The sequence below is a fragment of the Leptopilina boulardi genome, unplaced genomic scaffold (genome assembly GCF_019393585.1).
Source record: "Leptopilina boulardi isolate dan_hultmark-lab unplaced genomic scaffold, ZJU_Lbou_2.1 LbouV2_322, whole genome shotgun sequence".
Lineage (NCBI taxonomy): Eukaryota > Metazoa > Arthropoda > Insecta > Hymenoptera > Figitidae > Leptopilina > Leptopilina boulardi.
Window position 1 is genome coordinate 350,384 of NW_026137888.1, and position 72,089 is coordinate 422,472.

Sequence of the window (72,089 nt, forward strand, 5' to 3'; positions counted from 1 at the left end):
ACAAATTATTTTTATGATTCAAAATTTTTTCATATAATTTGGACCCAGAAATTCCGAAAAGTTGACTGGGAAATGACCGGGAATTTAAAATGATAAAATAAATCGCCACCCTGTAATTGGATCGCGTTTCAGAGTCCAATAAATTGGATAAGGTACTATGCAACCATTTTCCTTTATGCAGAAATTGGACGATTTTTATTTCTGTTGGCCCAGTAATATTTATGTCGTATTTTGGTAGAGATTATTGAGTAAATCTTTTTTCTTTTTGACAATTGTGGCATTTCGTATTTGGGTTATTAAATTATTTTTATTTCATAAAAAAAAACATCTAAAAGTTGGATTTTATGTTATGGGTAAAAATTTTTAGACTTTCAAGGTGAAAGTATATAAAGTGCACTGTATTCATTTATTTATTTACTTAAAAACTTTTGGTTCTGAATAATGGACATTTCATATCTCAATATTTAATATTTTTATCACATTACTTTTATACTCACGTATTGCAATTTCAGACATCAATTCATGATGTTTTATTATGATCCTGTGAGGACATACTTCGGTGAAGTCTTCTCCCTTGACACGAGAGAACATGAAGCTGCACATCTCTTCTCTGGTTACAGTTTTTCGTTCTTTCAATACAACTTTCGTGACATAATCGTGCAAAATTTTTGTTGCTTTCATTTTTTCAATCATTACGATGAGTGATCGAACTTCCAGCCAATCAGCACACAGTGCAGCATTATCTGTTACTGTAAATAATAATAAGAATAAAAAAAATAATAATAATAATAACACATCAATAACACAACAATAACATGAAAGGGATGTGCTTTGTCAGATGACACATAAGGTGGTTATTAAGGAAGAGGAGGATTTGTTTAGGAAGAAATCGGCAGATCGAACAGTTTTTCGTTGAAATTTGCGACTTTGATTTCCATATCCAATGTATAAGTGAATGAGGAAATGAATTCAATTTTGGTAAATAGGTATGAGTGATGAAGCTAGTTGTCATATGACTAAAAAAGTTGTAGTCACCGTTCAAGAAAAAGCGGATAGGTTGTAAAAACTAGGAAGGGTGAAATTGGGGATCATGTGCTGTCCACGATGAAATGTGAGTAATAGTCGTCTGATTTCAACGATGGTTTGGATATGACCACATAACAAATTGCAAGGGTGTGTTTGCGGATTGCAAGAAGAGACCTAGTTCTTTTTTACGCAAAAAGATGAGCGATGGTAATATGTGCATTCCAATAATCTCTTTACAAGTTGATTGTGTGTAGTTTTTAGATTGGCTCTTGAAAACACTAAAACCTTCCTTCAAACTTGGAAAAAATATATCAGAAGAGAATGGCATCTTTGTAAGAACAGAAAACTTATTTTTTATCTGAAAATAAAACATTAAATAAGAAAGTAGTCTATAAGTAGTGATAACAAATTTGATGAAACAATTGTCTTTTTGCATTACAGTGTCAGAAAATGAGGATTTTATATTTGTGCCAAAAAGATTGACACTTTATTCTAATTTTTGATCAACTTTATATACAATAATTGTTTCATTTGTATGTTTAGGCACAATGAATTTAACGTTATTATAATTGAATTACAATTTTCGAAATGATCTCAATATGGTTTTAAAAAAACTGTCAGTGATTATAAAATTTTCAATTTTTAGAGCTCCATAAACAATGTGTTTGTAAAGAGCCCGAAATCTGATCTGAAAATTTCTAGACTTTTTTGTTTATTCTCTGCAAAGAATAAATTTATGGTCTACGAAAAGGGACCTAACATATTAAAAAATCATTTTTCACTTTCTTATTAATCCGATTAGAGTTTAACACGCTCTTTCACATGGCGATAACGAAAAATCATAATTAGTTTAAAATTTTACAAATAATGAAGACAAAATTTATAAATTTATATCTCTTCAATGTTCCTGTTTTTTTAACAGCTGTTTTTTGGAAAACTTATCTCCGCATGTAAGGTCCGTTTATAAGTTTAACTTATAATCATATTTCTTCAACTTTTAAATAAAATTAATTTTTAAAACAATAACTTTGTGCAATATTAAACTTGCTAAATGTAACAAAAGATTAGAAAGTAATTGTTTCTGCTTATTTGTAATATGAAAATTATTTCAATCAATTAAATATTATTTTGTGTTTATTACACAATTTTTAAAAACATATGTGAGCCCTTTTCGAAATTTACAATTTCATTGTTAATTTTAAGTGCGTCTTGATATTTGTAAATAATTATTTAACTCTGATATGTACTTACTTGTTTCAAATCTATTTGGACAATAGGGTCCCATGACCATTATCGCCTCATCTTCAGTATATCTTAGTTTTAATATATCATCCATTCTTTCTAGAAAAATAATTTACGCTAATTAAAAGTTTTATGCAACTTTACAATTCTAAAAATGTGGGTTTGTCTTTTTATTTAGACGTAATGCAATTTTTTTTTCAAGAACTTTTTTAAATATATATCGAAACATTGTGTAATAGTATATTTTGTAATGAGTGTAAACAGTTGCAGATTTTTGAAAAAGTGGTTTTTTTGGACGAGCTGTAGGCGAAGCTGTCTCAAAAAAACACTTTCTCAAAAGTCTGCAAATGTTCACACTCGTTACGAACGAAACTTTTTATAACAAGGTGCAAAAAACGCACTTTTTAGCACGGCGTGCTAAAATAGTGCCTTTTTTGCACCGCGTTTTAAAAAATTACTTTATTTTCGAAAACCAGTTTCCGGTTTCGGGTATTTTATTTTATATTTAAATGTTTTATTTACTTTCTGTTTCGAGTATTTATTTGGAGGTTATGTAAACATAATCTCGAAATAATTACATAAATACATATCATACTCTCAGTTGGTGACACTTGTCACTTATACCTATCCACACAGCACAACATTCTGCTGTAAGCTTCACGTAAGTTTCAACTAGAAATCCGGGAGCTTACAGTGTAAGCTTATTATCAGGTGAGGTTCAAGTAAGTTGCAAATGTCCGTTTTACCGTAACCTTATTTTGATAATCTTGTAGTAATCTTGCACTGTAAGTTTGCGCTAAACTTTTAGGCGTAAGGTTCCGCTGAGGTTCTTTAAATTTAAAAAATTTGTAAAAACAATATTTAAACAATTTATGCGCAGTAGTTTTCTGCTGTTTCTAGGGCTGCGCAGTAATTTTTTAAAACTATTTACCGTAGGTTCTATAACATATTTCGCAATATACACGTTTCTATATAAGAATAATTTTGTTTAATTTATTTATTAATATTAACAAATTGTAATGTAACCTTGACGTAAGATTGCAGTGAGTTTATGGTGTAAGATTACCACAAGATTATCATAATATGTTTACGGTAAAGCGGACATTTGCAACTTACCTGAATCTCACCTGAAGCTTAATGATAGAACGTCCAACAGCCTTCCGGCAGGATGAAAAAGACTCACGTGAGTCCCTCCGAATTCGTTTTATAAAATTAACATGGATTCAGATAATCCAAAAGTAAAATATATCGTTGGAAAGGTAAAAACAAAAGCTTTTAGCGCATGTAAACATAAAGTTTGTAAATTAAAATCCCTAGGCTAGGGAATTCAAAGAAAAAAGACGTTTTTATAGGGTTTTTTTTGACGAATCCAAAAAAATATTTAAACTGAATTTTTTTAAAAATAAACTATCACATTTTATTCTTTGAAGACTTCAGAAGAAAATGAGAGTAGTTAGACCGAAAAATATTGGTTTTTGTAGATTTTACAGTGAATTTACGAAAAACTGTTTTTTTGGCTTGTAGCAAACATGCAAAGTTTGAAGGCTTCGAAACATGGTTTAATATTATTTTTTTTTAAAGTCTAACGCATGAATTTTTTCGTTTTTACGTCTACTTTAATAGGAAAGAGTGACAGAAAAAAATTTTGAGTTCCCTTTTTACCACCCTCATATATATAGGGCCATTCAAAAAAGCCTTCCGGCAGAACGGGCCATTGGACGTTCTATCATTAACACTGTAAGCTCTCCGATCTCTAGTTAAAACTTACGTGAGGCTTGCAGCAAGATATTGTGCTGTGTGGGTATGTATTCGATGAATGAGTGGAAGTTTTGAAATGTCACTTAATTTTTACAATCTTATAAAGTGGGCAACTAAGTCTTTTGTATAAATGTTATACTATTGCAGTAGTGAATCACTTTCGGTTTGTAAATTATCAACTACTATCATTAATTCATTACAGTGAATAGGCGAAATATATTATATACACACGTAAAGCGCTGCGATTTTCTTCCTCTTGTTGTTGAAAGGCTCTTGACATTGGTGAATCTGTCATGACTTCTAATAAAAAAAAATACATTTACAATTTTTATTATGTTTCATAAATAATAATCTTTATTTAGTTTAAAATACATTTAACAAAAATAATTGTTCTTGTGCATAAATTTTGCTACTTTTTTTTATTAAAATCATGGCCCTTGTGACTTTTTCCTCGTTTTTCAACAAGTTTTTTTATAAATCCTAAACTACATTTATGATCGATGCTAAACATAGTTCAATGGAATATATTGTCTTTTAAATTAATTATGGATTATTGTTAAACTATATTTAAATAGCTTTTTCTATTATTATTCAACAAAATGTTTTTTTTTCTAATATTTCCAAATGCCATGTCAACCACAATTAGGCTGTTCAAGTATGGTGGAGATAAATCCAATATGGCGATTTGCCGGAGGACAAACAATAACGTTAGCTCTTATGGGGACAATCTTCTTTTTTTTATTTATCATGTTAAAACAAAATTTTCGAACCTATGTTTATTAGGATTTTTATTTTTAATTTACTGTTTAATGGAATAATAAAATTTATAAAAATAAAAAATTTATTTCTTTTAATTCATTAAATAGTAAATTAAAAATAAAAATTAAAATCCTAATAAACATAGGGTTGAAATTTTTGTTTTAACATGATAAATGAAAAAAAAAGATTGTCGCCATAAGAGGCGCTAAATTTTAAACGTCAAACCCCAGTAAATTCATGGAATGTCAAACTTGTTAAAAAACGGGTAAGAGCCATGTTTGTAAATGGAGCAAAACAGGGTAATTTGCATTTATAAATGAAAATTATTTATATAAAAAATAAATTTGTATTGTATATGCTCCTTAATAAATAATTCTTATAATTTTCAGTGAAATGTTAGCGATTTACAGCATATTTTTCTCTGTCTCAAGTATACGTTAATTTCAAGGCCTCCTCAAATCATAAGGTATTTCAACTTGGGTCGTCCGGTGACGCCATTTTTCAAAATAGCGGATTGACGGAAGACAGTCATTGACTGCAGTCAATGGAACCAAGTCAGTTTTTTAAACATAACTTTTTAACAAATAATTTTTTTGTTTATTAGTAAATTATTTTTTATTTATCGAGCCCCATTTTTTAAAACAATACAATTGTCAAACCGGTTTTTATTGTTTTAAAAAATGGGGCTCGATAAATAAAAAATAATTTACTAATAAGCGTATGTTCAAAAATTAATTGTTAAAAAGTTATGTTTAAAAAACTGATTTGGTTCCATTGGCTACAGTCAATGACTGTCTTCCGTCAATCCGCCATTTTAAAAAAGTGACGTCACGCTACGACATAAGTTGAACTACTTTATTATATTCTTTGCAAGGCCCTTGCCACCCAAAGAGTACGCATGTTGGCAGCAAAAATGTTCCACCTCTTGCTAACTTGGAATGCAAGTTTCAAAGGATGAGATATTGCAAGTTTGCAGCAAAATTGCAGAAATTGTATTAGAACATTATTATATTATTATTCAATTAATTAATTATTTATCAATTTAATTTTAGATACAAATTCCCTTTTATATTTGGTAATTTGGCTAAATGGAAATTCGGATGATTAGGTATTCGAATAAATGAGATTTCGGTAATTTGGTCATTTGGATAATTGGAAATTCGGCTATTTGGCAATTCGGATAAATGGGCATTCGGACATGGGTATTCTGATAAATGGACATTCTGACATTTAGCTTTTCGGATAAATGGGCATTCGACATTTTGAACTTTGGTTAAATGGGAATTCGGTCATTTGGGATTTAGGAAAAATTCATGCGCCTCCAAATTTGCAGCCAACTTGCAATGTAATAATGCAAAACTGGCAAAGCAAGTTTGATGCAAGTTTGCTGTCAACTTGTTTGCTGTATGGGCAGTTTCATGGAAGAACTGGGAAAACCTTGACAAATGCTGGGCTATGATTTCTGCTAGTCTATTAGTCAATTTATTATTAACATTTTTCAGATATTTTATTGTCTATTTATATTTTTAGGTCTTTTAACTCAAAAAATATTTTCAATTTTGTATAAAACGTTTTAACAATTTAATTTACATTTCTTTGTATAGATTATTAACATTAAAAATATCGTTTCATCACTAAACCAAAAGTCACGACTTCATTTTCTGATTTCTTTTATGAATATTTATTATTATTTGTTGTATTAATTAAATTTTTAATCACTTTTCACATTTTATAGTAATGAAGTAGTAACTTTTTTTGAACTTCAATGTTTTAGGTTATAAATAAAGATTTGTTGAATGGTTGAATCAGATTTCAATTTTTCTATATTTTTTTGAAAACAGGAAAGTTATTATAAAATTTATAAGTTTGTTTCGTGTTTAAAAAGTCATAATTAAATATTTTATACACTTACTTGTATCAAAATCAATTTACAAGAAGAATAAACTTTTATTCAAGCTGATGAAATATCAAAAGCTTTTAAAAACAAAAGCATACGAAATTTGCATAAACCTTACATGAAGGTAGTGTTTTCAAATGTATTTTTTGCGGTAAATAAGAATCTTGATTCTTTATTGTTTCCTTATGTTTTTTATGATTGATGATTTTTTAAAAAATTGAGTTATATTCCTTGAAAACATTTTTTTCATATTTGTTCTGAAAAATATTATGGCGAAAAGGTGTTATGAAATTTTTTGTTTTAAAAAATGTTATATTAAATTATGCCTTTTGAAATGAATCCCGAATAAAATGAATGTCATGAATTTTTAAATCAATGGGTTAATTTCTTTTCTAGGAGTGTAATTCTTAAAAATTATTCTTTATAACACAAATCTTGAAGTTTCAATTTCTCTAGCAGAATAGATACTAAATCTCTGTGAGCAGAGATTGTAATTATTATTTTAAATAATTATGTTTTAATAGTTTTATAATTTTTATATATAATTACTTATTTATAAATAATATTTGCAATAAACACGAAAAGTATAATAATTATAATATATGGACGTTCGTATTAAAAGGGACCACTTTGCCGGTTTGGAGTTATGTATTTGGGCATATTCCTTTCTTGATTTGGAAAATTTTGAGTGGTTTTAGAGTCTTATAGATGAAAAATTCGCAAAGCTTTAAGACTAAAGTTGGAAGTGTCAAAATACTATAGTTTTGAGAAAAACGAGTTTAAAGTTTGTTATAACTAGGGTTTTTTCAGATATTTTTCTTTATTTAAACAATGCCTTTTTCGAAATTCATGACTTAATTTTTCACATTTGTTTTATAATGCCAAAATAACAACAGGGAAGGAGTTGATTCAATCTTGTGTGATTAAAGTGATAAAAATTGTACCGAAATGGAAGACTTTGACCATATTTTGTTGCCTCTAAGAAAACAATTTAAAGGTATAGGTATATTTGTTTTGTTATATAGAACGCAAAAGATAACATATGTTCATATAACCTCAAAAACACTGCACAATTGTTTTTATCTCTCTATTTTATTGTTTTTTTTATTTTAATTTAAATAAAAAATTGTTTAACAAAGTTTATTTATTTTTTAAAATCGCTGTATTGATTGAATATGCTATGATAATTAATTATCTTAACATTTTGTGGTAATTTTTCTTAAAAATTTGTCAAATATATTAAAATGTCCCCTGTCGTGCAATAAAAACATGCCACATTGCTACAATTTGTTATATAAAAGTTTCAAGTCTCCGAATTTTGTATGCAAAATTTGCTATCCGAGAGAAAAGTGGGGAAAAATATGATAGGGTTGAGCGGGGTGATTGTGACCTTCTATAGGAGGTTTCATCCTTGAATATAAACTTAAAATATAAAGTCTTTTTTAACAGAAAATAAAAGTGTATTAAAATTTATATCATCCAATTTTGAAAAATTAAGTTGTAAAATTTAAAAAAAAGATATTTTCATCCACGTTTGGTGTCTTCTACTTTATACGCACTGAAGATTATAAATTTGTAACCAATTATCATAAACATGTGCAATATAGCTCATTTTAATCATAAAAACATTTAACAGAATTCTACTTTGATAAAGTTTGTTGACAATAATTTGTTTAAAAAATGTACACTTTGTTAATAATTTTTTCTCAAAAACATTATTCAATACAATATTCTCAAGTGCGAAAATCAATACGGGCCAATACTGGCAACTGTAGTGGCGAGTCTTGGCAGTCAATCTTGGCCGATAGTGGGTCAATTCTTGAATGTTAATCACGGTTGAATCTCGGCAGCCGTGGTTAACATCCTCGGAGCCACACCAATATTGGCGCAAAAACTAAAAACAACGAAAATATAGAAGCTAAAATAAACTAAATAAACGTTGTTATACGATGTTATATTAGTACCTAATTAATAACATAAAAATATATTTTAATAAATAACTATTAATAACATAATTCAATTATATGTATTAATTTAAATAATTAAAAATATACTTTAAATTACGTAGAATATTTATTTATAATATTTATCAATTAAATATGATATTTTCAGCCAGTTATAAACGGAAAAAATATTTTTTAATCTTTCAAACTATTATTGTTAAAACATATACAATTTTCCCTTATTAAAATTTAACTACATTTATTTTCACTTGTTTCAATAATAGAGTTCTATTTCTCTTTGCCGTTATTGCGCCATCATTGGGCCGAGATTTGGCTCATAATTGGCAGCCATAAATTGATTTTAAAATATTGGATACTTTGGCCGTTATTGTGTCATTATTGGGCCGAGATACGTCACGTCGTTAGCAGTGATAATTCGCGATTGTTGATTCTTTACTTGGGCCATTAATGCGCCAGTATTGAGCCGAGATTCGATTCAATTTCAGAAATTAGAGAAAAACGAAGAATCGGTGTGAATATTGGTGCATTAATGGGCTGAAAATTGGCCGAGTTTCAAAAAATAGGGAAAAACTGACTATCAGTGCCAATGTTGCGTCATTATTGGGCCGAGATTCGGTCCAATGCTGTCAATTAAAAGAAGGTTACACTTAAAAAGTCACTGGCTTGTTTGACAGATAAAAACAGTGGGCCAAGCACGGTAAAATCCAGTGCAGGCACAGGATTTTCAGGTGTAGGTACGCACCGAAAATTTCGATACATGCATTGTAATTCCGCATGCGTGCACCAACAGAGGGCGTTGAAATGCACGGAAAAAGATGGTGACAACTTTAGCACCTTATTTCTATGTGTCGCAACTTAGAAATAAGGTGCTTACACCGTGTTTTTAAGTGTAACCTTCTTTCCGTGAAGAGTTCCAGCTGACTCTGAGGAAGGTTAGTATATACTTTCTTTTTAGTTGAACTACGTACCACACTGTGTCAGCTTGACGTTCAAATTTTATATTAACGTTTTGTAAAATGGATGTATTTTATTACTTTTTCTCGAATTATATTTCATGGCATGTTATTATAATAAAATTTGTACAAAAATTCATTGCCTGTGGACATGTAAATAAATACAAGAAAAAAATAAATAAATGGAATTTTTTTAATATGTTAGCATACTAAGTCGACAATGAATATATAGACAATTTTTTAAAATTATTTTCTGATAACACAAAACGATGTTCATTTTAAGTAAATATAATCTAGTAAAATGAACATAATTGTAAAATGTTTTACTCTCTTAAAGTTATTGTGTACAGTAGGAAGTAATAATACTTTGTATTAAAATTGTCTTTTAGATGTTCTGGATGTTAATAATGTGGGAAACACATTAAATGACAGTAAATGTTTAAATAAAAATGCAGAAACATCATGTGGTATGTAAAATTAAAAATTAATTTAAAAAATTAATGAATTTTTGTTTGTTTCTCAAAGTAAAAGCAACCCTTACAAAGTGACAAGATATATTTTAAACATGAATACTTCTTTATGAGACAAGATGTCTAGGGGTTTTTGGGGTTGTTTAAGACAAATTTGATGCCAGTTTTTAAAAATTGAATAAATAGAGAAAAATAAAGCAGAGCCGTAGTAGATACTTTTTGAATATTGTAAAACATATCCTATTAGCTTCTAATATCTTATCAGGAAGCTTTCTTTTAACCATACAAAGTTGAAGGGCCTACTGGCAAGACAAACGTTTTTGTTGAGATTATGTTTAATTTTGTCATTGAAAATGACAAATGGAGCACATTACAATTGTATATTAATTTTTGGAAAATTTTATAATTTTAGTGTTAACAAATTTGTTTTTTTAATTTTTAGTTTTTTGAAAATAGCATTTCATCATTAAATATCATAAATAGAGCACAATTTAGCATATAACTTGATTTTTGAACATTTTCATTGTAGAGGCAAAAAAAATTTTTCATTTGTTTTTGTTTGGAATTTTTATTTACTTGAAAATTGACTTTCCTTATTAAACATCATAAATAGAGCCCAATGGAGTACAAAATTTAATATTTAATCATTTTTAATTTTTGACTTAAAGTGTTACATATCCCCTGCTTTTAAACATTTAATTTATTTCATTAAAATCATATCCCTGGTTTTTTAATAAACAATTTGTAAATAATTTGTCTCTCCCCTTCATTTTAAAAACAAAATTTGAGACTAGAAAAATATAAATAAAAATTGTTTTTAAAAACAAAATAATTTTTTTATATAATTACATTAAATATGAACAATTAATCTTTGTACATTAAAAATATTAATATTTGAATAAAAATAATAATCGATTTTCAATGACAAAGGTTGTAAATTATATTTAAAATTTTCATCTTTTACATTTACCCTATTTAAGACCACATCAATTGATTTGTTGATGAATATATTCTTGAAAAATTTAATCGTGTTATTATTATTTCAAAAATAAAAATTTTGAAAGATATGGACAAATCCACGAAACTTTTAATTTTTATGATCCTCGAATTGATCACTTAAAAGTCTATTATTTTAAATTAAAATTCCTTTTATCATTATATTCAACTAAATTATATACAAATTAACATTTATGTACAGTATTAGTACAAAATATTAATTTGCCAATTACTTTTATTAGTGCAAAATTGAAAAAGAAATGAAATTTCATTTGAAACGCTTATAAAAGTTTATATTCTTAATGATTTTATCTTTGAGGCGCGTAAAGTACCTCTACAGCTGCAAGAAAATAGTTAACAATCATATTTTTTTATAATTTTTTCACTATGCCATTATTATTATTATTTATTTTAAAAAAAATATAATTATACGTCTTCTTATGCAAATATCTAGTGCGGCGTAAAATAAAAAGAAAAATTCAATAAATTGGTGAATAGATAATAATAATAATAATAACTAAAAAAATAAAAATTCAAGACCTTTTTCATTCATGTGCCTCTAATTGTACTCCTGTAAGAGCAATTTAAATATGTTAGTAAAAATCGTGATTTCGTTTAAATTTATTCATTTATATGAAAGGCACAACTACAAACATACTCGAAACAGATCAATCTATAATGTGATTGAAGCATTTTCTTACAACTGTTTCAAAAAAAATTGCCGCCCAAGGATTTTGAATATAATCAATGTTATTAAGTTAAGAATGCGCAGTGGGCACAGAGACACAAGTTGTTTTCAGGACGTCTTTAAGACATCCTCACAATTTCTATGTCTGGCCAAAGTACGTCCTAAAAACACCTTGTGTCCCCGTGCCCACTGAGTGTGCTTCAAGTTTCAAAACTTATATTCTTAAGGGCTAAAATGGGCAATTACAAGATCAATCTTCTTACAAATCCGTATAATTGTGTAATTTTTTCTGCTGATTACGAAAATCACATAGAAAATTGTTAAATTATTCATTCACAGAAAACACCTGCTTTCAAATGGAGTATAAATTCCATATTGAATTTGATTCGCAATAAAAATGAAACTGAGATGCGCATCAAATTGAGTATGAAAATTATACTCAATTTGAAACCATGTTTTTTCGGTGTTTGTATGGTAAAAACCATAAAAAACCCATAAAGATCATTTCTTTCTGTTTTTTGCATTTATCTCAGTAAATATAAACAATTTAAAAAAATACTTTACACAAAAGTTATAGTTCTCAATGAAATATGTTTTTTCTGTTCTGTGCTCTTTTTATCAGAATTGTATATTTTTCAAGAAAAATGAAATAAACTGCAAATTGGTTTGAAAAAAAACAATTTTACATTCCTTACTTTTTCCAAATTCTGACGTGCTACGTAATTTCGTGAAATGTGATCGTGTTCAGCAGACAAAATTGCATTGGAAACCACCCCGATATATGAAAAATAATAACAAATGTCAAATTTGGTAGGTCTGTAATTTCTTAACAATAACGAGCTAAACATTGACGGTGTGAGCTAGGAATAAATGGCAGATACAAATTTGTAGTTCTAAAATATACTTGAACACATACATGAATTAAGTTCAATGTGCCTGTAAATTAAAAAACAAAAAATTTTATTGTTGAAAGTTTAAGGTTTCGTGGATTTGCCCATACCCAGCAAACTCATGTAACATGCATGTAACAGTTACATAACAGTTCTATGAAAATGTCAGCTTATTCGTGTAACTTGTTACTGGCATAATTTTTGCAGTGAAATTATTATTATTTTTCAAATATGAGTTGTAATTTGATTAAAAAAATGTTAACGAGGAAGCACGGTGTTCAAGAAATGAACATAGAAACAACTTCCCTTATTAGGAGATAATGTTCTTTTATAAAGAAGGATCCATCTTTTTGTTTATTTTATAATAAATGAAATATTTAAATTTTTTATCAATGCGTTGACTACTGGTTTCGAATATAAATACTTAATCATCATCATCATAATTGTTATTATCTTATAGCAAAGGGAAATGTGGAAAATATTGAAGAAAAATCTGAAAATAAGAGAAGTCCAATTCTTGTGAGAAAAAGGAGTCCAATCCTTGGAAGGAAAAGAAGTTCAATTATTCTAAAAAAGAAACGGTCCATGCAACATGAGTTTTTACCAAAAAAGTAGTATTTCACTACGGGACATACTTTTTCTTTTCGGACGCCGAAAATTTTAGTGGTGTATTATCAAAAATATTTTTTCCATTATATATTATTTTAAATGTTTATTTTAAGTTTATTAATAATAATAATTAATAATAACTGTAAATTTAAATTAAATATTAAAAAAAATTAATTAAAAATTGGATTTTTAGTTTTAAATCTTTTTGTTACTTTTTCCGCTTCAATGTTAGGGTATGTTTAATCTGTCTTAATCTATCTATCATTTATCTATCTACAAAGATTTAAGCAAAAATTCTCATGATAAAATTAAAATTTGGGATTTCTGGCAAAAGTAAGCACTGCTCAGTTTATTTAATTCAACAATAAGATTTAGAAGGTTAATGTCATAACTGTAGATTTATAAAATAAATAAAGTACAAGTACTCGGAGATGAAGTTTCTCTATTACGGATAAACCTTTAAGGGAATATCTATAATGGCGGCGAATATTGAATGAATTGGGAATTTTGAAATGGTCAAAGTTTTGGGAAAGCACGTAAAACAGATATTACCCAGCCGAAGAGTGGAAAATATTTGCTCAGGGGAATCTAGATTTTGTCAAATACACTGCCGCTACTACTGCCATACTCGATTTCTTTGATAAAAGGTTTAAGTAACTCTAGTGCCTGCCTCTGTTGATATCTCACACACAAAGTGAGAGGTAAATTTTTGTAGTTGCGCATACCTTGTATTATTCGTTTAAAAACTTGGTGTTTTGCTTCGAAGCGTAAACACATAAACGTACCTAGAGGACCAAAACGCCGAATCAATCTAGGATAGTGGATCATGAAATGTTGCTTCGGTATCAATGAGTCAGCACCGTAGAGTTCAGTAAAAGTTGTTAAGTAGTCCGCTATTAGATCACCCAAAGCATCGATCATACCGTAACTGATTTCATATCCGAAGACAATAGACGTTATTTCAAGTAAGCTTATATAATTTCTGAAGTAGGGACAATCTTCGTCTACGAGGTCTTGGATAACAAAAGGTAACATGTACGCTAGCATCCACATTTCAGATGCAGACAATTTCATATTAGCTCCAGGAGTGAGATGAGAGGCCTTCAATGTTGGTGGACGATAATCAACTTCGGAGTAGCCAAAATCAAAGCAAGATAATCTTCTGTTCAGTTCATCAATCGAAATTTTTTTTAAAATTACATTCTGACACAAGTGTTGTATAGTTTTGGGTATCACGCCCAAAATTAAATCATGGATGATATCTGAAGGCGCTCCTTCAGTTATGTCATGTTGATAAAGTTCATTTAAAATGCTCCTCCTGTTAATACCGTAATCAGTCATTAATTTCTCCTTTTCCTGTCCATCTGCATTTTCTATCATTCTTACTTGCCTTTCATGATCCTCTTTATTCCGCAACAAACTCTCGTCTTCCTCAACCATCGTATGGACTTGAGACAGGTCTGCAAGGCAATGACGACACATATGCTTTGTCTTTCCAAAGGATTCCTTAACTCCACATATGGCATTTTGCGCAGGATTGTCTCCTGCAGTGGCGATTAATGTACCTCTGATAAGCGTTCCATCTGCACGACTAATTCCACTTTCGATTTTTTTTAAATCTTTGACGACAGGTTTCATTATGTTGTTCAATCCATATTGCTTTACGTATTTCGATCTAACAATTGCAACTAAATGAATGTGTTGTAGAGCAGAACGGTACCTGGGATGTAATTGAAGTGTCGAAGCATAAATCATTAATAACTTTTGATTTCCAGCTGATTTCGAACTTCATCCATGTACAGCAAAATGCTATGGTGAGAATTGTCGTGTCTCCAGATTTGAGTTTTAAATTTTGATCCGTCTCGAAATGAGGATACAACGTCTTCCTTTGGATTATGATTATCTAGAATTTCAGAAAATGTTGGATTTTCAGAAAAGTTTCTTAAAACTTTCGAAAGCGGAACAAAGTACATTGCGTCTACTTTTGTTTTTGTAGGACGTTGTCCTTTTGTTGTCGCACTTCCGTACTTAACAAATCGCCTTCCTAAAATATGCTTTTTTGGCATGGTTACGTTAAATTGTTTTCGGAAATACTTCGTTCGTTTTTGTTTATTGCCAAAGTCATTAATGAAATTTATATTATCAACATGTTCTTGAATATTGAAAAATTCTTCCAGTTGAATATTTCCCCGTTCATCTATATTTCTTCTCACATCTTGTAAAGATGAAGTTACAAATTCTTTTTACAACGTTTTGCATCGATTTGAGAATTACGTTAATTTTTTCTTCGGAAATATTCGTAGTCGATCGTAATTGTAATAGAAATAACCCTAATACACGCTTTCTCATATTGTTTTCTTCAACAGGTTCTTCGTCGTCGTCTTCTTCTTCTTCTTCTTCATCGGTATTATCCTCGTCTGATTGTTCAGCTTCACTATCGCACTTTAAGTACAGATTCTTCAGAATCGTTCTCGTTACTCGAATTTTCTTCCCCACTCACATTTCTTGATTCTAAGTCCACATCATCTCCTTGAAGGTTTTCGATTAATTCATTCCGATCATCCACATCCATAGCATCATTCGGTTCAACTATATTTCTATTGAAATTTAAAATCGGTACTCTATTTCTGTGTCTTCTTGATTTATGCGATCTTAACGAAGACTTATTTGTAAATGATGCATCACAGTTGAAGTAATCACATACAAATCTCTGATTCATATTTATTAATATGTGATTTCTTTGAAGGTGGTCATTTTTCTCTTCCAAAGAATGGAAATAATTTTCGCAGACATCGCACTTCACTGGAAAGGCCTCCATTTCTAAAAAAAAGTAGATAAATGAATACATCTGTGAGTGTAAGAAATACTTATTTAAATTTTTCCTAAAAAAAGTTTTATAGGCAAATAGTTTTTCAGAGGAGTCTTACAATATGACAAAAAATTGAATAAAACAAATATTTTACGCATTTGCTTTGAGTTTGACCCGAAACTGAGTTTCTTCTAATGTTTCTGATACCGAAACAAAAATAAAATTCAATTTTTTTCTCATGACACTAAAAAACCGAAAGTAATTAAATGTAACTTGCGTTTCCTTTACAAATGTAATCAGGTATTACTTTTTTTGTTACAGAATAAGTACAGAATACATCTGTTAGTTTCATTTTGATTCTGAATCAGAAACAAATTACATACATAATTTGATATTGTTTTCAAAGACTGGGAGAAATTTAACGTGAAATGTGACAGAGAAAATGTGAAAAAATTAATTAAAAGCAATCTAAAAATGTAAATTGGTAGTATTTACGGCGTACATAAACTAATTAATTTTTATCAAAAAATAAAAAAAAACATATTTTTACAATTTTGCCTAAAATTTTCATAAAATAAACTCAATCGTGAAGGTTGTAAAATGACAGAAATGCTTCCCTATTTTTTTTAAATGATGTAAAAAATATAAATTAGCCCACACTATTCTGTGCAGGATATCTCAATAATTTTCTTATGGTTTTTTGTTGTAAATAGAAAATATAATCACAAAATCTTGAAGATCAACCTAAAAAACGTAAAAGAAACATAATTGTAAATTTTAGTGAAAATTTTTCTACACAAAGCAAATACACTTCCTGAGTAAGGTTATGAGATTATTATTTTGTTTATTTTTCATATGTCACTTTTCAATTTTTTAAATGGTTTTTTAAATAAGGAGGAAGGGGGCAACCTGGTGTACAAAATTTTGAGCAGTAAATGTTTTAGAACTACCGAAAAATGTCTGTAAAAATTTTATTTTCATAATTAAAAGGAGTTTTTTCTCTAGATTTTTCTGGCTCCTTAAGCCAGCCGTCCTTAAATATATTTGCATTAACGATATCTTAATTTTATACTAATGAGTTATTTAGTTTTTATTTATTTAAATTCAATAAACAAACTGGCGATTTTATGAAATCTATCTCTTCTAATGCACTAGGCTAAAAAGTAAGACTACGATGATGGGAAGTTAAATTAACACTTTCGAAATGTCTTAATTTTTCGAAGTCTATATTTTCAATTTGTATGCCAGTTTTTATTCTTGTTCGGAACCATAAATCTTTTGTAGATTAGAAATTGCACCAAATGTGGCTATCATGTGCCAACTGTGCGATGTCCGCGGTCTTTAAAAGGCAAACTGATGGCCATGTCAGCAGCTTTACTACATTAATGCAATCGCGCTATAAAGGAAGTCCTGCAGCCCCAATGTTGTGGTAAGTCTATAGTCCCGAATACGATACAGTTTTCTTCTCAAGGAAGTTGGAAATGTTTTATTCGTCTTCAGATGTCAGAAGTATTTTTATTCCACTCCAAGCTTAAATGAGTTAGTTTGCCTCAAGAAATACAAGTGAAATAATTATGCAAATAACTTGTTGATTTTTTTTGAGTAAAGTCTGACATTTTGAAACTGGCAAGTTAAAAACTTTGCACTGCGCGTTAGAAAGATTTGCAATTAGCAGAAAACATTTATTTGATTGGAAATTTTGTAACAAATTTTGAAATAATAATTAAATTTTTAAAATAAAGTAAAACAAATTTTTTTTTAATTTAATAGTTTACTAACACAAAAACTTTGTAAAAAATTTATAGAAAAAATACTGTGTAATCTTAAAAAAGAAACATTTTGTAATAAAATTTATGCTTTCTTGATATTGAAAAGAAAAATTTTCAACTTAAAATTGACAAGTCGTTCTCTGTCAAATTTTACTGAAGAAGAGCGCTGTTTAGGCTTCTTATATTGATCGTGAAATAGGGTGTCTAACAATTAAAAAAAATTCCCTGACTTACCCAAACCACGAAAATTAAAAAACGTCCATGTTTTTGATATTTAAAAAACAAATTTATACTTAAAAAATATAAAAACTAAAGGGCCTAGGGGGGTAGGCATTCAAAAGTTGTCCCCACATGTATTGAGCTCATATTAGTGCCATATAGTGCTACCCATATGAGTATAAATATATGGAAGTTTCAACCCAAAATTCGAATTCGTTAAGGAGTACTGAAAAAAATAAAAAAACTCATTTTTCTCGAAAACCACCTGACTGTTTTTAATAAATTTTTAAGAATACAGTTAAATTCTTTTAAAATCGGTTAAGTAGTCTTCGAGAAAAATAAGTTTTTATATTTTTTTTACCCAAAAAATCAGTTTTTTTTAAAAATATATTTTTAAAAAATCTGAAAAAATATATTTTAAAGAGGACAAGCTGAAATATTTTTTGAAAAAAGGATTGGAGAGGTAATTTGAATAAAAATTTTCAAAAAAGTTTTGTAAAAAATTAAAAATTTATTTTCATTAAATATATTTTGAAAAAATTTTGAAACATTTTTTCAATAATCGCCTTATAGTTATTGATACTATAATTAAATTTTATTAAAATCGGTTAAGTAAAAAAAAATGTTTTTTTTTTATTTTTTATCCAAATAAGTCGTTTTTTCAAAAAAATACATTTTTTAAAAATCTGAAAAAAATATGTTAAAGAGAACATACTAAAGCATATTTTGAAAAAAATTTGAGGTCTAAGTTTTAAAAATATTATTAATAAATTTTTGGAAAAATTCCAAATCTATTATATATTTTGTTTTGTTATTTTTTACCTAAGAACGTTATTTTTTTTTAAATATATTTTTTCAAAATCAGAAAGAGATATATGTTAAAGAGGACATTCTAAGGTGTTTTTTAAAATAAAAATTATAGGTTTAATTTTAAAAAATTTCCCCAAAAACATTTTTCCATTTCAAAATTAATTCTGATTTTTTTTGCAAAAAATTTTGAATTTTTTTTTTTAATTGCCATACTCATATTTACAAAATTTTAATTTTTATTACAATTGGTCTAGTAGTTTTCGAGAAAAATGAGTTTTTGGATTGTTACCAAAAATATTCATTTTTTAAAACTCCAGATAAAGTATATGTTAAACAGTACATGCTAAGATATTTTTTAAAAAAAATTTTAGGTTTATGTTTAAAAAAAATAAAAAAATAAATTTTTTTGAGAAATTCAATATTAATTTTTTAGTTTTTTCTTGAAAAAAATTTTGAATAATTTTTTTTAATTATTGTCTTATTGTTTATGATAATATAGGGTCAATTGGGGTAAATGTAAACGGATTTGCTTAGTTTCGACAATAACGTAAGTTTTTTTATTTTAAAAAGCATTACTTCCGGTTTTCTTTTTCATAAACTTATTACTTTAGCTCCATAGAACAATTTTATGGTGTATTAAAAAATACAGGTAACCTTGAATCGCTAACAACTGCTGTTTACATTTAGCCGGAGATTTTGCAAAAAATCCAAAATCTCGGGGTAAATGTAAACACCTTTATTTCTCCGAAATGTTTAAGAAAAAAGTTATCTAAAATAAGTTTCTTGTTTTTTTTACTCAAAAGAGTCGTTTTTTGAAGACTAGATTTTTTAAAAATTTGAAAATAATATGTTTTAGAGGACATACAAAGATATTTTTAAAAAACAATTATTATAAGTGTAATTAAGAAAAAAATCCCCAAAAAATTTTTTTATTTCAAAATTAGTTTTGGTATTTTTTTTCAAAAAATTAAAAAAAATTTTTCCTTAAGTGCCGTACTTATCATTTATAATATATTTAAATTTTATTAAAAAAGGTAAAGTGGTTTTCCAGAAAAATTAGTTTTCTTGATTTTGCTTTCCCACTTCATAACTACCAAAGGAATTCGAATTTCAGGTTAAAACTTGCAATGTTTATACTCATATGGGCACCAATATATGACACCTATATGTACTCAATACGTGCTGGGTCAACTTTTGCATGCGCTTAACCTCCCTAAGCCCTTTTTCTCCTTTTGACAGCCTGAAACCTGATGACATTTTAAAAGAAATGAAATCTTAACGAAGAGAACGATTATTTCTCAATTATATTAACTGAAATTCAACAAAAATATTCCGACTGAACAAATATTTTCCAGAAAATTAAGGAAATTCTCTTATTATTCTCTGACTTCCCTGACCACGAGACACTTCGTGAAACGTAAAATTTACAGATTAGTCGTTGAAATTTCATTTCCGCAGCAATGAATATTAGAATTTAAAACTTTAAATTAACAGAATGTAGTACGTATACTATAAATATATGGCTGCAAATTTAAAAGTAAATTATTTATCATATATTATTTTTCCAGGCTTTTAAAAATGAATTCTTTGCTTTTTATTAAAAGACTATTTAAATCTCCCTATTCCAATGTGTTTCTAAATTTTTGATAATGAAATGATTATAGAATCTTTTCTTATTGAAAAAAAAGACTGATTGAATTATCTTAACGCATTAATGCACAATGTTAACTTTTTCGTAAAACTATATTTAAAATACTTATTTTTTTAAGTTAATAAAAATAAATAAATAATTGATAAAAACTGAAGTATAATTAACTTTGAAAAATAAATTTTAACAAAATATTTTAATACATCGAATGAAGAAATTTATCAATTAAATTTCTAGGAATTAAATATAAAAAAATTTGTTCTTTTATAAAATTAAAAAAATATATAATTATACAAAATTGAAATAAAATCTAGATCTATGATGAGCATCTGAAAGTTATATTAAAAAATTTCCTCGTTAAAAAATTAATAAAATCATATTATCATAACTTTCCGATGAAGAAACAACCTACCTGTATTTTAGGTTATTTATAAATATTAAATAAATATCTTTTTGTAATTATAAAAAAGTCAATGTAAATCACAAAATGAATATCTGTAAATTTCGAAATTTAATTAAAGTTAATAATTCTGATTAGTACAGAAATAATAGTTTCATCTTTACAAAACTAACTATATAAAAAAATTTAATTTTATGAAAAATGTAGATGTAGATAGTGTTTGTTAGAACAGTAACATAAAATTTCCCTAAAAATTATAATGATTCTTTGTCTTTATCACCTTTATATATCGTTTTGGAAATTGAAGCCTAAGAAGTATTCTTATTCCGAGTAATAATTCGACAATTTAATCATCAACAAAACACTTGATAACATTTTCCAATGTCCAGTGTAGTCTGTTTTCAGATTTTCCATAATTAGATTTCTAATAATTTGAAATATACATCGAGTGTCAATTATCGTTACGCAAGGACATTTTCGTATTTTTCGTAAATATATACCCAAACAATATTCATTATTTCTCAGCATCTGCAATCACAATATATATATATATATATAATTGTAAATAAGAAAAATATAACTCAATTATCTCTACATTTTTAATGTAATTATTATATTAGTGCATAATTAAATAGAATAAAAAGCAAGAAACTTATTTGTATTGAAAATAAATGTGATCAGGAACCTAAGTATGAAATCATTTTAAAGTTAATTATGTGTCAGTTTTCCAGTAATTTAATTTATTTTTTAATTGTGTAACAGTTAAAATCACTTTTTATTAAATATTTCGGATATATTGAAGGCTTAAACATAAATAGTTTATATTGATAATTGATTTCTTTTCTAAATTTTCATTTTAAAAAGTTTTAACATAACCTAAAATTTTTTGCTTCTTAGGTTTCTTTATTTTATACGCGTCAGAAAAATAAATTTTAGAAAACGAAGATAAAGAAAAGATATTTGGAAATTTATCAACTTTAAATTTCTTACCTGAATTGAACATCACTGAATCTGATTTTAATACACACTATTATTAAAACACATGTGTTTATGCAACAAGTCAAGGAGATCGAAACCGGCGTGACGTTTGCACACGAGCGAAACGAGTGTGGTAACCACAAGAGTCGGAACTCCCCTAAGATACGATCATAAACAATTTTTATAGCACCTTGAGTCAAAGGCTTAGAAAAAAAAAACATTTGTTTTAATGTTCTCAAAATTAAAATGAGAGGAAATTGTATTTTTAGGGATAAAGAGTTATTTTCATCCTAATTTCTTTTCTCAACCAACCAGTCAGTCCTTAGTGGCTACGGAGAACTAAAATTGGTAACACTGCTGGACGAGGATTCCCGTGTTAGGTTAGTCTGCCGCGCAACACGTGTTGTTTACAAATATAATTCAGTTTCGAATTTAACCAACCAATTGACATTCATTTGTTTATAGTAACATTTTATTAAACAAATGAGCATTAGAGGATTGCTGTGAGTTTCAGTGAGTTTCTTAAGTGATTAAAATTCCGTGCGTCGTTGCAAGATAACTCAGAGGTAAATTCTCCAAGTGTATCTATTTCTCAGAATATACGATAAGTATTATTAAGTTTAACTCTACTTATTATTTAACAATTTTAATTTTTAATTTTTTTAGAATCACAGAAAACAAAAAGGTTAAAAAATTTAATCAGACAATTCTGGAAATATTTTCTTTGGTGTAGAGCAATTGCACCAGCGAGCAAAGAAATTGTTAAATTTCTATGACATTTAATAAATTACTAACTTTCACTATATTTTAAAAAATATGTTGTTAGGTTTCTAACTTTTTTCAAATCTTTTTTGCAACATTTACATCATATTTAAAGTTCAAATTGATTTTAAAAATAATTTTTGAAGATTGTAATAGTAGGTTACGTTCGATAACAAATGTACATGAGATAAACAGAATATAGATTAGAAGCGATTGTACATTTAACAAATATTTTTCGAGGTTCAATTAAAAAAATTTGCACAATAGTAAGTTGTAAAATTGTTTAAAAATATTTGTAATATTTACTTAATTATTTTGACCTGCTTAGAGCATCGTTTTAATGTAAATCTGTTATGTCCTCTTCTGGTGAAAAAAAAAAAATTCATTAAGTGGCTAAATTTTATATTGATTTATTTTAATATACTTGAAAAAAATGCTGAAAATTACTCATTTTTTAAAATTTTTAATGTGCCCCCCCTCCCTTAATATACTGAAAGTATGCGATTTCTCAAATGGTATTTTACTTGTGATAACACTTAAGTTAAACATCCTGTTATTGTACTTGAAAGTATTGAACAATTAATTGAATATATAAAAAAATTTGATTTCAGAAATGGATAACGTAGATAAGTTTGGGGTTAAACGGGGTAGGTGTGAGTGTGGAAATTGCCCATCATACTGTTTCAGCAAAAGCAACTTGTGTTCTTACTGCGAATGTGTTCCTGTGAAACACATAAAATTAGGTAAAATATAAATAAATAAGGCTGTGAAATTAATAAAAATTTGAAAAGCTACTATTTAATTAATTCGTTTAATTTGTATTTTAACTCGTCTATTCCAATTGAATGTTAAATTAAGATATCTGTTAATAATAAACTTTTAATTTTAGTTTATGTTGAATTTATGAAAATTTTCGTATCTTATTAATTAAATAAAACTTAAACCATTTTTTTAGATAATCATTCAAATTCAAATGCTACAATTGAAGTAGAATCATCTAATGACGCATTTCCAACTGAAGCGGAAGTCTTCGAAATTTCTAAAGAAAATGAACATAAAAATGATTTAAATACTGATGGTAAACTCCCAATTCCAACGGTTGATGAGCGAACACCTTACTCGAACTTACCACTTGATATTCAAGAGAAATTGGTAAGAACGACATAATTTTCAATTGATTCTCAAAGCCCCAGGTCCAATATTAACAGTTTTTATATATTAACTATATTTTAGATTTTCGATTCCTAATCTTCTTTTTCCTCAATTCCTTAATTTCCTAATTTTACTTCAATTATCATATAGAATCAATTATCTCGACTGATTCCTGATTCATTTTATGAAAATCGTGAAGCAGATGATAAAGTTGGACTATATTCGAAAATGGATCGAAGTGAATTTAATAAAGTTAAGCGCATTTTGGCCGACAAAATAATAAAAGCAGGTTGTACTTCGCAAGAGGATATCACAAAAATTTCGTCTTTAGCCATAGCCAAGTTTCCGGGATTGAAGGGTGATATTAAAGAGAAGCCTGCTGTAAGTATATTTAGCCCTCTGAGTAGACACTCATTTTATCAATCACGTAGTTCACACATAGGTCAATTTGACCCCACATTAAATTCGAAAATCTGCCGTTTTAAAACTTCTCCGATCAAATTTTAAAAAGTTGAATTTTTATATTTAAAGTCTATATTTAAAAATATTGAAATATAGAAAAAAATGTTGAACAAAATTTTTCTTTAAAAAAGAAAAAACAATGCTTAAAAAACAATATTATTTCTTATAATGTATAATACTTTTGTGTTATATGTAACGTTTAATAAACGTTACATAGAAGAATATAATATATTCTTGAATAGTGGTATAATAATATGAAAATTAATTGCCTATTATAACTTGCAAAATACGATGTTTTTCAAGTTTACCGGGATGATTTTTATTGTAAATGAAATCTTGTCAACAACACACAGGATTATCGTACCCAGGGAGCATTGAAAAGTTTTGGTATAACCTAAAACTATCATTTACCGGTCTTAAAAGAAAAAAATTTTTCCTATTTTTAAAAGATATTCCTGTTTTAATTCTAGATTAAGGTCAAAATGACCCCGAGTGTACTTAAAAGGTTAAAATTATTAAAAATTTCTTATACATGGTAAATAAATAATAAATTTTTATGAAGTTTTTAAAAAATATTTTGTAAAACTTAAAAAAAAACCAAAATAACAAAATTATATTTTTCATTTTAAGAATTACGTAAAATCATTATCTGCTCTATTTAGTTCATAAAAGACTTATTGAATTTTAAATAAAAAACCAAAACTATTTTGAAAAAAATTTTGTAAGATATAAGTTTCCTGGAAAAGTAATTTAATTCAGCGTAATTTACATTTAAAATATTAGAATTTATTTAAGTTTTAATAATGAACAAATTTTCAAATGAAAACTAATTAAACAATTTTATTATAAAATTTTTAAATTTTTGATGCAAGTTTGGTTCTTTTGTAAAAAAAATTAATTGTTCTTTGCATTATAATGGCACACCATAAAAACGAGAAAATATTTTCTAGGTTTCTCAATTTAAAAAAAAAAGAATTATTACACTGTATTAATGTACGATTCCACGTCAGACTTCGATTCACATTTCAAATTCTGGCAACACATTCTTTGTTCTTCCTTAAAAAAAAGGTATACGTATTTTTTTTAGTGGCATAATTTTCAAAAATTTAATTTTTTAAAGTAGTTTTTTTAAATGACCTATAACTCTAAAATTATTGATTTCAAAAAAAATTTGTTCAAAAGAAAAAAAGTTTGATTTTTCTTCAAATTTTTAGTAAAGTAAACGAAACAATAGTTATTTGTGTGACAAGGGCGCAAAAGTAGGGGAATCGAGACATGCGTGAGTTTGAAGCACGAGCGAAGCGAGTGCGGCAATCACACGAGTCGAGATTTCCCAATTTGCGCCCATGCCCCACACATAATTTTTTATAACAATTTGCGTCAAAAACTCGACTAAAGTGCTGTTGGAGTGGGAGCAACTGTGCGTAAAAGTACGATTTCCCCTCTTTTTAAGCTCTAGAGCAAAAAATGCGCTTTAGTCGAGTTATTAACGCAAGGTGTTATAAAAAAAAAATTTTTTTCGTTTTTATTTAGGTTTTTTATCAACGAATTTATGAGTTCTAAAGATAAAAAAATTTAATGTTTCAAAAATCAAAAATAAATAAAAATAAAAAAAATTTCTTTTAAGAATTTATAAAACAAAAATAATAATTTTGAAAATTCATAATTCAAAAATGTGGCTACCAGAAAAAATATGAAAATAAGTGTACCTTTTATTCCCTAAGGAACGAAAAAAAATGTCTGGCCATCTTCAAAAGGTCGATTGAAATCTGACGTGAAATCGTCCATTTACATATTACAATTTTGTGAGTATTTAAGTAGCTAATTTTGCTTCTTTTATATAATTTATTTTTCCTACTGTGTAATTGGATTTAAGGAGAGAATGAGAATTGCATTATCTTTTTGCCTTAAAAATATAAAAAATCGTGATCCGAAGTCCCAAGTGAAGTATCCTAATTCATTTAAAAATAAAAAGTCTGCGAAGAATAATGATAATGATGACGATGAAAATGTTGCCAGTCTTGATGATGCGTGTATAGAAATGAGAGAAGAATATTACAATATGGAAATGGATATAGGAAAACTGAAAGATTTATTAGTGAAAACACGTGAACAAAGGCAAAGAGATGTGAAAACTTTATCTGCTCAAGAATTATTAATAAAATATACACCCTTGAACGATAAGGAATTGGTATGATTCATATATTTTAAAGGATGTATTAAATTTCAAACAAATCGATTGTGAAATATTTTTAAACATTTAAATACTGATACAAAAAAAATAAGTTTAATTGCAATTTATTTTTTACCACACTGAAAGAAATTATATATTAATATTTAGTAAATATTTTTCAATTTAGGGAAAACGTGTTTAAATGTGAAATATTGATATAAGAATACTAATTCTCAGAAAAAAGTTTGTAGAATTTTTAAAAATTTTATTAAGGTCCGTTAATACATTTACGAAGTTTAATAAAATTTGTCATTATTTAATAAAATCTTTTATAAGATTTAGTATTTTTATATCAATATTTCACAATTTGACACGTCTTCCCTAAATTAAAAAATATTTACTAAAATTTCTACTGTACTTATTGAACTTTAGTATATAATTTCCTTCAGTGCATTTAAAAGTACATAAAAATGACATAAGCATCTTTACATCTTAAATTTAGGTAATGTCCGTCAAAATTTTTCTGTTTGTATTTTTCTTTTGGATCGCGTTCCTATCAGCAATGGATATTGCAGGATATAGGACGGACGTCCCAGTTGTTTCCAGAAATTAGGATACCTCTAGGATGTCCATACAATATCAACAAATATCCCTAGGAGATCCTATGGATATCCTAATTCCTAAATATTCATAGGATGTTTGTAGGATATCTAAAATATCCGGATGTTCATAGGATTTCGCAGTTTAGTTTCAATTACAAATGTGAATAATATTACAATTTTTAACGTTTTCTAAAATTTGGTTTCACTTTTAATTATTATGTTACTTTTTAATTTTTGTTCTATTTTATCAAATTCTAAAGTATTTAAAAATTTGATTTCTTTTTAAAATTTCTTCAATTAATAAATTTTCTTTTAGTTTTAATTTCGAAATATAAAATTCTGTTAATTTTCTTATTCTTGATTCTTTATTCAGAAATGCTTTGGGTTGTCTGATAAAGTTGACTGAATGTCATTCTATAATAATTGACCACAATTTTGTCACTAGATTTGAAACTTCTTCCACAAATTTAATATACTTTTTTTCATATTTTAATTGATTAATTTTAAAAAATATTGATTTTCAAACAATCCAATAGAAATTTTAAACAACAATCCACAACTGTTTGGTTACAAATTAAATAATGTTCAATGAATTAAATAACAAATCATTGAAAGATATTTTTAGAATCAAATTAGTTGTGGCCTGTTTATGAAAATATGTTGTTTTGATATTATATTAATTAAAATTTAACAGTTTATTTGGGAGTTCGAGCAATTAGTCCAGATGCGCCTAAAAGACATGCGACAAAATTTGATTGATTCAACGGGAAAAATAAACGCAATTCTTAAAGAAAAAATAGAAGAAACTGCAGACATTAATAAAAAGGTTATTCATGTTCTGAAACAACTACCGAATTTGATCAACTCAAATACTAAAAAAGGGCAAAAACGTGAATCTATTTTGGAAATGGAATTACAGGTAATTATAATTTAAAAACTAAAGCTGATACTTTTGTCTTTTTATATATTGATGAAACATTTTTTTTATGTTTCTTTGTAAATTGTGATTTTTCATTTTTATTCATATACAAATTATTTTTTTATTTGCAAAGTATAATTTGCATTTAAAAACTTGTATCTACGAAATAAATAATTTTTTTTTAATTTTTACGTAAATATAATTTCTAGTTTCATCACAAAAAATTAAAATCATAAATTAACTAAATAAATGCTACGTGTAAATTATACAATTTATTTTTATTAAATAAGATTTTTTAATATTGATTCATTGTTTGTTTTTTATTTGGCTTAACTCATGAAGATATTCAGTTTTTTCGAATAAATATTGTTAAGCTTGTCAACAGCTTGGGGAAAAGTTTCAATTAGTTATTAAAAACTGTGTCAAAATCCAAGATAAAAAAAATATTTTTCCCGTTTTAAAGGTCGCTAAAAATTTTTCAAGGCCGTGTAAAAAGTCTAGCTTCACTTTTCCTTATCTTGAGACTGTTAATAGCATGACTTTTAAATATTTTAAATATTTTTTTTTAATTCAGACTACATGAATCCAGAAAAAAAGCCTGGCTTTACTGTTTCTCGCTTTAAGATTGTAAAACTTCTGGCTTTAGAAATTACTTTTTTTTAATTTGGATCCTACAAACCCTTGCTAGACTTTTTTATTCCCGTAGATGATCAAACACTTGCTTTTAGAAATTCATGGGTAATTTTTTTTAAATGCAGATTTTACAATAACTGAAAAAAACTTAGCTTTACTTTCCATCGTCTCTACATTGCAACTTACCCTTGAAAAGTTAGAATTTTTCAACTAAAAATTACCAAGTTTGAAACACACGTTTTTGATGGTCTAATTACAGTGAAGCTAGATATTTCCCATTCCCTGGAAAATGTTCATAATACAGAATAAGACCGGGCCATGTATTTTGTTTGTTCTTGTTTTTTGTCACGGTTTTTTAATGATTCTTAAAATTTTTACCCCAGACTATTCCTGGGATTGAATTGTTTTAAATATTCTTTAAATTTTGTAATGATTTTAAAAATCATTTTCAATGAAGGTTCTATAATATTATATCATTGTTACTTACTAAAGACCATTATTGAATTTTAATATACTAGTTTTATTCTTCTTTCCTTTATTATTTTATTTTGAATTTTTTTTTATTTTTTTACTATTTTTATCAATTGAAACTAATAATTATTTACTTTATTTGAAAGACTTTGTCATATTTTATTATATTATTGTTAACTTTTATAGGATAACGCACCTCCGATGAATAGAGCCCCGATGCTAATCGCAGCTGATGTTGACGGCAACCAACTAAAGTGTTACGTAGATTCAGAACCCTTACACTGCTCAGACCCGTTAGAAGCTGTATTGCTATTAATCGGATCCTACTATGTCTTTAATATCAGCTATGAAAAACAATTCCATTTGCAATATATACTTTTAGAATATATGATTTTTGGAAGTAATGCCACGCGTATAGCTCCAGGAAATTCTAAATATTTATCCATTTTAAACATTATGGATAGAGCCAAAATATGTCTAGGATATTATCAGATGCCTTCAATCTAAAAAAAGAAACAATAATTTTGAGGCATGACGTTTGGCCACATAAATGATCATCAAGATAAAATGTTAATATATTCTTAAGTAATTTAAATGAATTTAAAACATTAATTAAGTACGTTAAATTGAAGTTTATACCGAGTATTTATTATAATCAAATGGAGCATTCTTAAAGTATGTTTAGCGTATATTTATCACAATCATCTATAACATAAGTAATTTAATTTAATGTAATTTAATTGGGTTTCGAAACATTGTATTTCCATTCAACAGTTATAAGTTATTTTATTAAACACGTTCTTATAATTTTTATAGTGTTTTATTAAATTAATAGTTTTTTAACAACATTTTACAAAATTTTTTCTTTGCTCTGTTTTTGTATCATCCTTTTTTATTTACTAAAAATTGTTTTGGAAGTTTTACTTTCAAAAATAAGTTAATTTATTTTGGAGTAAAAATTACCTAAAATTTTTCAACAGTTAAATAAAGTAAATTTTCTTTTGTTATCCCTTTTTCTCTTTAGGGGTAAGGTTCTTTAAAACTTCATAAATAAGTTGAAATTCTAATAACTTGAGACGTTAAAAACAATTTTTCCTTCACATTCAGTCTCAAATTAAATTAATCTTAAATATAATAGTAGTCTTAAACTGATACTTTTTCGAATGTAAGACGTTGGTAAATCGGAATTTTTTGAATACATAAAATTTAAACTATCTTGTGCGGTAATTCAGAAAACTTTGTTTCGATCGACTACAATTTGGTTAGGCCAAAACGGATCAATAAAATGGTTTTAATGATTTCAGTGATGAAAACAGTAAATTAAATTAAATATTTATTTAAAAAATGTTGGACAAAACCTAAAAATTTATTGACAGATTTTTTGACATTTTAAAATAAACAATTGACATACATTTTTTCACTAAAATGAGACAAAATTTGGATCATTTTGATCTCTTTTTGGAATCAAAATGATCTGCAACGTTTTTTGATACCCCAAAAATAACTTTTCCAAAAAAAATTTTTCTTAAGAAAAATTTTTAAAAAGTAAACATGTTCAATATTAGGTTATACCTATGAAGTAGTCAAAAAGTTTAAAAATGACAAAATGGCGGATACTGTTTTAAAAAAGTTTGATTTTTGCACCATTTTTTTAATGTTTAACACCTTACAAAACATCTTCATTGTTAACAAATTTACCATATTAGACCATATTATACATATATTTTGTTCTCTAAAAAGTAATTTTAAAACAACTTGAATTGCTCTATCCTTGAAATGATAGATGTACTAAATGGAGTTGGTTACTAATATTTTAAACAATTGTTCAATTTATCTAAATAAGCGGATAACTAAATTTTGTCATAAAAAGTGTTTCCAATGTCAAATTATAGATAAATGTAACCTAAAAAAATTGGAAGATTTAAAGGTTAAAGGCCTAAGCAGAATAGATTCTTGAACGGGAACGCAATCGTGAACGGAAACGTAAGAATGGGTGAGAGAAGAATAAAGATATTTGCTATCCTTCTCTTACACATTCTTACGTTTCCGTTTACGATTGCGTTCCCGTTCAAGAATCTATTCTGCTTAGGCCTTAAAGCAGAATAGACTCAACAGTAATCGCAAACATATGGGCTAACGCATAAAGGTCTAAGCAGAATAAAAAACGTAACCGTAATCACAATTGTAAACGGAAGAATGAGTTAGAGAAGGATAGTCATATATTGTTGTTTTTTTCTTACTAATTCTTCCGTTTGCGATTGCGATTCTGTTTACATTTCTATTGTGCTTAGGCCTTAATACATTCATGAAAGTCATTCGGGAATGAGATGTATGCAGAGATGGGTAAAAGTGCTTTTCTGGAGGTTTTCTACGTATAATACTGTAGAAAACCAGGTTTTCGACCTAGTAGCCGCATCAATGGCAACATAACCTTTTTTTGTTATTTACTTACTGGTTTATTGTTGATAAATAAGTATTAATTAATAAATAAAATATTTAAATTTTGATCAATTGAGAACTTTCAGTTGAGTTAAATAATATCATCTTATTTGCAATAATTTCGTAAAAAAATTTAACATTTTAAATGTGCTTCAGTTCTCAATTTAGAAGAGAAATACTAATATAATTTAAATTTTATCAAAGCATCGATAATTAATTTTTGCTAATATCAGAACTATTGAAAATTCGAAACTAGCAGATTTAGGGTTATGTTTCTCAAAATTAGGTTTATATATATTACACGTGTAGAAAACTCATATATAATACGTGTAAATTACACGTAAAATACCTTGTATAAAGGCGCTTGTATACCCACCAATACCGAGTATACTTCTGTCGTGTACGATTGGAGTAAAAGAGACAAAAGATTTTTCCGTCTCTTTTATTCCAATGGTACACGACGCAAGTATACTCGGCATCGGTGAGGTATACAAGCGCCTTAAGGTTGGATTACGTTATAATCTCAAATAATATTAATATTTTCCTTCTATAGAGGGCAACAATTTTAGATTCCAAATAAGGCCAGAAAAAAGTTAACAACCGTTAACAACATTAATTTCGATAAGTTGAAATTTGACCAGTCCCTCCTCTTAAATTACATTTAAATTTGTCTGCCATCATAACTCGAAAACTGATTGATTTATTTTAAAAGATCTTATTGCATTCTATTCTGGGGAAGTTTTTTAGCTCTAATATACCAATAAGTTTTTTTTTTATGTTTACTGTGATTAATTTAATGTTAAAATAATAACGTTTTTTCAATGTTTTATTTTCAAAAGCTTGTCATTTTTTTAAATTTTGATAGTTTTGAGTTATTCGAAGTTTGTCCGCTAAATAAAATTCGACTGAAGAGAATGCATCAAAAAATTTTGTAATCGGACCATCAGTTTCGATTTATAATGGCAGCCAAATGTCAATACAATTTTAAAGTTTGGATAAAGCACCCTCTATAGAAGGAAAATATTAATATTTTTTGAGCTCATAACTTAAATTTTTTATTGTCCTAAATATTCATAAAAACTTATGAAATTAATTAATTATTTAAACTTATTATATTTTGAAACTTTTAAGAAAGAAATGTTTAAAAAAAACCTTCAATTTAAGATTTGAAAACTTAGAAGACGCCTTAAAGTGCTCAACAACTGCAGTTTTTATATTTCAATATTATTGTTAACTCAATTTTTTAAAGAAATAATTAAATAATGTATCCTAGTTAATTTTAAAAAATTATAATATCAATAACATTAAAACATAAGAACTACATGTATGAATCTGCCGAAATTCACTACAAAAATTAAAACTTTTGTAGAAAATCAGAACAATTTTGCTATAACAGTGAAATGTTTGGTACAACAACAAAATGTTTCCTATTCTTCTATTATCGAACATATATCTTGCTCAACAGCAAATTCCCTTTATACGTATAGTTCTACTTTCCAATTAATTATTTTTGACAGTAGGGGAAAGTCGGTAAATGGAACCGCCTAAAAAACATATTTTAAAAAAATTAATTGCTGGAATAAAATCTTAATTCTAACTTTTTTCGCTGTTTTTAATATCTATCTTTAATATCGGATAATATGGAAAAAACATTATTTTATATTTAGATTAAATGTTTTTAAATGGTTCAATTATTATTAATAGTTGCTTTTGCGTGAAACAATAGAAACTTTTGTTTAAAACTTCAAAAATTTAATAAAATTAATCTTTTTTTCCAATGACATATTATCTTATCAAGTGTTCATTAAGAAAGAATTTTATAAAATAATAAAGATTTTAAAAATACAGTTATTTCATATTAAAACATTTAAATTTTCAAAACGTACACATTGTACAATTATAGTGTTAAAATATTGTAAAAGTTAAAAGTCAACAAATACCATAGGTGGATTATGAAAACTTCCGTAGTTAAAACAGAGGCTTTAATTGCAACAAAACAATGTTGTTAAATAAAATAAGAAAAATAAATTATATTATTGTTACCTTTATCAGTATCAAAAACTCAAAAACTAAATATAATTATGCTTAAGATAAGCAGGAAAGAAAAATAAATATTATATTTTTTCTTTTATCTGGAATTTGGAAAGTTTTCCAAATGAACATTTTTCTTGAAATTGATAATTTAGCTGTTAAAAAGCTGTGGGTAAAAGAAGGATTTTCCAAACTTTCAATTATTATTAACATTGAAATTTTCTTGATTTATAAATAAACTCTTACAACATAACATTGAGGATATAATATGTTATAATTTTGCTACATATGTGTAAAGAAAATTGCAGAGATCGACTATCCCTTCCATAGGAAACGCCCCATAAAAATATTTTTATAATAAAATATTCCACTCACTCGAATCTCCGCAACACTTCATTTTTGAACTCCAAAAAATCGTTTTTAAACTTCAAATAATCGTTTTTGAACTCCAAAAATTCGTTTTCACCGCCATCTTGATTATTATTATCAAACATATTAGACGTTGAATCAGACAAAAATACTCTGAAAAATATTTTTAATTATGTGGAAAATATTTCTGTAAAATATTATATCTATTTTTTAATAAATTTTAATAAAAAATTGAAAATATTAAATAAGTCTTGAATGTTGAGTAGAAAAAAAAGTGAAATAAATATCCATACTTTTTGTCACTCTGTAACTTATTTTGTAATAATTAAGATTTTTAACTTTGATGACCACCTATTAAAATTGGAAATTTATTGAGTGAGTGAACTCACTTCTGTAATTTAGTTTTACTTTCCTGTTTAAAAATTTGTGTATACTCTAATTTTGATTTATGTTGGAATTATCTATTTCTTAAACGATATACACATTTTAAAAAATTAATACTTACAATTCTGTAAGACCACCACTGTCATTAACTATTTGCATGGAATTTGGAGGCATGGGCAGTGCGTTCTGTCTTAATGAGGTCACACTTCTGTTGGAAAATAATAAGTATGGTAATATATTTCACGTGAAAATCAAAAACAAACTGAAATGTGCTAGATATTCCACAAAGTTTTGACTTACAAATTTGAAAGAGGGATTTTCTGCTTTGGTTGGTATAAGCTCTGATATGCACCTAGCTGTATGCTTCCAGAATTTGATGTTCCTGCATTCTGATTTCCTGAATGCTGTACTTTGTCCGTCCTAGAATATAATTTATTACTGTTATTATTAAAATTATTTTTCGAAACAAATTAAAAAGTTTTATTGTAGATATTTCACAAAATTTTTACTCACTTTGAAAGATCAATTTTCTGGATTTGCTGAGTTGTGGTCTGATGTGCACCAACTTGCAAGCTTCCAGAATTTAATACTCCTGAATTCTGAACTTCTGAATGCTGCTGTTGGTCTCTTCTAAAAATAGTTAAAATGAAATTGTTTCTTAATTTATTATTATATTTATTATATTATATTTATTCATTATTAAAAAAAGTTATTATCAACATTATTTATTAAGAAACACTACAGAATTTTCCTTACTGCTTATCAGTTTCTAGGTTTAAACTTATCGCCAGTTTTTTCAAGTTTTTTAAGCTTCCGGTGACAGTTTTTGCTTTTTTGGATATTTTCGGGATAGTCTCTTCGTCAGAAGTGCTTAAAATGTTCTTAGGTGTTGTAATTTTTCTCCCTGTACTGGATACTCTTAGGGTATTTTTAATAAACATTTTGTTTACTGTTTTTGATGCAACTTTTGCTCCTTTGGCTTTCTCGATTGCCTACAAAAAAATTTAATAACTTGTTAATCCTGTATCAAAAATTTTAATCTTGTTTTAATGCACACTGTATCATTTTGTCATGATTTAAATGACACACAATTTCATGAAAGTGGTAGTTTTGTTTTTAATTGTGAATACAGGGTTGCTATGTTTTGCCTCGAACAAAATTCCCTGACTTTTCAACGAAGCTAAACTACGCAACGTTTGCAAAGAAATTTTTTATTTTAAAGATAAACATTTGGTTAACGTTTAAAATTACAAATACGTAATCTCGGCGAAATATTTAACTTATGAGGAACATTTTTCAGTTAAATATTGAGCCTATATTACGTATACGTGTAATCTAAGCGTAATATTTAACTTAAAAAAAATTTTTTCGTTGATAAACGTTGCGTACTTCAGCTTCGTACTTTTTCCTCGATTTCCAGGGCTCAAGTAATATTTTTCTATAATCTGTTGAATTAATTAATTTAACATTCCTTCGTTGACAATAAAGTTAGTTTAATTGAAATTTAAACTCTTTTGGCAACATATATTTATATTAATAATTATTTTTTGCGTCAAAGTTGATAAAAAAAGTCTCCAGGTGTTTTAAAACTGAGAAATAAGACTTATTTTTTAAAAAAAGTTGCTAAAGTTTATTATTTCTTGAAATACCCTTAAAAAGATAAAAAAAAGAACGTGTCCAATTAGGTCAAAAATGAAAAATAAGACTTAAGAGGAAGGACCAACCATTCAAAATTTACATTGTTTTACATGCGTAAATTTTTTTCTTGCATTGTTTAGGATCTGAAATTATGGAATTCAAAAAGCGTAGCAACCCTGGAATATTAATACAAAATTTAATTAAGTTAGCAGTTTCATATTACTTTTTTCAACTTAAAATGTAAAAAAAGTTTCACTATTCAACTTTTCTTATTCCGATAATATATAGATAAATTAAATTGTATAGTTTTAAAAGTTTTGCGAAGAAACAGTGTGTTTTCAAAGACTTGACCATATTGGTATAAAAGCATTGCGTTTCTGCATCGTGTGTCTTGTAATTGCTCAAAATTTTAAGAATAAATTCTTACAGTATTTTTAAGGGACATCTTTTTGACCGCATTAGGAGGTGCGTCTTTCTCTCTCATATTTTCCATGGCCTGTAAAGTAATTATAAAATTTTTAAAACCATAGTTTTTTATACTTTACTATATGTAAAAGTGTAATAATTAATAATATAAGTAAAATAAGTAATAACAAAAGCATAGAAAATGATTGAGTTTTTTATACACGGAAGTTGGTGATACATTAGTTACAAAAATTTTGTTTAACTTAACTTAATTTGAAATTTAACATTTTATAACTCATGAAATGTATTATTTTGTAATATTTTTGTTGCAATAATAGATACTTCTGCTTATTGAATTATTGCGTAACAAAAATTTACTTTTAGTATTAATTAAAAATTATGGCAAAATTTTTTTACTCACATGATATTATGTAGCATACAAGCTTTTCAAATGCTTCTACATAAGATATTAAATTTGAGGAATTTCTTGTTGACTGGATAGTACTGAACATACCCAGTCATTTTCTATTACATTTTCTTCTTGTCCTAGTGCAGTACTCCAACAAGGCATTCTGTAACATTTGTCTTTCACTTGATTGAGTGAAACTACTTCCATTGAATTCGACAAGTTTGTACACTTAAATACCCCAGCAACTTCAGATGATATTCCAATGTCGTATACACCATTCTTTGTTCGATAGGCTTGAAAAATGAGAGAGAATTCGTCTTCTACCTGCACAATGTTCTTTATTAATCCAATTCTTACATCTTGGAGTTGGATACAGCAGTCACGTAAATTTTTAGCAAGTGTAATCTTTCCAATTATCAATTTCTGAAACTGTTGGCATGAATTATCCAGAATTTCTTGAGGAAGAGGACCTTCGGCATGAGGCAATGAAGGTTGTATGCGAATGGCATTATCAACCGGCACTGAATTCAAATGATTTAATTCCTTAATTCTTTTATAATACTGTTGAAGAAGATGATTAGGCTTGCGTATTAACTTGTGAAATTCTGGCATGTTATTTTCGTATCCGAAAGAACTGTGAGAATCCAAATCACCAAGCTCTCGAACATCAGAGACTATGTGACACGCCGCATGAACATTATAAGACATGAATTGCAGTCCATAAAGTTCTTTGCAAAGATTTACGTAAGTTTTCATAGCTTCCTGACAAAATGTCAAGAGTTCTTGAGATATATTTTTGCGTACCAGAAGACGCAAAACACCGTTCAATATTAAAAAATGATTATAACATTCCTCTTCAAAAATACCTTTTAATAGAGATGGCATTGTGTATAATGCAATTTGCCTGAATTCTGTCGCTTTAAAACAATGAAAAGCAGACAATTTGTTTGGCCTTCGATTAAATTCTGTAGGACAATACTCTCGTAGCTGCATCATTCTACTATTAGCGATGTCTATTTTCCTGCCGGATAACCTTTGAATATTAAATTTTCCTTCTACGTTCGCTACTATTATTTTTTTGACATTTCCTATCCACATACTGTGCAGTGATTCAAAGGGTACTTGTTTTACTAAATTTATTAATCCTGATAATGGACTTCTTCCTTCATGATGATTCTCATCAGTCATATTTCTATATTCTTCACCAGTGCGCAGTGTGTGATTGACTCCCTCGTAAGTCATTCTATTCATAAAATGGACACCTTCTATTTTACATTTCGAGCAAGGTTTAGCCGAGTTGTGAGAGGAATGAGCTAAAATCATGGCCCGTGCAGGAGCGTCTGCAATGAAGCAATGAATTCTTAGAAAAGTTAGTTTATTGTTGATGATAATTCCATCTCTGCAAATTTGAGTGACTTCGTGAACAAATTCCTCAAAAAAGTCAAATGCATTTCCTGGCTTTCCATCACCTACAAAAACACCTGCAATTAGTGGTTTTCTATCTCCTATATTAAGAATTCGATACTGAATGGGCCAAAACTGCTTCGTACTCTTATTAACTTTGGCACCATCAGTGCTAAAGTCTATTAAAATTATTTCAGGCAACATATTTGCTGGGATATTTTTTAGCTTCTTCTCAAGAGTCGATCGGAAACCAATATGTAGGTATTCACCACCAGCCATGAGTCGAAGCAAACCAGTTACAATAACAGTAGGAGTCTGGAGAATTGTTCTACTATCTTTTGGAAGAAAATTTAAATTCAAAGGAAATTCTCGGAAACATTTTAGAAGGATGTTACACTGACTATGCTTTAAGTTGGCAGACAAAAATGCGTTTCTTATTGATCTTTTCTTTAATTCAGCTAAATTAATGAGAGGAACATCTTCATCTTCTGAAATAACTTCTCTAGCATTATCATCATGTTCTGAAAGCTCCTCAGATCTATCAGTAAATGTTTCGCTATCACTGTCGTTTTGACCTGAACTTTGACTTTCTTGATCATCATCACCCTGATCGTAATCTCCATTGCCATCTCTATCATTTTCCCCATTGCCATCATCGTTAACGTCATGTAAATAGTTCACTAGATGCAAGTCGTTATTTTCAGCTTCATTATTGTCATCTGAATAATTTTCGCTTTCTGTTGTGGAACCAGAATCGTCAATATTTTGTATGGAATCAGAAGCATCATTATTTCGACAACGCATAATACGTAATCGCTTTCTTTTTTGATTTGTACTAAGGTCAAGAAATCTCTTATTTTTATCTTTTTCCATAATTTTTCCCTCTCGTTTTTACGAAATCTATGTGGTAGAAAAAATTGTTGTGTTAATCTCGTAGTACTTAGAAAAATTTTAAGTAAAGCAACTTAAACAAAATAATTTCATGCCTTGTGCCACTTATTTAATGGATAATTTCAAGATACTTGTGAAATTTTCGAAATTTAATTGAGATAAAATTACTTAATATTTTATAAGACTTGAAGTGCAATTCAAAATTTTCGAAAAACATAATCAAAAGTTTTACAAGAATTCATTCCACATCATGGCTGATAAAAATCATAATTTTTTAAAAAGAAATAATAACATTGATAAAATAATCTCAATACATAAACAAAATAAACTATTTCGAGAAACTGAAATGAGATAAATATATTTTAAAATCAAATTACTTTCATGCAAATTTAAAAAAAGTAACACTTAAAGAATCAAAGATATTATACAAAATACCACAATACCAAAATTAATTGAACCAATACATCACCAAATTCCTAAAGACTATACGGATACTAAAGTAATATATGCATTTCCAACTCATACTACATTATACAGCAGTTTATTTTAGACTATCAATAAATTGTAGCCAAAATTTCATTAACAAAAATTGTCCTTCTAGTTCTGAAAATTAATTAATTCAGAAAGTACAGAATAATTTTAAATCGATTTTCACAGAAGTACATCAAATAATAAGAGATGATTTTTTTATTATCTATTTCACAAAAAAGTTAATAAGTTTTATACCTACTTAAATAGGAAAGAGGCGTTTCACATAAAAAAGATTTATATGAATTATAAGCATGCGTTCCAAATTACTCTAAAATAATTAATTACTTAAAAATAAAATATTTTACGCTAATAAAAATATCCCAAAAGATACATGAAAATCACACTAAGTATTAGTTTTATATGTGCAAACAGAAGAGTTACCACTATTTCAGATCTATATTATTTCAATAATTTTATCAAAGTTCCAAGTCATAGAAATGAAAATAACATTTTTATTTAGAATAATTTTTCGTCCACCACGAAACATTCTTTTATTCCCCTTTCCACGAAAAATACAAAAATAATACGTTATTTTATGTCATGATGTATTATAGAAAGAAAGATTTCAAAAAAATGAAATAAACAGAAATAAACACAAATTATGTTTAAAAAATATAAAATTACATCAAAAAATAAAAAAACGTTACTAATTATTATTACATTTTACATTATACTGTTACATCCCAGTAACAAATTTTAAACTTCGTTCAATACATATATATATATAAATAATAATCCATAAAATTTATTTTGTATTTAAAACAGTTAAAAATAATATCTTAAAACTATAATTATTTCAAAAATTATATAAAAGCATTGATTCATATTCATATACGCGCGACTATATCTATATATATGCAATTGCATGCATGTTATGACTCGTCGCGAGCGAGCGATATATATAGATATAGTGCGTACAGGCATGGATATGTGAATATAGATATAGCGAGTAGATGCATCACCGAAGGTGACCTCCCGCTACAGAAGGGCTATGCTGAGGAATCGCGTGTGGTTGTTGAACAAGAGCGAAAACTATCTACACTAGTTTTCGCCCTAATTCTTCAAAATTAATTAATTCTTTTTGCTATTATATTTAAAATACAGTTATCTATTACTTTAAAATAATAAATCTTATACATTTTAAAAGCATTTAAAATGCCATTATTCAAAAATATAAATAATGTTCAGTATATAAAATTTTTCTAATTTGAATCCCACGCAATGCTTCAGCTAATTCTTAGGAATTGTTTTTGCAGCTGCATAAAGTATAAAGTCTTATGCGATGATCTACTTCTCACTTGTATCAAATCGCATAGGCTAACCTTTGACTTGAATATCGAAAGCCTGGTAGGCTATTCCTAGAAATTAAACCTATGCCATTTGACACTACTACGCATATTACTCAGTAGCAGCGAGTGGACTTATGACTCATGTAAGCGTTAGCGAGGCGCAAGCACAGTATTCTAGCGTCGCAATATTGTGAGATGCTTGTAGACAATGTAATAGCGATACTTGTGCTATGCGATACAGGATGCAGGTGTTCATCTAAGCTCTGAGAATTGTTACAGTTCTATGAAAATCTAAGAGTCAAGCTTAGAGATGGGGTGATCTTTGAACTTATTTACTCCCACTGAGGGTAATTTTCTAGTATAAAAACCCATGCAAATCCATTGTCAATCGTCAGTTGCTCCGGAATCATTCTATAATTCATTTTCTTAAAGTAAATTCACCATCGTGAAGCTTGACCCTTCGGTTATTTTGAAAGTTCTACGACTGTAACTCTTGCATCTCAAACAGTATATGTTTACTCGTTGTTCGGTTTTTGAGCAAGTAATCATCATCGCCAGATTTGTGAGCTTGTCAATTATTGAAATTTAAAATAAATCGTCGTATTAGTGTATTCTCATTTATCGATTTTGCAAACGTGACGTGTGTGCATTTCGGAGTTTACGAACTAAAAAAAAACTGTGAAGAAGTCCCAACTGTTCCTTTTAAGGAGTTGTAAAAACTCACAGCGTCGCTGACAAGTGCCAACTTGTTTTATATTCATTTCTGCCCTCTGAACAGAGGTAATTGTAAGTAATATATTTTATAAACACAATTTTCTTTGTAACAACATTTTTACACTAAAACACCTTTGTAATATTTTGAGTTCAATTCATTTATATTAATAAATTATACAAAGTTTAAATTAATAAAATTCTTTATTAATTTCTCATTTACCTAAATTTATCATAACTATTCATATTTAACTTAACAATTATAAGTGGAAAGGCAATTATTTAATAGTAAATTACTTAAAGACGACCCCCATAGGATCGATAGGAACAAACGTTCTCACATAAAAATAAATGGTCAAGCCTTACCAACTTGACTTAATCAGCCTACCATTCCTCCAAAATTTAAAAATTGATTTTATTAATTAAAATTAAATTCAACCTCGCCTTTCGCTCGGGATGTAACAGCTGATTTGGTGGCAGCGGTGGGATTTGTTACCTTTCTTTTTCAAAAAAAAAAAAAAACAACAAAATTTTTATTTTATTATTTTTTTTGTATTCCACTTATCTAAAAACTCCTATTATAATATATTAAAGGGATTATCAGAAATTGTTTTAGTGCCGTCCGGCACATTACTCTTTCCGATTGTGACAATTTTATGCCGCACGGCAAATCTGTCTAATTCTCTTTAATTATTATTATAATATCCTTATATATTTTAACTTATTAAAGAAAATATCAAAGTCTGTTTTAGTGCCGTCCGGCACATTACTTATTTTGATTTTGACATTTTATGCCGCACGGCCAATCTGTCTAATTTTCTTTAATTGTTATAATATTTACCTCATATTTTAATAAATTTAAGGTGTTAGCAAAAGCTGTTTTAGTGCCGTCCGGCACATTACAGTTTTTGACGTTGACATTTTATGCCGTACGGCAAACATGTCTGATATCCTTTGATTTGTTAAAAATATCCTTGAAGATTTTGACAAGTTTAGGAGGGCTAAGCGAGAACTGCTTTGGTGCCTAACGGCACATTGTATTTCTGGTTATTAACATTTGGTGCCGCACGGCACACTTGTTAATTGGGCCTTCTTGAATTGTTAAAAATTAATAAAAAATATTCTGCTAGAACCTGATCATTTGTGCCGCTCGGCACATGACAGATTCGTGATTGACACTTGGTGCCGCACGGCACACCTGTCAAGGTAGAATTCTAAATTCTTTCCTAACTTTTCTAAAAATCCTAAAGTAAAATAAAATTTAAAAAAAAGGGGTAGTTTAATATTTCAATTATTTTATATTTTACTATTTTCCGACATGAAAGCTAATTAAAGATATATAAGCAAAATTATTTTATTTTACAAACAACAAACAAAAATTCTATTGACAAACTTTTTAAAAAATAAAACACTAAAAATCTATGAAACAAAATTATCCTTTTCTTTTTTTTATTATTATTTTCCTAAGTTAGTCATGTTTTTCTTTACAGAACATGAGTGATTTTCCGGAAATCAAAATTTTAAAAATTAAAAGACGAGGAGGAATTAAGGCCCAAAGAAGATTTGAAACAAACCAAAAATTAAAATTGGAAATTATAAACGAAATTAAAACTGATGATCAATTAAAAATAAAAACCTTCAATACAGATAAAGAATTTTCGGAATTTTTTCAAAAAGTCTTAGATAATACTTCGGAAATTATAGAAAATAAGAATAAATTGTAAATTTATAATATAATGATACTTGAAATATATTTGTAATATAAATATATTTGATTGTTAAATTCCTTACAAAATCCTATTTGACACATTGAAATAATTTATTCTGTATTTCTTTATGCTTTTGAATGGTTGCCTTATCACTTTTATAAAATTTTAAATTAATTATTAAAACAAGCATTAAATGTCTCTCTATTTATCATTTTTGGAAAGACGAAAATTTGCATATTCCTTTTCTTACATAGTATCACAACAATTAAAATATTTACAAGGAAATTTTATTATTGATCCTACTTTACCAATTAATTTGATAAGGGAAAGTGAATTGGCTACATCTGTAGAAATAGATCAATCTAAAGTATATATTCTTAGAAATGCAACAATAGTTACTAGCGGTGAAGTTGAAATTCGAATTAGAAATTCATTAGTAAAATTTCAAGTAATTTCACACGAAAATAACTCTGAAATTTCTGGAGTACTAGGATCTGATTATACGTCAGAATCTCATTTTGAATCAGTTTCTATATAATAAAAAAAAATATATATATATATGACAATAAATTTATTTTTATTATATATTTATTTATGGCAATAATTCAGTCAATAGTAATTATAGTATGTGCAAACATTGGTCACAAAAGATTTTAAATCAACCAAATAAAATTATTCTTTCATTATCTTCAGATATTTTAATAGATAAGGAAGGGGATTTTATTTATGATACAAATATAGATATTAATTTGATTAGTAAAGATAAATTAACATCTTTTGTTTCAATTGACTATTCAAAAATTTTTATAATAAAAAATTATTCCATATCAACATTAGGAGTAATAGAAATTCCTATATTAAATAAAGAAATAAAATTTAACATTGTGAGTACCATTCCAAATTCAAGCATTGCTGGCTTAATAGGAAAATCAATTTTAAAGGAATTACGTTTACCTATTACTAGTGATAGTGCAATATTCGCGAATCAATAAAATTTTCAATAATTAATATTTTATATAATTTAAAATTCCATCAATTTTAATTCAAAATGGCTGAAGACGAATCCAGTAGGCCAGGTTGTTCCGGAACAATAAATAGAACAATGACAGATGCTATGATGACTTCCATGGCAGAGTGTTTTGCCCTACAACAAGCAACATTAAATACTCCAATATTTGACGGGAGAAATATGCCGGTTAGAGATTTCGTTCAAGACATAGATAACGGAAAAACAAGTGTACCCGAAAATTGTGAAGAACAATATATTAAGGCAGTAATATCGCGTTTAAAGGGTATAGCTAGGGATAGTACTTATGGTAAAACATTTCGGAATATAGACGCATTAACGCAGCATTTAAAACAACGCTTTGCTACAAAAAAGACATATTCTTGGTATTTGCATGAACTTTCTACAATTCGAATGTATAGGACAGAAAATGTTAGTGAATTTTATGATCGGATATATTTATTATTATCTGGTGCGCAAGCTGCATTAAGAGATAAATACCAAAACGCTGCAGATTTGATGACACCTTTAAATGATTGTGCATTAGAGGCATTTATTCGCGGATTACCTGATAACGTATCTGGAATAGTAGAAGCACAAAACCCTTTAACCTTGGAAGCCGCCTTACAAGCTGCAACGAAATATGAAACTAGACATCAGATTTATTCTCAAGGTTATGATTATAGATACTCTCAATCAAATTATCGCGATCGTAGCCCTAGTCCTCAAGTGAGATTTACTTCATTACCTACAAGAAATGTTTCCCCTAGACAGTATCCACCAGGAATAATAAAATTTAATGATTCAGTAGAAAAGGGTAGTAATTATTATTCCCGCGAACAAGTTCCACATTCGAGTCGATTTAACCCTAAACAAGATGGACATGTTACACCTCCTAGAAGTCAATCACCTGTACCACCTAGGACAAACAATACTTTAAACTACAACACTGCTCGCCGCCCCGACGCAACGACGAGCGAAGAGAAATCCGAGCGTCAAACAAGTGTTCGAGTTTTGTTGAAACGCGAATCCGACAAACAAGATTCAACAGTGAATCACCAGTGATAAAAATTACTTCCCCTTTTATAAAAAATAAGGAAGGATATTTTCTCATAGATACAGGAGCGGACGTTAACATTATTAAATTAAATTCGTTAGAAGACGACGTGATGGTAATGGAAGATAATGCTATTGAACTAACTGGAATAACACAATCCAAAATCCGTACATTAGGAACCACTATGATACCATTAGGTGATGTTGAAGTGCAAATGCATGTTGTTTCACCACATTTAGTTATTGATGTTGATGGTATTTTAGGTAGGGAATATTTACGTCAAGAAAAAGTTCAGATATCCTTTTGGCACAACACCATAGTTACATGCTCAAATCCTGTAAATCCAATTCCATTTATTGATGAAGAATCACTAAGAAACAACAAGAAATTAACACCTAAAATAAAGAAAGGGCCTCAAACTTTAACAGTTAAATCTAGATCACGTCAGGTAATACCTGTCAAAATATTAAGTGATAATCTTAAGGAAGGATATTTACCTTTTATAAAAACTCAAGATGGAGTATTTATAGGTGAATCAGTTGTAACCAACTCCAATGGACATTGCCACGTGTATGCAATAAATACTACTGAGGAAGATGTAAATTTGACAATACTCCCACAGGAACTTATTCCTTTTGAATATTATAATCTACCAGGAGAAAGTTCTAGTGAAGATTCAGATAACGAAAGTGTTTGTTCCAATCCTGATAGATATGAAGCAGTAGTGAATTGTTTACGTCTCTCTCATCTAAACAAGGAAGAACAAAACCACGTTTTAGAAATAGTGAATGAATATCAGGATATTTTCCATTTACCAGGTGAATCATTAACAGCAACCCCTTTGGTTCAACACAGGATTCATACAACCGATGATATACCTATTCATACCAGACAATATAGATTTTCACCTTCTCAAAATGAAGAAATAGAACGGGTAATAACTAAGATGAAATCTGAAGGAGCAATAATGAATTCAAAATCACCATACAATTCCCCATTGTTAATAATTCCAAAAAAAATAGATGGCACAGGAAAAAGAAAGTGGAGAATTGTGATTGATTTTCGATTATTAAACGAAAAAACGGTAGGAGACGCTTATCCCCTCCCCTGTATTTCGGAAATTCTTCAGAATTTGGGCGGAGCTACTTATTTTTCGATATTTGACTTGGCTAGTGGTTTTCATCAGATTGAATTATCTCCAAAGGATCGTGAGAAAACAGCCTTCTCAAGTTTAAATGGACATTATGAATACGTTAGGATGCCCATGGGATTAAAAAATTCACCAGCAACTTTTCAACGATTAATGGATCAAACATTACTTGGATTACAAGGAAGTGAAGTTTTTGTTTATTTAGATGATATCGTAGTTTTCGCAACAGATTTGGAAAATCATGGGAAAAAGTTAAAAAGATTGTTTTCAAAACTGAGAAATGCCAACCTTTCATTGCAACCGGAAAAATGTGAATTTCTTTTTAAAGAAGTACAATACCTAGGTCACATAATTAGCAATGAAGGAGTGAAACCAGACCCCAAGAAAATCGAAGCAGTTAGCCATTTTCCCAAGCCAAAAACTCCTCGAAATATAAAACAGTTTTTAGGATTAGCAGGTTATTATCGTCGCTTCATCAAGGATTTTTCAAATAGAGCAAAACCATTGACAAATCTTTTAAAAAAGGGAACACCTTTCAATTGGGGAAAACGAGAAGAAGAAAGCTTTAAGGATTTAAAAACAGCCTTATGCACTAGCCCTATCTTGCAGTATCCTGATTTTAATAAGCCATTTACGCTTACTACCGATGCTTCGGATTATGCTATAGGTGCTGTATTGAGTCAAGAAAAAGAAGATGCTGATCTTCCTGTTGCTTATTACTCTTAGGTTATGACTTCCGCTGAAGAAAATTATTCCACAACAGAAAAGGAATGTTTAGCTGTATTGCATTCAGTAAAACATTTTCGACCTTTTCTCTATGGACAAAAGTTTACCTTAGTAAGCGATCATGAACCATTGCGATGGATAAATTCAGTAAAGGAACCAGGACAACGACTAGTACGTTGGAGGTTGAAGTTACGAGACTATGAATATACATTCAAATATAAACCTGGAAAACTTAACTCGAACGCCGATGCCTTGTCAAGAAATCCTGTAATCACTTCTGTTGAGAAGAAAAATGTTGATTCAGATAGTGAAAATTGTAATAATAAAGATATCCCCACAGCTAAAGTGTTAATGCAAACACGACAACAAACTAAATCATTAGAATCTAAAGAAAGGCCCAAGGATAAATTTCCTAAACCAAGCTCAACACTAAAAACTAGAGAACAAAAAAAATCATCAATCAAAAGTTCTATCAAAAAACCATCCTACGCTAAAGCTGTAGTAGATGGTCCTTCAACTTCCAAGTCTAAAAGTTCTTTAATAAATAAAGGAATGGATGAGAGTACAATAGCACAACGTGTATCAAAAAGAAGGACAGAACAAGGAAAAGCTCAACCTGATTATGGTGAACATGATAGCGATATAGAAGAAGAAGAGGAAAAAATTGAAAATCCACCCCCTATATTAAGAAAGCGTAAAAGTGTTCTACCCAGTCTAAATATACCTTTAGCTGCAATTCCCGATTCTTCAATACCTAAGAGTGCTCCTCCTATCATTCCTACAATTGTTGACGAAAATTTATCTATAAAAGAGAGCGAAGAAATACAGGAAGATGAGGAACATGTGATTAGAATAGAGCCACCCTCTATTGATAGTAGTGAGAGTTCAGACGAGGAAGAAAACATAGAGGAAATACAAATTCCAGTAACTAGAGAACACCTACAAGATTCTTTTGCAAAATTCGATGAATACTTAAATTCGCAAACCCCTAAACCTAATAAAAATTATTTTTCAGTATCAGATAAGATTATCCCTGAAGTTACCAATGTGTCAGATGGTGAAGATAATCAAGAATTATTAAATGCAATAGAACAATATGAAATTAAAGATAGTGATGAATTTTCTCGTAGAATAGAAGAAGTAATTAATTGGTCGCAAAAAGAATTACAGGAAAAAATCGAAGAAGATGAAATCAAAGATGATCCAGTTACAACACAAACGCGAAAAAGTGTTACATTCAATCCAGAAATAGAAACAAAAACAATTTTATCAACAGAAACTCCTTTAATTCATGAAGAACCAAGGGCAAATTCTACTCCTTACATGGAAAATAAAGACAGGATAAACCCAAGGAGAGTGAATTTTAGGGAGCTACCTGAAGATTCTTCATCTGATTCTGATGAACCTACACCAATAACCAATAATAAAATCACACCTACTTCTGTAACTCAACCAACATTAGAGTTATCTACTTTACCATTTTATATCATCGAGCAACGTGCTAGATTAAAAAGTAGTAGAGAAAATTTAACATATATTAAGGACAACTATGTACATTTTCTCTCAGCCGATTGCGAGTTCAGCACCTCAATCAGTAGGTTATTGATAGAGATAGGACTGCTAGACCCGCAAAATATTAAAGAATCAAAACCTTCCATAGGACAAATAATAGTAACACCCAGAGGAAAACATAATATATATACACTTATAATACAACAAAAATACTTTGATGAATTACAACAAGAAGATTTAGAAACAGCTTTTAAAAATTTAATTAAGGTGTTAAGTCATGATAAAATCACTTCATTTAGAATTTCAAATCAAGGTAATTTAACTGACTTGTTACCAAAAGGAAAATTTTTAAATTTATTATCTGAGTATTTTCCACCTCTTGGCATTAACGTAACCATTTGTTATGGAAATGTTATAATTCCAAAGGCAGACATTCAAGAACAACTTATAGCTGAAAATCATAATAGCAAGTTTGGTGGTCATAAGGGTATAAATAAAACTTATAGACGAATTCGCGAAAAGTATTTTTGGCCAGGTATGAAAGGACAAATTACCGAATTTGTAAGAAAGTGTATTTCTTGTCAAGAACAAAAATTAGTAAGAGCTAAAACACATGAACCTATGTTGATTACGGATACTCCATTAGACGCTTTTGAAAAAGTATCAATAGATACTGTAGGTAAATTACCAACTACTCCAGATGGTAATAAACATATTCTTACTATACAGGATAATTTATCAAAATACTGTATAGCTGTACCAATACCGGATATTACAGCAAACACAATAGCTCATGCATTGACGAGAATGTTTAGCTATAATACTTCTATTCATCAGGCAACTAAATTTACCCCTTTTGAGTTAGTATATGGAAAACCAGCACGAACTCCTGTATCTTATCCTATAAATGAAAATTTAGAGACATATGGATCGTATTTACAAGAACTTATAATTAGGTTAAATGAACTAAAATTATTAGCCGCTGAAAGAACGGTGCTGAAAAATGACCAAAATTTGCCCATGCGGGAATTATGAAAAACGAGTAGTTTCCCATAGTTTAAACCCTGCTGAATCCGAAAATGATAATTAGAATCTTGCAAACCTGAGGGAAAGGGATGAAAAACTACCCCTAAATAAGCAATTCCAATAATTCACGACAATTAAAATGCAGTCAAGTAACATCTAAAAAATAAACCAAAATCGCTTAAAACTTGTTACTCGGGGGTTTTCGGGGTCGCTGATTACGAATATGATGTTAGTTTTTGAAAATTCAAAATGGCGGATCCAGTATGGCGGACGACTTTTTTAAAAAATCTTGAGAATCGCCTGAAACTTGTTACTCGGGGGTTTTCGAGGTCGCTGATTACGAAAATGATGTTAGTTTTTGAAAATTCAAAATGGCGGATCCAATATGGCGGATAAAAATTTTAAAAATCCACACAATTTGCTTAAAACTTGTTACTCGGGGGTTTTCGGGGTCGCTGATTACGAATATGATGTTAGTTTTTGAAAATTCAAAATGGCGGATACATTATGGCGGACGAAAATTTTAAAAATCCACATAATTTGCTTAATACTTGTTACTCGGGGGTTTTCGGGGTCGCTGATTACGAATATGATGTTAGTTTTTGAAAATTCAAATTGGCGGATCCAGTATGGCAGACGACTTTTTTAAAAAATCATGAGAATCGCCTGAAACTTGTTACTCGAGGGTTTTCGGGGTCGCTGATTACGAATATGATGTTACTTTTTCAAAAATTGGAAATGGCGGTTCCGATACGGTTGGACAGTTTTCTATGAACCGTCGTATTCGCTTGAAACCACTAATATTTACTATTTGAATTGTTCTAGACATCACTTACTGTTTATTTATACGTATACCCAAGAATCACGTAATATAACCTCAATATCAAGGTAATATTACACGTGAGATTCGTAATATAACGCTGTAATATTACAGTAATCTTACAGTGATCTTAAAATGTCCGCCTCAAGGTAATATTACCGGGAATATTACTGTAATATTAACGGTAATATTACAGTAATATTACAGTAATATTACAGACTGATTTGAGTTATTCATAAAGCTTAAAAAACGTAAATATATTATAAGTCAATTTGGCTGGTTGGTAAAACTCTGGACTCGTGTGCTTTGAGTTCGGGGTTCGATTCCCTGGATGGGTAGATTTTTTTCGTAAAGAAATATTCCCATAATATTACTGTAATATTCTCTTACCTTAATATTACGGTATAATATTACTGCAATATTACTGTAATATTACCTTAATATTAGCGCGTAATATTACAGTAACATTACCGGTAATATTACCTTGAGGCGGACATTTTAAGATCACTGTAATATTACAGCGTTATATTACGAATCTCACGTGTAATATTACCTTGATATTGAGGTTATATTACGTGATTCTTGGGTATACGTATAAATAAACAGTAAGTGATGTCTAGAACAATTCAAATAGTAAATATTAGTGGTTTCAAGCGAATACGACGGTTCATAGAAAACTGTCCAACCGTATCGGAACCGCCATTTCCAATTTTTGAAAAAGTAACATCATATTCGTAATCAGCGACCCCGAAAACCCCCGAGTAACAAGTTTCAGGCGATTCTCATGATTTTTTAAAAAAGTCGTCTGCCATACTGGATCCGCCAATTTGAATTTTCAAAAACTAACATCATATTCGTAATCAGCGACCCCGAAAACCCCCGAGTAACAAGTATTAAGCAAATTTTATGGATTTTTAAAATTTTCGTCCGCCATATTGTATGCGCCATTTTGAATTTTCAAAAACTAACATCATATTCGTAATCAGCGACCCCGAAAACCCCCGAGTAACAAGTTTTTAGCAAATTGTGTGGATTTTTAAAATTTTTATCCGCCATATTGGATCCGCCATTTTGAATTTTCAAAAACTAACATCATTTTCGTAATCAGCGACCTCGAAAACCCCCGAGTAACAAGTTTCAGGCGATTCTCAAGATTTTTTAAAAAAGTCGTCCGCCATACTGGATCCGCCATTTTGAATTTTCAAAAACTAACATCATATTCGTAATCAGCGACCCCGAAAACCCCCGAGTAACAAGTTTTAAGCGATTTTGGTTTATTTTTTAGATGTTACTTGACTGCATTTTAATTGTCGTGAATTATTGGAATTGCTTATTTAGGGGTAGTTTTTCATCCTTTTCCCTCAGGTTTGCAAGATTCTAATTATCATTTTCGGATTCAGCAGGGTTTAAACTATGGGAAACTACTCGTTTTTCATAATTCCCGCATGGGCAAATTTTGGTCATTTTTCAGCACCGTTCTTTAATAATTGATAAACAACATACAAAATTGTATTACGACAGAAAGGTTAAACCATTTATGGGGAAAGTAGGAGATATGGTTTATGTTCAAAAAGAGGTCAAATTACATAAAAAACTAGATAGCCAATATCACGGTCCTTATAAAATTAATAAAATTTTAGATAAAAGTAACATTATTTTAGAGACCAAAGAAGGAAAACTCTTTCAAAAACACGTAGACAAACTAAAATTAGCTTATCTATAAATAATATTAATAAAATTAATTATTTAGGATCACCATGGCTGAATATCATCAAGCTAAACCTCTACATGGAGAAATTAAACCTTCCTATATCCTTCCTAAAGGAAGGATAGAGGAATATGAATTCCCTAAGGGTAAATTGGAGGAATTATCCATTGAATACAATTTCTCCAAACCCGAATTCACTTTGGAGCGTGAGGAGTACGGATCTAAAAATTCCAAATCATTTTACATTAAAGTGCTCAATTGAAGACAAGGTGCACAAAAATAAATTCGTGGAAATCGGGGATGGATGCACCACAAAAAAACAATCGGAGCATTCAGCAGCCAAAAAGATTTTGGCCAAATTGCAAGAAGTATACTATTTTTCAGAAGAAGAAAACACTATCCACGAGAAAGAAGATTCATATGTCCTTTGCCTGGATTGTACAAGAAAAATGTTGCGAATAAAATTATTCAAATGGGAGAATTCTTGTCAATTATGTTATGCAAGAGGGCACGTTAAACATAACTGTCGAGGAGTGATAAGGAATAAAAAATTCCACACTAAAGTGATTGGAGCCAAAACCGAAGAAATTTGGTAATAAAAAAAAAAATTTTTTTTTAAAATATATATATGCCAATATATATATTGAAAGGAGAAAGAAAGGTAGTAGTATAGGTATTGGTATAATTATATAACTAACTTAAATATAATCAAGGTGTACATATTCTTTCAATTACTAACAACTTAAATATAATACTAACACCATATATATATATGCTGCTGTTTGCCTTTGTTGTGTCGCTTCAATAATTATAGAATAATAATGCATGAAACATTAGTACTATAAGAGTAATTTAAGTTACAATAATTTCTCTCGCATTTAATTTTTTTTTGGTTTACTTAATTATGCCCTATATCACTTATAATAGAAAACAATATTCGCTTAAAATAAGAATATCTAACTGATTGCTTGTAGAACGCTTTGCTTATTAATCATGCTAGTAACGCTAAAAAAAAAATAAAAAAAATAAAAAAAATAAAAAAATTAAAAAAAAAAAAAATATTTTTCATTTTGTTTACTTTAAATATAATTTTAATGGACATGATTTAAATAATAAAATATTATCATCTAATTAAATAGGAACATTTTGTTTTACTATAAAACAAAATGTCACTATAATATTATATTACCATATTAGTAAGTATTACTAAAAGTATTTTAATCAAACTGTATTTATCCATTACTTATTCACTTTTTATAATTAAAATATAAGATCCTATAATTTTCAGACAATGTTGCTTTGAGAGTCAACTGTTTAGCTTAATATAAAACTGCCCTACAAAAAATAAAAGAAAAACATAAATTTAACGAACTTTAAGACAACTGAATGGCACTAAATATTATTATTTCGTTAATATTAATAACTAATAATAATATTACAATATATAATCTTACTTTAAAAAAAAATTAATATAAACATTAGTAACTATCTTTTATTAATTATAAAGCTTCGTCATTCATTAAAAAAAAAATATATATATAAAAAAAAAAAAAAAAAAAAAACAATTTATTATGCTACTATATTTATCTATTAATATAAAGTTAATACTCTATTCATAACTATTAAATAACATCAACTTTTACATTATTACTAATTTTTCGAATTGAATCGTAACGTCTATATTAATATAATCCACATCTATGCTTAAGTTAATTTTATACTCGTAATACACTTTTAGCATGTTTTGAATTACCATTTAATTACCTATATATAATCAATTAATTTTATCGTGCTTAGTATTAAAAAAAAAAAAAAGTAATAATGATTATAATATCATAATTATTTTTTTTAAATTTATTTTACCAAGTCGGTTACTATCTATAATTTTTCAGGAATAAATATTTACTTAATCAATATTATTAGCACATACTATGAATTATATGCCTTAATGGATCTACATTAATATTTGATACTTGTCACACTTTTGTCCTATTATTAATAGTATTTAGTTACAATCATTCATTATATTCAATATTATTATTACTATAAAGTTAGAACTTTAGGTTACTAAACACTAATCGCAGTAATCATCCTTTTTAACCTAATGAAGAATGTATGTTTAAATTTACAATTACTAACGTAACATTAATTACAATGCTTATCTATTATTAACCTACACATATATATATATATATATATATATATATCATAACTATATGCACCTTACACATAATGAAAAATAATATTTAAAAAGACGACAGGAATTTTGTCTTCCTTTCCTCTATTTAAGTAATAAAATTATATCCTTTTCGTAGAAAAAAAAAAAAAAACAAAAAAAAAAAAATATAAAAAAAAAAAAATTTTTTATAATAAATTTTTTATTTTATATACAATTATTTTATATATATATAATATTCTAAAAAACAAAAATATCTATTCTACAGATGGAATTGCCCTTATTTGGATGGATTTCCGATGTTAAAAACTACATTTTTATTGCCTTCAGAGTCATAGCCTTTATTATAATTATGATTATGGCTCGATACATGTATACCTGCTGCAGATCCATGCACCAGAGACGCCAAAGAATAAGAAATGCTACTGCAGGACAATAAAATATCTCTCTATTTTCTTGATTGCATCGAGGGCGATGCAAATTTTAAGGAGGGAGGACAACGAGCATAAAATTTTGAACATTTAATTTCAAATAAATGCGGATCAATAAAGAAATTATACCCAGCAAGAATGGATATCTATATATATATATATCTCCAGGCGTTTCGTTATAAAGCACCATGCATCATGAATCATCTACAGTATTGTCGCACCAGTGTATTGTCATTGCGACAGAAAATGAGTAAAAAGAAAGAGAGAAGATACGCGAAGATGGACAGTGATGGACTACAATCATCGCCACATAAGAGATAAGGATGCATTGTATAATGCGAGTGAACTCCTTCACTCTTTATGTTACCCTAATATAAAAATTATAGTGATCATCACGTTATTCAAAATTTTGGCCCACTAAACAAAATTTGAATAACCGAAATATTTTATAAAAATTATTAATATTGATTTTATTAAAAAAAAAAAAAAAAAAAAAAAAATTAAAAAATTTATTTTAAATAAATAAAAAAAAATATATAGGGTCAACTGGGGTAAATCCGAACGCTTTTAGTAAGTTTCAACAATAACATAAGTTTTTTCTTTAAAAAAAAAATACTTCCGGTATTCTGGTGCATGAAGTTGTTACTTTACTTCCATAGAACAATTTTATGGGGTAGAAAAATTTTTTGATAAATTACAATTGCAGGAAACTTAGCGTTCGTATTTACCTCGATACTTTGCAACTTTCCTAAAATATGGGGGTAAATACGAACGCCACTGTATTTCAGAAAAATCTTAGGGAAAATAAATTTAAAGTATTGCAATTGTTAAACTTATATAAAAACTCAAAAAAAATACGATAATAAACCTATTATGTAATAATGCATCATATATAAATACAAAAATCAAACAGGTTAAAAATTAAAATGCATTACACAATTAAAACCTTCAATAACTTTATCAAATCATAACGGATTTTTGCAAAACTTGGTACAGAAAGTATTTTGGAGTGATTGAATGTAAATACAAAAATAAAAGTCAAATTTTTTAAATTCAAAATGGCGTACTTTCCTAAAACTTATTTTTAAAAATGATCAAATTTGCTAACCCTGAAACCCCCCGAGTAACAATTTTCGAGCGAATCCAATGAATTTTTTAATTCTCGTCCGCCATTTTGAATTTTGAAAAACTGACTTCAAATTGGTAATTAGCGACCCCAAAAACCGTAGAATACCAAATTTTATTAAGATCCTGAAAAACTTTTTTCAACAAACCATTTGGCAAAAAAATTGAAACACTCCTTCGAGAGAACAGAGATTAAGTTTCTGCTTATTAATTACTAACGAGGATACGTATAGAAAGAAAAACTTTTTTCTATGTACTTTTATAATGTTAAAATAATAGTGTAATGAAATAAAAACAATTTTGTGTGGCTTTGAAGTAAAAAAAAATTATTAAAAATACCGTTCGGATTTACCCCAGTTTTCCAATTTTTTTGGGTAAATACGAACGGTTTGATATTATTAATAAAATTTTACAGAAGGCAAAAATCAAATATAGTTTCTGTTCTAGTATTCATAACAAACAATTATAAATAATAAAATGAATTTTTAGCTTCTTTTTCTTCAAATACGAGACAAAATACTGAAAGAGTGTCATCTTTGATTTTCAATCTTTTTTGCAATACTCGTTATCTTTGTTTATGCTGTTGCTAATTAACAAACAAAAAATGGGATAATACTTAGAATCTCTTCAAGAGGATCTGAGGTAAAAATTCTCATATCGAACTTATTTTTAAAAATTTTAATTAAGCTGAAATAATTAGCGTTCGGATTTACCCCCCGTTCGGATTTACCCCGACTGACCCTATAATAAAAAAAAAAAAAATTTTTTTTAATAACGAGATGATCATTTTACATATATCTAAATGTTTTAATTATATTTTATCAAATGAATTTTAAATTTATATATATAATATTTTATAAAAAAAAAAAAAAGAAGAAGAAACTTTAATTATCTATGTTAATTTCAAAATTATATTATATTAAATTAGTATTAAATTTTGTATAAATATTTAAAAAAAAAAAAAAAAAAGAGAATGGTTTTCGTAAGGACCATGCAGGAAGGAAGTTTAAAAAAAAAAATATATTAAAATTAAGAATTTATATAAAAAATATAAAAATATTTTATTGAAAACACACACACATTCACACTACAATTCTCACCACAAACACACTTACAAACAATGACGCATTCCAAAATAAAAATATATTATTAAAAAAAAAAAAAAAAATTTTTTTTAAATATATATATATATACATATACATAACTTACATCTAAACACTTAATCACTATCACTATAACTAAAAGTGTCATTCGCGCACAATTCAAGAGGGTCTTTTTCCCTAATATTAAAAGTTTCTCCAGAGGATCCCGCACATTCCTCCACTGTCACTTCTTCAAACCAGGGCATCTCCACATCGATGACCTCATCCTTGAAGTCCATCTCGACTTCTTCGACGGAATCAGCCCCAGATGAAGAAGGTCCAGGAGAAGGAAGAACGTAGTTGGAAGGGCCGGGTGACAGGTCCACCACTTCCGGAGAGACCCTCTGGACATCATGGAGAACTGCTGGAAAATAAAACAAAAGAAAAAATTATTAAAAAAAAAACAATTTACATCAAAAAAAAAAAAGGAGAAGAAGGAAGAAAGTTTTAATAATTTTATAATTACCTTCAGGAAGAATGGGCACACGCAATTGACACCTGCCACAGAAGCACCCAGGAAGACGATTTGGAGATCTGAAAACAAAAAAAAAAAAAATATTTTTTTTAATTACATAAAATTTTTTTTTTCTTCTCAAATTCATAAACAAAATTAATTCTAAATATGGATACCAACCTCAAAAATTGGAAAACCAAAGACATGTCCTGAGTGATGGCCCCAACGATTCGCTGCGCCCTTTCCCACTCTCGTTCCTGGGCCAACCTAACATTGACCTCGGCAAGGAGTTCCCTGCTGGGCCTCCCTCGTCGGCGTACAGGCGCTGGAGTCGTTCTAAGAACATTATCCAGGTGCTGCCAGGACACCAAATGGTGATTCAAAATCACCGACAGCACCAGGACTCGCTCCATATACGCCCTGAAAGAGACCGGGCATTGTGGAGGAACTCGACCTGAAAATAAAAAAAAAAAGAGGATATTAATATACAAAATTATTTTATCAATTAAATAAATACCACATTATTAAAAAAAATTTTTAATATGCATACCTGCCAAGTAATCCTCTAAGTTGACCGTCGATGCTGATGAGCGTCCACTCTCCATGATGACAATTTAATTACTAATGGATAATTACTCCCACTCCAACATCTAAGGATGAGATTATGTTGACAAAATCGCGAGATGAAGATCATTGCGCTGGGATTGAGACAATGGCCAGCTGAGGAAGATGAAATCATCCTCAAGAGAATACAGATCACTAGACTGAAGACATCACCGATAACACTACTCATATTACACTGCACACTATAAATGCTTAATAAAAAAAAAAAAAATTTCACATAACTTCCTATCTATGCACTGTTCTTGCTTACCGTAAATGAAATCATCGAAATTCGCGGTTGGCACCCTTACAGTATGAGTGAAAGAAACTGAGTATTTTTTTTGTAAAAAAAAGAGAGAAACGTCACGTTTTAAAGAAAAGGGCAGCCCAAAAACAATTTCATGTTCAATCGGGACATTGAACAATTCTAAGGAGGGAGGACTGTTACATCCCAGTAACAAATTTTAAACTTCGTTCAATACATATATATATATAAATAATAATCCATAAAATTTATTTTGTATTTAAAACAGTTAAAAATAATATCTTAAAACTATAATTATTTCAAAAATTATATAAAAGCATTGATTCATATTCATATACGCGCGACTATATCTATATATATGCAATTGCATGCATGTTATGACTCGTCGCGAGCGAGCGATATATATAGATATAGTGCGTACAGGCATGGATATGTGAATATAGATATAGCGAGTAGATGCATCACCGAAGGTGACCTCCCGCTACAGAAGGGCTATGCTGAGGAATCGCGTGTGGTTGTTGAACAAGAGCGAAAACTATCTACACTAGTTTTCGCCCTAATTCTTCAAAATTAATTAATTCTTTTTGCTATTATATTTAAAATACAGTTATCTATTACTTTAAAATAATAAATCTTATACATTTTAAAAGCATTTAAAATGCCATTATTCAAAAATATAAATAATGTTCAGTATATAAAATTTTTCTAATTTGAATCCCACGCAATGCTTCAGCTAATTCTTAGGAATTGTTTTTGCAGCTGCATAAAGTATAAAGTCTTATGCAATGATCTACTTCTCACTTGTATCAAATCGCATAGGCTAACCTTTGACTTGAATATCGAAAGCCTGGTAGGCTATTCCTAGAAATTAAACCTATGCCATTTGACACTACTACGCATATTACTCAGTAGCAGCGAGTGGACTTATGACTCATGTAAGCGTTAGCGAGGCGCAAGCACAGTATTCTAGCGTCGCAATATTGTGAGATGCTTGTAGACAATGTAATAGCGATACTTGTGCTATGCGATACAGGATGCAGGTGTTCATCTAAGCTCTGAGAATTGTTACAGTTCTATGAAAATCTAAGAGTCAAGCTTAGAGATGGGGTGATCTTTGAACTTATTTACTCCCACTGAGGGTAATTTTCTAGTATAAAAACCCATGCAAATCCATTGTCAATCGTCAGTTGCTCCGGAATCATTCTATAATTCATTTTCTTAAAGTAAATTCACCATCGTGAAGCTTGACCCTTCGGTTATTTTGAAAGTTCTACGACTGTAACTCTTGCATCTCAAACAGTATATGTTTACTCGTTGTTCGGTTTTTGAGCAAGTAATCATCATCGCCAGATTTGTGAGCTTGTCAATTATTGAAATTTAAAATAAATCGTCGTATTAGTGTATTCTCATTTATCGATTTTGCAAACGTGACGTGTGTGCATTTCGGAGTTTACGAACTAAAAAAAACTGTGAAGAAGTCCCAACTGTTCCTTTTAAGGAGTTGTAAAAACTCACAGCGTCGCTGACAAGTGCCAACTTGTTTTATATTCATTTCTGCCCTCTGAACAGAGGTAATTGTAAGTAATATATTTTATAAACACAATTTTCTTTGTAACAACATTTTTACACTAAAACACCTTTGTAATATTTTGAGTTCAATTCATTTATATTAATAAATTATACAAAGTTTAAATTAATAAAATTCTTTATTAATTTCTCATTTACCTAAATTTATCATAACTATTCATATTTAACTTAACAATTATAAGTGGAAAGGCAATTATTTAATAGTAAATTACTTAAAGACGACCCCCATAGGATCGATAGGAACAAACGTTCTCACATAAAAATAAATGGTCAAGCCTTACCAACTTGACTTAATCAGCCTACCATTCCTCCAAAATTTAAAAATTGATTTTATTAATTAAAATTAAATTCAACCTCGCCTTTCGCTCGGGATGTAACAATATATTACCATTATTTTCAAAAATAAGAATTTTAATGGAAATTAATAAATGAAAATAATAAATTAAACAATTGATTTGATATATATCAGGATTGCCACAAAAATTTGATTATTATTTGATTCTCTGATTTCCAGACATAATTTTGAACTTTTTCCTTACCCTGATGAAAGACGTTCAAGAGGTGTTCAATTAAAAAAAACAATTTTAATTATTAATTACTAATTAATTACTATTAATAAATATTAAGTATTAATAGTGGACAATAAAACCATACAAAATCAGTTTCATTAAAGAGAGAAATAATATGAAACGAATAACAATAAAAATATAATGTGACGCGTCGTGAAGACAAAAACTTTAGGTTATGTTTGAATTTTTGAAATGAAAATGTAAAATGGGATCAATTCTCAATATAAACCATTGATGTTTAAGTCTTCGTTAAATCTAAAATATGTAATAAAAACTGATTTTATTGTTAAACAATTAAAAAAAACGTTTAATCAATGTAAAAGTGACATTAACATAACCTTATAATTATTAGCTTCTTAGGTCCCCTTTTTTTGCGTCGCGTCACATATTTATAGAGTACAAGAAGGAAAAAAGACAAAATTTCTGTATACAAAAAAATATACACTATAAATAAATGAAATCTTAAAGCAAAATTAATAGTAGACCGCATGGCCACGCATGTCGGTCGCTAGAAGAAGAAAAACTATACAATTAATCTTAACATACTCACTTAATCCGAATTTAATTCTTCTGTAATAATCAGCACTGCACTACAAAATTAAAAAAACAAAATTCACCTCAAACTCAACCACTTGATGCATATATATCACATATAAATAAACTTGCAATAGTTGCAATTCGCGTTGTAACGAAGACGTTAACCTTTATGAAAATGGCGTGTACAAATGGTCGAAACCAACGTCGAAACTGAAAAAGACTGCGCAGCGCAGAGGGAATAAAGGCCAACGCACAATAGGTTCGCGAAAGTCGTTCGCGTCCGGCACAATGCGGGTAACTTTTGGTCGCGTTAAATTTTGAGCGGCACGAAACATGCTTAATAACATGCACCATGACTGGCGACCGTCGGGCGGCTAACGTGCCTGGCACGTTTGTTATCTGGGTATGATAAGATATTTAACACAAAACTTTGAAATATTTTTTTATAAGTTTCCCACGAATCTGCTTTTAAGTTGTGAATGATATTTAGGCAAGTCGAGATAGCCAAATTTGCCGAACTATTTATTTTATTTAATGTAGATGGAAAAGAAATCAGGTTTGAGAAAACAACGCCAAGATAATTAAATTCGTTCACTACCTCGATCGACCCGTCTTCAAATTTAAAAGCCTTAATATTGTTAGATTTACTTTGTTTAAATATCATTATCTTTGTCTTAGATATATTAACTTTTAATTTATTTAATTTATAGTAACGAGATAAAGATTTTAATTTTCGAGAGCATTCCATAGGGGTGTCTGCCAGAATGACGAGGTCATCTGCATATGCTAATAAAACTATCCGTATAATTTTATTTATTATTATTCCATTGCATCCCTCGCCGATTAAAAATTCCTCTAGGTCACTAATGAACAGTATAAACAGTAGAGGGCTGAGAACCTCGCCCTGCAAAACGCCTCTTGTAACATTAACTGAGTCAGTCACTCCTGAATTAGATTTTATACAAACATTCGCTTTTTTGTAGAAGTCTTTCAATATATTTAAAATTTTAGAACTTACTCCCATTTTACTTAATTTCATCCATAGTAATTGATGATCGACTGACGGAAATGCACTCCTAAAATCTACGAAGATTGCATACAAAAATGAGTTGCCTCTTAGAAAATGTATTTGCGCCACTGACATTAACGTAAAAAGGTTATCTATACAGCCTCTTCTCTGACGGAACCCGGTTTGAAATTCTGGTAATAAATTATTATTAGTTGCCCACAGAGTCAACCTCTTGTTTAAAATCTGGGTGAATATTTTCGTCAATACGTTTACTAGTGTAATTGGTCTATAGTTAAGGGGGTCTGTAAAGTCTCCCTTTTTATAAAGCATAGACATTTGTAAACTACCCCATTCTTTAGGGACTTTTTCTACTTGTAAAATTTTATTAAAAAATATACCAAGATACGCAATCCAATCCGGAGGCAAATTCATGTAAAATATCCCGTTTATTCCATTTGGTCCGGGAGCTTTCTCCCCTTTACATTTTAACAAACTATCTATAATTTCTTTTATCGTTTTTTCTGTGTCTAAGATTGGATCAGTTTGGTAAGGTAACTCCATTGAAACTGGGATTTGTGGGGGAAAACTATTTAACAAATATTCATACCACGTACTTAAGTCTAATTCATTTGATATATCTTTTTTTTTTTATTTTTACTTGGTTAATTATTTCCCAAAAAAGTTTTGAGTCTTTTACTTTACTTAGTAACTCTATTCTATTTAATTCATATTCTTTTTTTTTCTCATGTGTTATTTTTTTATATTGTTATTAATAGTTGCTTTTGCGTGAAACAATAGAAACTTTTATATAAAAATAAAAAACATGAAGATAACGATCACTCCGAGTCAAGGCGAACAAAAGAAAACAAAACAAATATATATATTTGTATTTTTGTTTACTGACGGTCCGTTGACCCCCTCATTATATAATTGTCAAGCCACGTGCTTCTACTCAATGTTTAGATAGACTGCCTATCGTACAGACGTCTATTCCTCTCCAATTATTTCATCTTCAAATGAATTACTTGAAGAAAATTTTCTTTTTTATTGGTAAAAACCTTTTTACTGTACTTTTTAAATTATATATGTAAAATTTTAATTATTTATTAATAAAAATCTTGTAGTTTCTGAAGAGGGCAGCGGTGCTGCTGAAACGTAAAAAGAAATAGTTTTGTTTTCTTTTGTTCGCCTTGACTCGGAGTGATGGTTATCTTCATGTTTTTTATTTAATATCGACCGAGTGATAAAATCATTTTATTTATTTATTATTGACCATGGATCTACAACGGTCATATGGAAGTGATGGTGCTTCTAATCTATTTGCTTTTACTTCAACTGACAACCAAAGGAGTATTTTGAAAAAATGGATTGATGTTAATCGAGACATCGCAAGGTTCAATATTCAACTCCAATTTCTATTGAATTGCCGTACGTACGATATAACACCTAAACACATTGACACAATTGAAAGCAGTTTGGACCATTTCTTTTTTCACAGTAATACTGGATTAAGAAAATATAACCTTTTGTTAAAAAATATCAAGAATAAGCTACTTAATTTTTTCATTGAGGACAAATGTATTCATGTTGATTATTTGCGTAAGAAATTGGAAAACTTCAAAATTGACATGAGTAATTCTTTCCCCTCGGTGATTTTACGGTCAATATTCGATCTGCATGAACAAAAATCTTGTAGATTTGCTGTTGACTGTAAAAAACAATCTGATAAAAAATTCAATTTTTTAAAGAATAAAAATTTTAATTTTAGTATTAATAATCCGTTTAATGTACAACCTAATTGGTTCGTCAATTTATCTAATAATGAAATCCCTGAGGATGTCACTAACATTGTTTCGCTTGGTAATAATTTTAAATTCTGTGATAATAATAAAAATAAGGTTCTCAATACTTCAATTAACTATATAAAATCTGTTGAATGTTTTATTAAGTCTTACAGTTTGAATGATGATATTTCTAGTGATATACGTAATAAATTAATCAAGAATCTTTACCATTACGATAATAATAATAATAATCCACGACATATTAATATTAAAGACCGAATTTTTTCTAAAAAACTTTGTGATGCTAAACTCTTTGTTAAAAACCATGATAACATTGTATTTACCACGGCTGATAAGGGAAATGTCACTGTAGCATTGGACAGAGTGGATTATATAAATAAACTTGAAAATTTACTAACTGACAAAAAAACATATAAGATTTTAAAGAGGAATCCTCTATCAAACTTAAAGACAAACACTTACAAACTACTTAAAAAATGGAATAATAATGGTTTTCTTAATAAAAAATATAGTAACATTGAACTGACACAAACTAATATGAGTCTATCAAGGATATATGGTTTACCAAAAATACATAAAAAAGATAACCCCCTCAGACCTGTCGTTTCAACTATTGGTTCACCAACCTACTTTTTTTCTAAACACCTTTTTCAATTACTTAATAAATCAATTAACAAACCTAAATCATATATCAAAAATAGTTATGATTTCATTGATAAAATTGAACAATTCATAATTCCTGATGACCACACAATGATTAGCTTGGACGTTGCATCATTATTTACTAATGTTGGTGCTGAACATGTACGTGATTGTATCATCAAACGTTATTCACTCATTTCACAAAATTTAAATATCCCTTTAGATTACTTACTTGATGCTTGTCAATTTCTTTTCGATAACACTTTTTTCAAATTCAATGATAAATATTACCAACAAACTTATGGCACCCCTATGGGTTCCTCTATATCAGGTTTATTTGCTGACATTGTCATGGAGGACCTTGAAACTTCATGCATGATAAAATTATCTTTCAAACCATTTTTCTTTTTTAGATACGTTGATGATATAATCACTTGCATTCCAAATGATAAAATTCATGAGATGGTACATATTTTTAATAGTTATGATGAAAGATTGCAATTTACGTTTGAAACTTCAATTAATAACTCTATAAATTTCCTGGATGTTCTTATTATTAAAGATAACAATAAATTAATTACTAACTGGTATAAAAAACCTACATTCTCTGGACGAACTATTAACTATGAATCCAAACATCCTTTTTCTCAAAAAATTGCCATAATATACAACCTCGTTGACAGAGCTATAAAGTTGTCGAATAAAAAATTTCACCCACAAAACATTGAATTTATTACAAAAACATTAATTAATAACAATTATCCTTTGGATTTTATTAATAAACACGTTAAAAAACGTATTTGTCTTATAGAATCTAATTTACGAAATAAAAAAACTGATATTTATAAGATAGTACCAAAAGTCTTTTTGCCCTATGTTCCTTTTTTATTTGAAAAAACATCTAAAAATCTTAATAATTATAATGTAATTATGTCCCAACTAATAACAATAATATGAGTCATGAACTCATTATTAAAGGGAAAGATAAAAATAAAAAATCTGAGAACACTAATACTATTTACAAAATTAATTGCAAAAATTGCTCTGCTTCTTATGTTGGCCAGTCAAAAAGGATGGTTGGTGTTCGTATTAATGAACATAGAATATCCAAGAATAATGTTATTGCTTCTCACAAAAATTCATTTAACCATGATTTCGAATGGGACAACTACCAAATACTTGATAGAGAAATTGATTATAACAAACGTTTGATATCCGAGATGATTCATATTAATTTGCAAAAGAAACCAATTAACAAAATGGAAGACACCCAAAATCTCAATAATAGTTACATTTATTTCCTCAACGATAAGAAGTCTGTTTAGCCACCTGTTTCAGTGTGCACTGACAGTTCTCTTACTTGTATATATATATATTTGTATTTTTGTTTACTGACGGTCCGTTGACCCCCTCATTACATAATTGTCAAGCCACGTGCTTCTACTCAGTGTTTAGATAGACTGCCTATCGTACAGACGTCTATTCCTCTCCAATTATTTCATCTTCAAATGAATTACTTGAAGAAAATTTTCTTTTTTATTGGTAAAAACCTTTTTACTGTACTTTTTAAATTATATATGTAAAATTTTAATTATTTATTAATAAAAATCTTGTAGTTTCTGAAGAGGGCAGCGGTGCTGCTGAAACGTAAAAAGAAATAGTTTTGTTTTCTTTTGTTCGCCTTGACTCGGAGTGATCGTTATCTTCATGTTTTTTATTTAATATCGACCGAGTGATAAAATCATTTTATTTATTTTTTTAATAGAAACTTTTGTTTAAAACTTCAAAAATTTAATAAAATTAATCTTTTTTTCCAATGACATATTATCTTATCAAGTGTTCATTAAGAAAGAATTTTATAAAATAATAAAGATTTTAAAAATACAGTTATTTCATATTAAAACATTTAAATTTTCAAAACGTACACATTGTACAATTATAGTGTTAAAATATTGTAAAAGTTAAAAGTCAACAAATACCATAGGTGGATTATGAAAACTTCCGTAGTTAACACAGAGGCTTTAATTACAACAAAACAATGTTGTTAAATAAAATAAGAAAAATAAATTATATTATTGTTACCTTTATCAGTATCCAAAACTCAAAAACTAAATATAATTATGCTTAAGATAAGCAGGAAAGAAAAATAAATATTATATTTTTTCTTTTATCTGGAACTTCTAAAATTGTTACAACAAAAAAGTCAGTCGTCATATGACATTACCAAAGATAAACGGTGTTTTCTGATCAGGTTTGATACATTCATAAAATTTTAATTCGTTAATGTTTTCTCTATGAAGAAGTAAAAAAATAATTTATTTAAATGCAATAATAATAATAACTATTGATGTCAAAAATATTAAAATGTACAATGATATGACGTGCGAGTGATCGTATATGGATCATTCTCTTAAAAAGAATAAGTTTTACATTAATATTTAATAGAATAAAACTTATCAACAACCTCAAAAATTTACAAATAAGTTTCGAAAGAATTCAAAAAATGTTAAAACTCTCGTTTATCATATTGAATCCGATATTTAATGTTTTCAAATATGAACATTAAATTCGTAATCAGAAGCTTCAAAAATTTCAGTGACAAAATCTATCAAAATGATTGTATAAATTAACTATTTTTTTCCATAATATTTTTATAACAATTTTTTAATGGATGTATAATTTAATTGTACAATTCATAAATTGATATAAGTAAATTTTTATATTTAATGAGAAGAAATATCTTTGTATGATTGATTTTAAAAATAATATATACTCATTTTGTTTGATTCTAACAATTTAAATATTGGAGTAAATTTAATATCTAAATTGTGGGTTATGTTGATCATTTCAAAATTTGAAAAAATTATATTGTAGAAACAAAATTAAAATTCGATTGAGAATCGTAAATTGTAAATTAATTTGAATCCTATAATCAGATTCACAAACATATTATATGGTTAAATGAAGTTTTCCTTTTCTTGGACAGTTATTCGACATATTATGCATACCATATAAAAATAATTAATAATATTTATTATTTTAATAAAAATAAAAAATCAATTTATTTTAATTAGGAAATGGAGTTTTTATAATAAACTAAACAATAAATCGATGAAACAGTAAAAAACTAAATTACCAAATTTGTTGAATTTTTGTTTACATTTTTTATATGTTACGAAAACGAGTCTATAATGGCATTAAAAAAAGAATTAAATACTAGAAAAACTTCACCAAATATTTTGTTATAACTCTTTACAGATCAATTTAAAAAAATAGTATATATTGCTAAACAAATGAAATAATTATATTACAGGTTATAAACTAATAACTTCTGTTTGAATAAAATATACTTTGTTTTCTGTCACAAAGTAAAAATATTTCAAAAAATATATCACTTTTTATTTCTTTCCCGTATGATCTTATTGAATAATTTTAAATACTTTTGTATAGCTAGCAGAATTTTTATAAATTATATTTATCTAAAAAAATATGAACAAATAATATTTACTTTTCTAGAGAATGACCCTTATACAACATTAATTATTAATTAAAATGCACAATTTTCTAAAAAAAAACAAATTAAAAAAATTATGAAAACAACCATATTGATTTTTCTTAGTAATAAAAATTTTACTAAATTAATAACAAATGAAACATAAAGTTGTTAAGTATATTTAAATTACATTTTCTATAAATTTAAAAAAAAAATTTAATAAGATTTATTTTATTACATAATTAAAATAATATAAATTATATGTCAAAAAAATTATAAGACATAAAATGAACTTTATAAAAATGACTTCGACGCTCAGAGTCGAAAATTTTTTTTCACAGGAATAGATTAAATCATATCAAAAAATGTTTTAAGTACAAAATATTTTATTGCACATTTTAAACTTTTGTTAACCTAAAAAAATTACTGCAAAATCTTTTAAATAAATAATTTAATTTTTTTTATTCTACGATAGAAAAATATTTTCTATGCTGAGCGTCGAAGAAATCTTCATGGAGCTATAAGATGACCATTCCACAAAATAAATAATTGATGAAAAGTAAATTTAATTAATAAAACGATAAATTAAAATTAAATGAGTTACCTTTATTTTCAGAAATTACCTTTTATTTTCAGGAATTAACTTTTATTTTATTATCCTTCAATGAAATGATTATCTCCAATCTCACTAATTGATGATTAATTTATTTCCCAAAATTCAGCGAAGCGATATAAAAATGGAGTCCTTTTCGACATTCATTTTTCTTAACAGGGAAGAAATTGTATGCTGTCGACACGATTCGTCTTAAGGGTACGGTCACACTATCTCATGCATGCAGAAACATTTAGTCGTGAATGTTTAGTAACTTTTTATTACCGAAAATTCCGATTGTCACTAGAAAGTTACTAACCATTAACTAAATTTAATTTAATTGTGAACGGACAAATTTTTCTACATGGATTGCGGTTACGTTTCTATTCTGCGTTAACCATAACTAAGGTCGTCATAGTAAAGGTGCTTTTACACCTCAAATTTCAATCAGATGAACATTATTTCTGGACCGTGAAAAGTCATTTTCACGGTGGGTATTTTTAAATTGTTTTAAACAAAGAATGTTTTTTGTAAAAAATATAATACACTCAAATCTCGCTATAACGACCTTCACTATAACGAGCGCTTACTATAACGAGGGCTCTGTCTCTCGGTATAGCGAGAGAAATTTTCTCCTGTTTGCCCCCACTATTTTATAAACAAACGCACTCACACACCTAAAGTGACAATCGTATAAAGCGCACTGAAATTTAAATCAATAATTTATAACCTATTTATGTTTATAAATAAACTATATTTTAAAAGTTGCTCTAAATTAACTTATAAATTTTTATTAGTATATTTTGTTACATATTTTAAAAAAACTTTACGTAATAACTTAATAAGCAATAATATGTTATTAGAAACATTATTATTAACAATTATTAAAGTGAAAGTATTAATCATTTATGTAATTTCTAAAATTATTACAGACAACATTGACAAAATTTCTTAGAGAAATTAAATTTTTGTAAAATTTAACTTATATTTTAAAGATTTCATGGAAAATTGACATTTTTAGTTGAATGTTAAAAAACACAATTTAATGTGACATAAGTATTTTATTATTGCATTATTATTCACAGTTAATTATTACATACAAATTTTTCATTACTTCAACATGAATAAATCTTTAAAATACTAAAATAGTATTTTATAATATATATGAGCACGTTACAATTTTATAATAAAAACTTATTATTACTTATTAATATTAATTTTTATAAAACATAATAACTCTTTTGGCAATATACTTCTAAATAACTAATTTAATTTGCAAATTAGCCAACTCTTTTATCAATAAACTTTTAAATAGAACTAAAAAACTAAATATATTTTTAAATAAAAATTAAATAACCAATTAAACTTTTAAAATGAATAATTTAAATACGTTTTTCACAATCCATTATTGTTGAAAATGTGAAATATATCTAAGAAATACAACTCTGTCAAACATTTTTAGCTTGATTGAGTGTAACATTTAGGGCAAGATCTCGGGCTTTAATGAATATTAGGCGTTCTTCTTCAGTAAATTCTGAAAGTCCTCGAGTCCAGTTAACAATACATTGAGCAGCATTAAGAATTGAAGGTTGAGTTGCTAATTCATCAATAGTTTCTTCAAGTTCTTCATCCTCATTACAGGAATCTGGAGTTTCATTTTCCATAGGTATCGGCAAGTTCAAATCAGCATGTCTATTTAGAAGTTCTTCATCACTTATAACTTTAAAGAGAGGTAAATTTACTTCATCCTCTTTTTCAAGCCAATTTGTGACATCTCCTGACGAATATACAGATCCTCCTGGTAAGCGATTAACCAGGTTTACAAGTTCATTGTTTGAAATCGTTAATTCGGTGTTTGATTGAAGAGTCATCCCGTTGAGAAGTGAAGCCTAGAAAACATTTCAAATTCTATTTTTATATAGAGTTATTTAACTGGAACGCATGAATATCCCTTAAAATGTATTATTTCAAATTTCTTAAGGCCGAATTTTAAGTGCACAGTATTTATATACTAAAAAGTTTGCATCTTACCAAATTTTTATTTAAAAGCATTTTTATTAACCAAAAAATTTAAAATATCAAATTCTCTATTTTACAAATTTTTTAACCAACAGAAATTCCATTAACCAAAATTTTGATATTTCAGAATTGTTATAAAGAGAAATTTCTATTAAATGTAATTTTCAAATCACAAAGTTTATTTATATTATTCATTATATATATGATATATATATTATATATATTTATTTACAATAACGCAGAAATATTTCTGCCAGCTATTTGTTTGGCCAAATGACAATTCTGCAAAATAAAATATTAACGTTCTAAAAATTCCATTTAACGTCTATTCTCTCAAATAAAATTTTGAAGGGTAAAGTTGAGTAAATTTCCTTGTTTTCCCCTTCGAATAAAAAATCCTTTTAAATATGAAGTTTACAATTATTAGTCCTTGATAATATTTTTAAATTATCGCAGATATTTACAAATTTTACCGGATTTATTAGTTTTTTCCAAGAATTTCGAAGTGTGTTTGGCGTTAATGAAATCCAAGCCTCTCTCAAAACGTTCATGCAATCCAGCACGGTCCATTTCTTCACAAATTGAACAAAATCAAAATTAGTACTATGTTCACATGCGAGTGTCTCACGTAAAAATCCCATTTTATAATGCCTTTTCATGGCAGAAATTACCCCTTGATCCATGGGCTGAATAAGACTCGTGACATTTGGAGGGAGATATATCACGGTACATTTTTCGTCAATTAAATTTAACTCCTGGGCTGATGGGTGTGTCGGAGCGTTGTCAAGCAGCAAAATGATTCTAAAAATTGAAATTGTTTACAATATATATTAAATAGCTGGTACTTAGACTAAAAAATCATGTAAATTTATATACTGTACTTTGCATCAGGTTTTAATTCCCGGACGTTTTTAAGAAAGATATCTATAAACCAGTGTTTGAAAATCTGGGCGTTCATCCATGCTTTCTTTTGATTGGTATAGTTTAACGGCAACTGTTGATTTTTTTTAAAACACCTTGGCTTTGCAGATTTACCAATGACCAAAAGTGGTATACGATGTGATCCAGTGGCATTGGCACACACCATTATTGTCAAGCGCTCTTTCATTGGTTTACGCCCAGCTACTTCCTCTTCATTTGACAATACCAAGGTCTTATCAGGCAAGGATCTGTATTGCAACCCAGTCTCATCAGCATTATAAATATTTTCAAGTTGGTAATTATTCTTTTCTAGAAATTCGTTGAATTCTGAGACAAAGTTCTCGCTCGCCACGGTATCAGCTGAGGCTTTCTCTCCTTTCGGTTGAAGCGTACGAAGATTGTACCTGTCTTTAAATCTGGACAACCAGCCATCACTCGCCTTAAA

General features: G+C 28.2%; 7 protein-coding genes across 8 annotated transcripts in view; 2 read left to right on the plus strand and 5 right to left on the minus strand.

The window, feature by feature from the left end:
* Positions 1–13,840: 13,840 nt before the first annotated feature.
* LOC127284290 (uncharacterized) lies at positions 13,841–15,007 on the minus strand. The gene has a single exon (XM_051309679.1). The coding sequence runs from the start codon at positions 15,005–15,007 to the stop codon at positions 13,841–13,843; it is 1,167 nt and encodes a 388-aa protein (XP_051165636.1).
* A 661-nt stretch (positions 15,008–15,668) lies between these two features.
* Positions 15,669–22,005, minus strand: LOC127284283 (uncharacterized). The gene is made up of 3 exons (XM_051309659.1): positions 21,898–22,005; positions 21,188–21,435; positions 15,669–16,072 (listed from the first exon to the last, which is right to left on the minus strand). The coding sequence occupies exon 3, from the start codon at positions 16,068–16,070 to the stop codon at positions 15,687–15,689; it is 384 nt and encodes a 127-aa protein (XP_051165616.1). The 5' UTR covers positions 16,071–16,072; positions 21,188–21,435; positions 21,898–22,005; the 3' UTR covers positions 15,669–15,686.
* A 1,221-nt stretch (positions 22,006–23,226) lies between these two features.
* LOC127284291 (uncharacterized) lies at positions 23,227–24,659 on the plus strand. Its single transcript, XM_051309680.1, has 4 exons — positions 23,227–23,390; positions 23,603–23,799; positions 23,950–24,180; positions 24,615–24,659. Exons 1-4 carry the CDS (start codon positions 23,261–23,263, stop codon positions 24,657–24,659), a joined length of 603 nt encoding a protein of 200 aa, XP_051165637.1. The 5' UTR covers positions 23,227–23,260.
* Positions 24,660–25,862: 1,203 nt separating this feature from the next.
* LOC127284282 (uncharacterized) lies at positions 25,863–29,694 on the plus strand. Its single transcript, XM_051309657.1, has 3 exons — positions 25,863–26,452; positions 27,731–27,955; positions 29,246–29,694. The coding sequence occupies exons 1-3, from the start codon at positions 26,144–26,146 to the stop codon at positions 29,564–29,566; spliced, it is 855 nt and encodes a 284-aa protein (XP_051165614.1). The 5' UTR covers positions 25,863–26,143; the 3' UTR covers positions 29,567–29,694.
* A 66-nt stretch (positions 29,695–29,760) lies between these two features.
* On the minus strand, positions 29,761–37,083 carry LOC127284292 (uncharacterized). The gene is made up of 8 exons (XM_051309681.1): positions 36,747–37,083; positions 36,348–36,416; positions 35,039–35,274; positions 34,796–34,912; positions 34,583–34,702; positions 34,404–34,490; positions 33,905–34,051; positions 29,761–29,764 (listed from the first exon to the last, which is right to left on the minus strand). The coding sequence occupies exons 2-8, from the start codon at positions 36,411–36,413 to the stop codon at positions 29,761–29,763; spliced, it is 777 nt and encodes a 258-aa protein (XP_051165638.1). The 5' UTR covers positions 36,414–36,416; positions 36,747–37,083.
* A 19,942-nt stretch (positions 37,084–57,025) lies between these two features.
* Positions 57,026–59,098, minus strand: LOC127284284 (uncharacterized). Its single transcript, XM_051309660.1, has 3 exons — positions 57,783–59,098; positions 57,615–57,682; positions 57,026–57,512 (listed from the first exon to the last, which is right to left on the minus strand). The coding sequence occupies exons 1-3, from the start codon at positions 58,013–58,015 to the stop codon at positions 57,226–57,228; spliced, it is 588 nt and encodes a 195-aa protein (XP_051165617.1). The 5' UTR covers positions 58,016–59,098; the 3' UTR covers positions 57,026–57,225.
* Positions 59,099–69,875: 10,777 nt separating this feature from the next.
* Positions 69,876–72,089, minus strand: part of LOC127284271 (jerky protein homolog-like) — a 3,097-nt gene continuing 883 nt past the window's right edge. Inside the window, exons 2-5 of one of the 2 annotated variants that reach the window (XM_051309645.1) lie at positions 71,605–72,089; positions 71,395–71,524; positions 71,197–71,295; positions 69,876–70,593 (exon numbers count right to left, since the gene is read on the minus strand). The exon at positions 71,605–72,089 is cut by the window's right edge and continues 366 nt beyond it. In XM_051309645.1, the coding sequence (XP_051165602.1) occupies positions 70,153–70,593; positions 71,197–71,295; positions 71,395–71,524; positions 71,605–72,089 (1,155 nt within the window). In that variant the 3' untranslated portion in view covers positions 69,876–70,152. Of the gene's footprint in view, positions 70,594–71,196; positions 71,525–71,604 lie in introns of both variants that reach the window. The other variant, XM_051309644.1, reaches the window with a different exon arrangement.

What these genes read in the sequence shown, in the direction of transcription:
- LOC127284290 (XM_051309679.1), bottom strand. Translation starts at nt 15,007, where the DNA reads ATGATTTATGCTTCGACACTTCAATTACATCCCAGGTACCGTTCTGCT.
- LOC127284283 (XM_051309659.1), bottom strand. Translation starts at nt 16,070, where the DNA reads ATGGAGGCCTTTCCAGTGAAGTGCGATGTCTGCGAAAATTATTTCCAT.
- LOC127284292 (XM_051309681.1), bottom strand. Translation starts at nt 36,413, where the DNA reads ATGGAAAATATGAGAGAGAAAGACGCACCTCCTAATGCGGTCAAAAAG. An exon ending in AACCTAGAAACTGATAAGCA is followed by an intron (nt 34,913 to 35,038) that starts GTAAGGAAAATT and finishes AACTATTTTTAG; the next exon opens with AAGAGACCAACAGCAGCATT. An exon ending in AGTGGTGGTCTTACAGAATT is followed by an intron (nt 34,052 to 34,403) that starts GTAAGTATTAAT and finishes AATATTTTTCAG; the next exon opens with AGTATTTTTGTCTGATTCAA.
- LOC127284284 (XM_051309660.1), bottom strand. Translation starts at nt 58,015, where the DNA reads ATGGAGCGAGTCCTGGTGCTGTCGGTGATTTTGAATCACCATTTGGTG. An exon ending in TTGGTTTTCCAATTTTTGAG is followed by an intron (nt 57,683 to 57,782) that starts GTTGGTATCCAT and finishes TTTTGTTTTCAG; the next exon opens with ATCTCCAAATCGTCTTCCTG. An exon ending in TGTGCCCATTCTTCCTGAAG is followed by an intron (nt 57,513 to 57,614) that starts GTAATTATAAAA and finishes TTTATTTTCCAG; the next exon opens with CAGTTCTCCATGATGTCCAG.
- LOC127284291 (XM_051309680.1), top strand. Translation starts at nt 23,261, where the DNA reads ATGGATAACGTAGATAAGTTTGGGGTTAAACGGGGTAGGTGTGAGTGT. An exon ending in TGTGAAACACATAAAATTAG is followed by an intron (nt 23,391 to 23,602) that starts GTAAAATATAAA and finishes CCATTTTTTTAG; the next exon opens with ATAATCATTCAAATTCAAAT. An exon ending in TTGATATTCAAGAGAAATTG is followed by an intron (nt 23,800 to 23,949) that starts GTAAGAACGACA and finishes ATTATCATATAG; the next exon opens with AATCAATTATCTCGACTGAT.
- LOC127284282 (XM_051309657.1), top strand. Translation starts at nt 26,144, where the DNA reads ATGAGAATTGCATTATCTTTTTGCCTTAAAAATATAAAAAATCGTGAT. An exon ending in CCTTGAACGATAAGGAATTG is followed by an intron (nt 26,453 to 27,730) that starts GTATGATTCATA and finishes AAAATTTAACAG; the next exon opens with TTTATTTGGGAGTTCGAGCA. An exon ending in TTTTGGAAATGGAATTACAG is followed by an intron (nt 27,956 to 29,245) that starts GTAATTATAATT and finishes TAACTTTTATAG; the next exon opens with GATAACGCACCTCCGATGAA.